Source organism: Eupeodes corollae, chromosome 3, assembly GCF_945859685.1.
Source record: "Eupeodes corollae chromosome 3, idEupCoro1.1, whole genome shotgun sequence".
NCBI classification, from domain to species: Eukaryota; Metazoa; Arthropoda; class Insecta; order Diptera; family Syrphidae; genus Eupeodes; species Eupeodes corollae.
In genome coordinates, this window is record NC_079149.1 from 30,774,951 (window position 1) to 30,838,441 (window position 63,491).

The 63,491-nt window shown below is 34.1% G+C and overlaps 3 protein-coding genes across 3 annotated transcripts; 1 reads left to right on the forward strand and 2 right to left on the reverse strand.

Moving 5' to 3' along the window:
• Positions 1 to 24,447: 24,447 nt before the first annotated feature.
• LOC129951498 (trypsin-4-like) lies at positions 24,448 to 25,291 on the reverse strand. The gene has a single exon (XM_056063686.1). The coding sequence runs from the start codon at positions 25,269 to 25,271 to the stop codon at positions 24,522 to 24,524; it is 750 nt and encodes a 249-aa protein (XP_055919661.1). The 5' UTR covers positions 25,272 to 25,291; the 3' UTR covers positions 24,448 to 24,521.
• Positions 25,292 to 29,704: 4,413 nt separating this feature from the next.
• LOC129952062 (eukaryotic translation initiation factor 3 subunit J) lies at positions 29,705 to 43,423 on the reverse strand. Its single transcript, XM_056064486.1, has 6 exons — positions 43,261 to 43,423; positions 42,924 to 43,012; positions 35,180 to 35,290; positions 34,819 to 35,110; positions 34,592 to 34,734; positions 29,705 to 30,548 (listed from the first exon to the last, which is right to left on the reverse strand). Exons 1-6 carry the CDS (start codon positions 43,274 to 43,276, stop codon positions 30,498 to 30,500), a joined length of 702 nt encoding a protein of 233 aa, XP_055920461.1. The 5' UTR covers positions 43,277 to 43,423; the 3' UTR covers positions 29,705 to 30,497.
• Positions 43,424 to 47,411: 3,988 nt separating this feature from the next.
• On the forward strand, positions 47,412 to 60,743 carry LOC129950881 (gamma-soluble NSF attachment protein). Its single transcript, XM_056062809.1, has 7 exons — positions 47,412 to 47,703; positions 47,787 to 47,854; positions 58,768 to 58,883; positions 58,956 to 59,150; positions 59,223 to 59,293; positions 59,349 to 59,736; positions 59,828 to 60,743. The coding sequence occupies exons 1-7, from the start codon at positions 47,645 to 47,647 to the stop codon at positions 59,900 to 59,902; spliced, it is 972 nt and encodes a 323-aa protein (XP_055918784.1). The 5' UTR covers positions 47,412 to 47,644; the 3' UTR covers positions 59,903 to 60,743.
• Positions 60,744 to 63,491: the final 2,748 nt, after the last annotated feature.

Below are 63,491 nucleotides of genomic sequence, written 5' to 3' on the forward strand. Positions count from 1 at the left end.
TGCCTCTTTTGCTAAAGAAATATGCCCTGGCTGAAGGTATTGTGCTGGTCTCACACTGATCTAAATTATTACAGACTGAGATTGGTTCTATCATATTTTCATTAAGTTGATGCCTTGTGATCTTCTTCACCATTCTGTTGAAGGTTTTCACTGATTTTCTCTTAATCTTCTTTAGTTCCGATGTTTTGTGTGAAATCATTTGGTAACTGTAGACCTACCTTAATTTTGCATACAAAAAGGGCTTCATAAGCATTTTTCTTGATGCCAGGGTGAAAACCCCTGTTTTTCATGAGTTGAGGAAACCTTATACTCTCACTTTTTCCGTTCATTATGTTGCTTTTTCCACACTTCCCTGGCTTTGCGATTGCCTGGGCTTACCATGGATAAATTTTAAGGTAGGCCAATATGTTCTTAAATTTTCGATTACTTTGTTGGAAACCTCTGCAGTACCAAGTAGTGTAGACGTTATATGTAATTCCTATTGCTGCTTAGGAGATGTATAGAATTCCTAGGCAATGTGTATAGAAAAAATTAATTCACATATTTCCTGGCGATTTTTGGCATTGTATACATTTCCTAGGAATTATATATAACGACGGATTACATACATTTCCGGTAACATATCCATCAATATGTTATAAATAACTGCCAAGTAAACATGTTTTTAAACTAAAATTGAATAATTTTATATATACAAAATTAATTTTTAAAAAATGCTTTAAGCCAATGGATCCACAGATATTTTAATTTTCGATTTTTGACCAAAAAGCTTGTATTTTTGTTTTAAGCCTTAAAAATAAACAAAAAAGCAGATGGACTTAATGGAGGACCCACTTTTTTGTCTTTTCTTCCAAAGTTTGGGATCTTTTCTGAGTCCCTAAATGTAGCTAAATCCTTTAGGCTTCTTGACTTTGCTAGCGTTTTTCAGGCTGAACTGCTGGCAATAAGGGAGGCATGTAAGATACTTAAACAAAACCCAAACCAAAACCGAAATGTGGCTATCTTTACAGACAGTCAGGCAGCTGTCAAAGCCATTAATTCGGCCATATCCTCATCTAAATTGGTCTAGCAATGTCGCGATGAGCTTGCGAACCTGAATATTAACCTCGGTGTCACCCTGATCTGGGTTCTGGGCCATAGTGGTATCGTGGGAAATGAACGGGCTGACGAGCTAGCCAGGCAAGGATCGGCCCTTCATAGCTCACTTGCGGAAATGGCTAACATTCCTCTTGTTGCTATGAAGAGTAAAATCTTTTCTATCTACTTAACTGAATCAAACCGAAGGTGGAGCAATTTACCCAACTGCATTATATCTAGGAAGATATGGCCCACCTATAACAAAACCCGTACAAACGATCTTCTATGCAGGCCAAGGCAAGACATAGCCAGGATTGTTGCGGTTTGTACCGGACATTGGCCTATAGGAGTTCATGCAGAGAATTTGGGTATCTCTTACAACACCTTTTGCCGTAGCTGTAGTGACCAAAGAGAAAGTGAAACCATAATCCATTTCCTCTGCAAATGTCCTGCTTTGGCAAACACCAGAATGAAATGCTTTGGAAAAGCATTCTTTCAAGAACTCGATGAGCTATCTGAGACAAAGATTAGAGACCTAATCTTTTTTCTCAATGCGACAAAATGGCTCTAACATAATGGCTATGAATCTTTTCTATCAATCTATCCCTTTCAATCAAAGGTCAAACGAGTTTTTGGTATCAAAACGACGCACTAAAGCTCTAATTGGATCTCAGGCTAGGTTGCCTTGAGATCGCCATTTCTACCTACCTACCATGATCTGTAAATAGATGCTCCAACTTCACTCATAAACTTATCGTACATCATGTTGCCGACTTTTTTCAGCAAGTCATCAAATTTCAATTTAAGCACCTCGATACTTTCGTCTGCTGATATTGAAAAAGTAGTTGAGCATTCAATCGCCATGTTTCTTCCACTCTTTAACACACGAAATTTCTGAATTCGCCAAAACTCTTGAAACGTAGTTGCAATGTAATTTAAGTGTGTCTTTCAATTGAGGTAGTTGTAAATACTATGTGTTTAGCTATGTGCGAAACGCTATTTCTTGAATGCAACTTCTCCACACAGAACACACTCTTTGCTTCCGATAATTTGGATTGTAAATGTTTTTCTAGATTCAAGTTAGATGCAATCAAAACTTCCAGATACTTGTATTTCTTGACTATTTCTATCGGTTCCTCGTCAAACGTCCACTTCTCCCTCCTGGAATATCTCCCACCAACGTTTCTGAATATCATCATTTTTCGATTTAGAAAGATTTACTTCCAGATTCCATGTTTTGCAATAAAGTTGAAGCCTATTTATCATTAGCTACATCCCGTCTATAGTATCAGCTAGGAAAACTATATCGTCCGCGAACATCAGTCCTGGTGGAATATATTCTTTCCTCGTATATCAATACCACTTTTCACCAAATCAATTATGTCATTTATGTATAAGATAAAGAGAATAGTACTTAAAACGCATCCTTGCTTAACGACCATTGACGTACCAAACTCATCTGAAATAGAATTTCCATCCTATCGTGCGACAATATCTTCGTACATGGCTCTAATGACAAATATAAGTTTAGTTGAGATTCCATACTTGAAAAGCTTGTAAAAAAGTGCTTCCCGGGGAAATCCACACAAAATTGTAAAGCTTTTTATATTTACTTTTATAAATATCGGAAATATTTATTAATGACAAAATTTTGTCAATTGTCGAGTAGTCTATTATATAATACCGAGGCAAGAATCTTTACTGCTGTATTTAAAAATGACATGCCTCTTTAATTTGATGGATCTTCAAAATTAGTTTTTGTATGTAGCGGAAAAATAATTGGCTTTCGAAAACTCTCGGGGACGTCAGCGCTGTTGAAAATTCTGTTGTACTCCAAAGTTAGAAGCCCTAAGAAATCTAGAGTAATATTTTTAAAACATTCATATGGTATTCTATCTTCCCCTGGTGCTTTACCTTTCTTTCCTTTTTCAAAAACTATTTTTACCTCATTTTGGGATATAGGCGCATCCAAAAACTCGTCAACTATTAAAGGTGGTGCATTCTGCATATTTAAACGATGGTGCTATGTGTGAAGTGTTGAGCAAACTTGTAAAATGGATTTTAACAACAATTTTAAACCAATATATATGGATTAAGTCTTTAATGGGTTCAAGACTAAAAATCCCAAAGTACAAAAGTAAACGTTTTGAGAGCAAAAATCATCAACCATTGATAAATGTGTCTTATAATATTTTCTTAAAGAGTTTTCTGACTTTCTTAATTATTTTTAGGGCACAGATACACCAAAGTTAAACAAAATTGTGATATGTTGAGCATAACTTAATCGCATTCTAAATGCGGTATTTCTTAATTTCTGGTTGTCTTTTTTCAGCTTTTGAGATTGATTTCTGAAAAGCTGATAATCAAATTTTTACCATATGCCAAACATCTCAAATTTGTCTTAGTATGAATTAATTGTTAGACCCTCCACAAAAACTTACCTAATTTGCTGACAATTATTTTTCGAAAATCTCAATTTACATTCACTTTCGCTATAATGTTTATTTTTCTTACTACCATATGGTATTTAATGTTTTTTTATTGTTTTTATTATTTATTTCCCTACTGAATTAACTTTAATTAATACATTTTTGGTTATTGGTTGATTTATTACTCCAACAGACTTATTGTTTTTTCTGCATTTATACTTGTTGTCCTAATCAAAATTCTGTTTTTCATAATAAGGTTTGTATATAAAACATCATAAACGAACGAAAACCATTTAACGATAAAATAAAAATAAAATCTATTAAAACCAACAAAGCAAAAATAATAAAAACAATGCTATAAAAGAATTTTAGTATTTAATTGGGAAACATCGTTAAAACAGGATATTGCCATTGCCACTGCTATTGGCTACTTATGTACATAAAATCCTGCCATGATTATGAATTATATATTTTTGGCGAAAACTTTCGCTTTGGGTTTGTGCCATAAAGTGTGTTTGGGTTCGATGGTCTATGATTGTGACACTCAAATTAGACTTGCCAAGTCAATTCAGGAATTTAGCAAATTAACATTAAATACTTTAGTGCAAAATTAACCACTCCCTAAAAACCTTTTTATTGTAAACAATGTTTGTTTAGACCATGTTTTAAGTTTTTACGAAAGAATCCACAGGAATTTGAGCTCATGTTACTTTTTAATGGTCATTTTATTTTCGAAAAACAGTTTTGAACGATTTTTTCAGAAAAAAAAACACCAAGATCCTTAAAATGTTGTTTAAAATTCAAGCAAAAAACACCTTGTTTAAAGGATAAGTTAAATTCTAACCGAATTTTCATTGAGATTCTTAAATTTTACTTTGTTTTTTATTTAATTTTGTCAGCATTGTCTTTATCATCGTTGTTAATACCTACCTACAAAATTATTCCTCTTTCACTTGCTGTTAGAGGATTGTAAGAGAGCACCCAAGTGCATTGAACTAAGTGAACAATTACCAAAGTATATAACTCCGGAGGGTTATGGTAATTTGGTTTTGAAGATTCTGTCAGAAAAATTTACATATAGGTAGGTTTAGGTTAGGTAGAGAGTGAAGGTATATCGTATATGCCTACTCTATCTACCTTTATACTTATTTAAAGTTTTATGATTACTTGAATCTAAAATTAAAACAAAAAAACAAGAGAAGAAAAAGAAGAAAATGGATGATTTAAATTTTTGTAAATAAAAGAATAAAAGAAAATTATTGTCCTGGAAGATATTGACTTGATTTTTCAGATAAATTTGCATTTGAAAATAGGATTTTGTCAAAATAAAAGGAAAACATACCAAACAAAATCCTTAGAATGGGAAATCAATTGAATTTGAAGAATTTTCAAAGGCTGGAAAAATCAAACCTTTGAAATGAAGATTTCTTAAATTAACCTCCAACAAAATAAGCTCTTACTCGACTTGTGATAATATTAAAAGAGTTTTAAAACAACCACTTGTAAAGATTTGAGAGAGTTGGACGGAATAATTCTTGATAACTGAAGGTTTGACCCGGAAAAATCAAATTGGAAACAAATCTTTAAGTGAATTTAAGTGAATGAAAGAAACATTTTTGTTTTAAGTAATTTGTATTTATTTTTTTTTTTTAATTCCTTAAGTAAGGACGGATTCATAACACTACTCGTTCCAAAAGTTATACTCCATTGCTTGAAAAACAAACTTTTTAACAAACATGTTACATCCTATTCGCATTTTGAAAGTTTTTACTTACATTGTACCAGGATATTTGTACTTTTCAATTCTTGCATAAATATATTCCAAAATAGTATTTCTTCAAACAACATCAAATTAAATGCCATTTTATAGAAGACTTTTCTCAGCAGTTACATTTCGACCAAAGATATTCACACATTACATCAAGCTTAAAAGCTTCTCCGGTACAAGGACCATTTTAAGTTATATCATGTCCAATTGCAGTTAATCAAATGTTTAAGCCATTACTATAATACCTTAAATCCTTCTCTACCATTTTGGTTCTACGTGACAAGAAAAATAGAATTACAACAAAAGATACAAACAAAAAAGTCAATGGTAGAATGTTGAAAAGTGATGCAGTCTCCGAATAAACAAAAGAACACTGTTAAACAAAAATATAAAGTTTTGTTTTAGTTTTGAATTGTTACAAAACTATTTGTATGAAGGTACTCGTATTCTCAACATGATAGCCGAATGTAGGTACTATGTTTTACCCCCTTATATAAATGTGTTTACTTTTTTTACAATAGATTTATTTTAAAAGAAGTTTAAATTTTATCACACTGAAATGTTAAATATAGAAAGTATGAATGTTTAAAAACAAACAATTCGAATTTCTAAAGTTTGTTACAATTTAAAATTTAAGAAAATCATAAACAGCTTTATACATTTAAGGAAATGAATTCATAAAGGACGCTAGTTTATATTTCCTTTTGAAAGCTGTTGCAACATTTGAGTGAGAACTCCAAACGCGAACTTAAATATAATAAAGCTTGAAATTTTATACGTGCAGTTAATGTAAGAATTCATTAAAAGTTTCTTTAAATACGTGAATTAAATGCCTCACTTACATTATGTTGATGCTTACTCAACTACTTACTTACTTAACGTGGCTTTACAGTACTGTGTGACTTATTTCACACAGACCTTGTGTGCGCCACCTGATCCCCGGTCTTCCACTACTTCCTGCGCGCATGGATTCAAAGACTTTTCGGGCCAGAGCATTGGTTTCAAGCGTTCTACGTGACCATCTTAGTCGTTTGACTTTTACCCTTCTGGCTAAGTTTACGTCGTCGCTGTACAGGCCGTACAGCTCCTTGTTCTATCTTCTCCTCCACTCCCCTTCGATGAATACAAGACCGTAGTTCACGTAAAGAACTTTTCTCTCAAAACGACCCAAGATGCTTTCATCCGCTTTCGTAATAGTCAATGCTTTTGCACCGTATAGCAGGACGGGGATGATGAGGGTCATAGTGACACTTTGGTCCCTTGAAAGAGGGCTTGCTACTCAATTGCTTTTTTAGCCCAAAGAAACAGCGGTTAGCAGGAGTTATTCTTCGATTGATCTCAGCGCTTTCTATGTTGCTAGCGGAGCCTAGATAGATGAAGTACTTGACTACCTCAAATTTACGTCTGTGGATGGTGACGTTTTGACCGAGACGTCGTACATGCTGTCCTTTTTTGAAGACAGCATGTACTTTGTTTGGCCGTCATTAACCGGTAAACTCATTTTTGCCCCCTGTGTCTCAATACACACTAAAGCCTCATTGATATCACGCTGAGTTTTTCTGATTATGTCAATGTCAAGTTTCAAGTACGATGTTAAAAAAATCGCATGACAGTGCATCACCTTGTCTAAATCCTTTTTTCACATCGAAAGGTTCTGTAAAGTTGTTTCCAACCTTTATCTCCATGGTCATCCTGCAAACGGTCAAGTTTGGCAGAGATGCCAAACTTGACCGTTTGTTTGTAAAGTTGTTTCCAACCTTTATCTCCATGGTCATCCTGCAAACGGTCAAGTTTGGCAGAGATGCCAAAAACAGACATGGGTCTATACAGCTCGTCCCTGTAGATACTATCATATGCGGCCTTTAAATCGATGAAAAGATGGTGTCGATTTGATGTTCTTGGGTTTTTTTCATGAACTGCCGTTATGTGAATATTTGTTCGACTGTAGACTATCCAGGTCTAAGGCTACACTGATAAGGACCTATCAGGTTGTTGACGATGGGCTTTAGACGTTAGAGACGATTTTGTAAGCGATGTTAAGTTGATTGAAGCCTCTATAGTTGATGCAGTTAATAGGGTATCGTTTTTTCAGAATCAAGCAAACAATACTAAGGTTCAATTCATTGGGCACGCTTTCTTCCGACCATATCTTGAAGATCAATTAGATATTTCATTCTTTACTTCATCTAAGTCGGGAAGACAGTATTGTTGGAATGGATCAACCTGCCTGACAGCGAAATTCGGTTCGTCGTCGACGTTGCAGTTGCAGAAGTTGTCCTTTCATATCCTCAGCATTGACTGCGGTTCCACTATGTTGTGTCCGCTTTTGTCTTTGCAGCCTTCAGTTCACGGTTTATGTACTTGTGAATTTCGTTTCACCTGCTCACAAAACTTTTGAACTTTCCTGCTTTTAAACCTCTCAACATCTTCGTATACACGTTTTTTATGCTCTATCTTTTTAGTTGTGAGAAATTAGTGTCCCTCTCTCCCCTTCTGCTAATAGAGCTCGTGAGCAGCTCTTGTCCCTCTATGCAGTGCTGCTTTGGGTGCCTGTTGTTTGGCTGCATTTGTTGTCGACATTCCTCATTCTTGTTGGTGGCTGCTTGAAACCCAGCACGTCAACGACGGCTTCTCTGATTGCATCTTGGCAATCTTGCCGCTGGTTCTCAATACTTTGTGTTGTCGGCAGAGAACTTCGAGAGAGGTTACTGGTAACTCGGTGAGAAGGATTTGAAGATTGTAGCCGTTCGACGTTGTATCTTCTCCCAGCACCTCCCTGTTTTACGTTGGTTCTGGAAACCCGAAGTGCTACCATGGCTACAACGAGGTAGTGGTCCGAGTCGATGTTAGCTCCATGATGCTGGAAGCTTGTCTAGCGTCGATGGCAATATGGTCAATCTGGTTGACGGTATATTAATCTACCAAAGATGTCTTCCTTTTCTAGCTTGGCATTAAAATCGCAGTTTTTCATCCCCTTTTTTCCCGATCCATCCCATCGTATTTCCTGGATGGCGTTGATGTCTGCTTTATATCAGTCTAGGGCCTCCGCTTATTCTTCGACAGCACGTGGTCTGTTGAGCGACTCAACATTTCACGTGCATATCCAAAGTTCGTTGTGCTTAATTCGTTTGCGTGGGTTGTCAACAGTAAATACGTACCTATCCAAGGCTTGTTGGAGCTTCGCTACTGTTTTTTCCAATGTGGTGAGGAATTCGACCTGACTAATGACTTTCAACCTGTAGGACCAGGTCCTTGATTTAACTCCAAGGGCAAAAGCTGGCATAACCGCTTTTTACAGGCTTCGATCACATAGTATTTAGTTGCCCTATAAGGTATTTACTTAGTAGTTAAACCTTACTGGAACTTTACACGCCACTTTTGATTTCATCTTAGGAATTCATCCACTGCGTCTGGTTTCTTTTAATATAAGTATTAAGAACATTTCATCTGTGACCTTTTAAACTTTGTATAAGTTCTTCGGGACCACTTACGGCATTGACATAAGTTATAGTACCTATCTATGTATACATATGTGTTTAAAAGGTATAGTGCAGAAGACACAGCTACTCCTTTCTTTCCTTAATCCATCATAGCATTGAGTAATTTAATTTGTTTTGTGTCATATTTTAAATAAAACTTTACGTTTCACATCATAAAAAAAACAAACTTTATTTTATGGTTTTCTTATGGTCAACAGGAAAAGTGTAAAATCCATAAAGCTAAACTACCATTTAATGCTTTTTAGGGTAATATATCTTCCTTCTTTTCACTGTAAAATATATTTCTTTTACTTAATTTTTACGATAGCCATCAATTTTTTTTCTTGTTGGTTTTTTTTAATCCTTTGAGAAAATTTAAAAATAAAAACTGCAAAAAAGATATACTCGTTGTGTATGTTGTATATTGACTCCTTTCTGATCTGACATAAAGCAAGAATGAATCAGGAATGTTAGTTTGTAAAAAAAGGGTATAATAGGGTGTGAACAAAACGGTCGTTAAAAAGTGTTTAGGTTTGGTTTATTGTTAATTTAATCTTAATATAAAACCAACACATTATTATGGTGGTAAGAAAGGCAACAAACATGATAACCTTTTCTGCAACCGTCACAAAACGATTAGTCTTTTGTGGAAAATATTTAAAAATTACATAAAAACTAAACAATTTGGCGAAATTTAAAGAACCCCTCAAGGTCAACATGAGTTTCAAAATGCTATAGATAATTATCACCTTCAATTTCTGCCTTGGGAATAAGCTGTTGAATTCTTCTTTAAATTTAAGATATTGATGAACATGGTTATAAAAATGGTTCTTAAAAAATGTATATCAATATCATATGAACAAGTTCAGAATCCTATGTAAGTTTCACTCGTCCTTCCTCTGTGTTTCTCAATAGTTATGTGATGTTGTAAGCTTTCAAACTAATATTAGAAGGATACGAGTATCTCTTAAGATAAAGAAAAGTCAATTTATGAAAAGTGCACTTTAGTTTATTTGTATTGAAGTATGTAATCGATTTTATCATTGAAAATTACATTTTTTGTTTGTGCAATATAAAGCATTAATCCTTAAACGAGTACAGTTTCTTTGACACTGATGATTGCGTCTTTTATGAGTACAATAAAAGTACAAAATAAAAGGATACTCTTAGAAGTTGTAATCAAAGGTAACGTTGAATGCAAAAAATGTATACTTGTGTGATGCATTTGATAATAAGAATCCAACGAAATTAACTGCGCTGCCATAATAGAATTTCTAAAAAAATCCAATTTATTGAACAAAATTTAAGAAATATTTCAAATAGATACTAAAAATATTGTATTATAACCTAATATGTATAATAAAAATCCTCTTACGTTCTTTATCTCCATTTCTTAGATTGTTACTAAAATGGTGTTGATTTAAAAAAAAAATTGATTAATGTTAAAAGTATCAAATTGAACAAATCAAACAGTTAAGTAAATGATAATTTATATTTTATTACATTTGAGGAAAATATCATTCATTTTTCCCCAAGAATCTTTTTCAAGATGTGCGCTTTTTGTAATAATGGCAAAAATCATTCAGGAATTTTTGTTTCAGCGAACTAATTGTCGACAAAATAAACAGTTATATATTGCTAAAATATATGTTTTTTTAATATACAAGCTAAATATCCTAGTCGCAGACATTAGACTTTACGCACCTCAATTACTTTTTATGGGGCTATGTTAAGTAACACTGGTCAACAAGCTTTTTAGTAGGGGAGCCCAAGAAGGGATTTTGGGATTTACTACAGCGTGGCAGATTAATATACAGGGAGGTACCTAGTACCCCATTGAATACCTCCAGCAAGTAGCCACGTATAGATATGTGGCCGCGCGTCAAGGATAAAGGATCAGATTAGTAAACAAAAATTGATCATCTGAAATTCTCGAGCGCGTAAGATTAAGGTAGGGTAAGTTAGTTATATGCTTAAAAGTGCATATTCCACGTTAAAAAAAGGTTTAAAGTGTATTTTTCAATACTTCAAGATTATCTACCATTGTTTTTATTTAAGAATTTATTGCTCTTATTTGTTTTTGATCAAAAACTAAAAACTAGATGATTTTATGTCTTTTAGTCTTTGAGAAAATTGAAAATAACCACAACTACTATTTTAGTTTAATTCTTTTTTCTTTGCTTGAGTGGTCTTATTTTGACAGTAATAATAGTAGGTGTGAGTGTGGGTGTATATGCAACAGTGGAGTGTGTGCGAGTTTTGGGTGTACGCCACACCGAGGTGTGTATGGGGGCATGCTGCCCCCTGCAACCCCCTGCTTGGGCACACTATAGGATTTGGAGTGGGTCCAAAGTGCAGTATGTGCATGGTGGGGAGGGTGAAAGGCGCGATGGATGCAGGATGGGGTGCATGCAAAGTTTCTTTTGCATTTAAATAAGCTGGATGTAAGAACAATTAATTTATATCAAATACTCAAGCAAGGAAAAAATAATTTAATTAAAAAAGTCTCAACCCTTCTCCTTGAGTATCCGGAATTATGATGCTTGCAACTTGCCACCGTGTCAATCGGAGTTATTCCAACAAGTATTACGCACAAGATTCATAGCATGCTTGTGGAGTAATGCCCATAAAGCAAAAATTATTGATCTTTTACCAACGGACTATGGGTGGAGAGTTGTTGACGAAAAATACCAAATGATCTGGTTTATGGGTGATCAATTGCCAAAAGCGTATGAAGATGTAAAAATACTCCAGAATTAGGTATATTTTTTCTGCTATGATTGAAGAAATCGTAATTCGTTAAATACTCTCATGATTTCTTGTTTCAGATACACAATCTGAGGATGAAATTGAGCCAGAAGAGGAAGATGATTCTACCGACGAAGATGATGATTGAAAAAATGATTGCAAGTTCTAATAATGGCCGCGAGTTTGGGTCACATCCAAATCGTCAGATTTTATTACATAAGAGCGTTCTTTTAGGTTCACTGAAAATCCCCTTTGAAAATCTGACGCGCTCGGTTAATTTTTTTTTACCGTTTTCAACCCTTACGTACGACCACGCCCATCATGGAAACAGTCAGATAAACATACGCATATTTTCAAAAATACGTAGAACATGGATGCTATTAATATCTGACGCGCTCGAGTATGTCCATGCAACTGTTTTTTTTACATTTGTGAAAACTTATAGCCGCTTCCCCCACCGATGAAAGTGTTTATATGATATAACCTTTTTTTGTTCTTATTATCTAATCTTCGCAATCCAATAGGTCTCTTTGACGCTCGAGTAAAACCCGATTTAGCATCCTGTGCTCCCCTACTATTTCTTCTTGGCAGGAAAATTGAACTCTTAAAAAAAAGGTTTTGGTGGCCTCATTTCAAATTCGACTTCAAAACTTATGAATTACGTCAGATTTTTGAGATACTACCTTTTTCGATTCGAATAACACGCTTTTTGATGCTATCTAAATTTATGAAGTAGCTTTTTAACTTCCCATAGGAAGTTATAGTAATGGGTCCGATTTTTCAAATTGAAAATTTTGAAATTTCTCGACGTTTCATGGTCCCTAGAGTCGAAATAAAAGATTTTTAGAAAGATGTCTGTGGGTGCGTGTGTACGTACATTCGTACAGATAATAATGTAAAAAGATGCACAAAGGGCTTTTTTTGGTTAACCCTAAATAAGAAAAGATTTTATCTCCAAACAAATTTTGTGCAACGAAAAATAACGTTTTTAACAACTGGTACAATTTTGAAAAAATTCGAATTGGTGTTTTTCTTATAAAAAATTAAAACCTAAAAAACAAAATACTCAAAGTTGGCAAAAATTGAATTTCGACAAATATTTTTTCAAAAAATTAGATTATGACTTCAAACTAATTTTATCTTATGAGAAATATTGTTTTTAACATTCGGAGATTTTTTGAGAAAAATCGAATTGACAGTTTTTTTATAAAAAATAAATCCCTAAAAAAAAAAAAAAAAAAATTTACTTTCGGCTCAAATAGCTTTTCAAAAAAAATTGTCTTCAAACTTTTTTTATTTAACAGAAAATATTGTTTTCAATATTCAGTAGTTTTTATTATAAAAATCCAACAGTCCGTTTTTTCATAAAAAAAATAAAATCTACAAAAAATCGTACGCAAATTTGATAAAAATTGATGTTCGGTTCTTGATATCTCTCAAATTAATTTAATTTCATTCATCTAATTTGTAAAAATTTAAGAAATGCTACTAAAATTGGCTAAAACTTGTTTTCGATTTAAAATCTATTTAACAAAACTAGATTTTTAAGCTAAACTTTTTCTTGATATGAAAAATAATCCAACACGAAAACATACAAACTTTTAAGCAAGTCAAATCGACAGATTCGATGTGAAGTTATCAGTCTCTCAGCTTCTTTTTTCATATAATATTCGATTAATCTTCATATAAGTTTCTAGATTTTACTCGTCTGAAAGAAACACCAAGCCATTTACGCTAAAACGGTTTTAACATATTCTTATAACAAATATATTGTCTATTACAAGTTGTTGAAATATATTAAAAAATAAAATAAAATAGAGGACTAACGGGGGCCTAATTGCTGCGAACGGTGCCACACCGATAGCTCATGGCTACCAATACCATTGGCTGATACACCTGAGATATTTTAATCGGTTTGTATTCTACATAACCGTGTTGTTGGTTTAATATCCAACAATGGAAATTTTGTGCGAAATTTATTGACAACAGCCTGAATATTTCCCTAACAGTAGGTCGATTATACTGACCATAAAATGGAAGAAGCGTGCTATAAACTTTCTTATCAGAGCATATATTTTGATAATACAATTCAATAATTCACCAGCCTTGTTCGTTTGTAAGGCATGGTTAGATTATTGATCAAGTTAAAGATGTCAAAAGCAGTGCTGCCAAAAAGAAAACATATCAAACAAATCACCCATTATTTTTATTCCAAGTTCTATTACTTAAAGTTCTTAAAAAAATGTATGCTTTTAAGTTAGTCACATTGGACAGGTATGTTCAGGCAACATAAGGGACTTCATTTGCATTCAACTTCATACTTTAAGCATACATTTTGACTAAGGTAACTACATAGTTAGTTTTCCGATTGTCATGAATTTAAAATTTAGAACTCTGCTTCAAAAACTTTAAGTTCTTTGTACGAAAACTATTAAAATCATTATTTTCTACAAAACACTTCTCAGGCAAGCTACATGTCCATCATGATTTGTATTTAATATTGGAAAGAAATATTATTTATTTCTTTGTCAAATTGGCAAGAAACCCTTTTACGAAAAATATTAAATGGAGTTCTGCAGAAAATAAATAAATCATAGAGTAATAAAGTTCACCTTTCATTTAAATGAAAAAACATGATCAACTGTAATCTTGACAGAAGTAGACTTGACTTGATAGAAAGGGAGATTTTTCTTCACTAAATTTAAAATAAACTTTCCATTAAAGTTGCCTTAATTGGAAGATAATTTTGACAGCTGGCCAATCAAATACTAGGAAATTGCCTTAGTCTAAAGCCTCTCCATTATAGGAAAAGCTATGTTTTCCAAGAAACTTATTGATACCACTTATTTCCGTAGACATTCCAACTCAGAAAAGTTCAAATTTGATTCATCTAGATCATTTCTCTCTGAAATAAAGGATTTTGTAATGTCTTATTACTTCATGAAGACATTATTGGATTTGAAGTTACTAAAAATAATATAAAGAGAAAAAATAACTTCGAAACTTTAATCAATGCATTTAAGTTATTCTGTTACATTACATACATATGTAAATTTTCCTATAATAATCTCAAAGAAATATGAAACTTTAATATAAACGCACTTTGAAAACTTAATACCAATTATGTTATGAACAGTACATAACCCACTTAAATAAATTATAAGAGATGGATTTAATAGTATATAGCGTAGCTTTGATTGTAATCGAACTTTGCATAACAAAATAATTTGATTCCTATAATGATAAGAAGTGTCATCTAACTAAATTATGTATTTGAAAGACCCTCCCCCTCGAGTTCCTTTGAAAACTAAAACATATATTAAGTTTACAAACATATTACATTATAATTATAGGCTTTGAAATACTCGTATTGATGCATGTAATAATAATCATCATCACAATGTGAAATTAAATTTAATTCTAAATTATGTAAAGCCCGAATAGGGAAGCACGTTTTAAGACATTAATTTGGAACTTCATTATGCACTAACAAAATTATACATAAAATCTACGTAAGCCGCCGACGTTAGAACCGAATTTCCAGTTTAGCATGAAATTTGCCTTTGCCTTCAATTAAAATAATAAATAGAAAAATTTTAAAAAATAAATCTCTAAAAATTAAAACATCTCTAATAACTTCATTTAAATTAAAATATTAAATTAAATTACTTTTTTTTGTTCACCAATTACTTATTTATGAATTATGACTCATGATAATGATAACAGCACATCCTTTAACTGCCAAAACATCAAAAACCATTTCAAATCAGTTTTTTGATTCAATGATACAAAATAAAACACTCAAATTTCTAATTAATTAAAAATATAAATTACAACTCTTTATTGATGAATGGACTTTGTAAAAAAAAACCATTCATTTTAATTCGCAAATAAAAATATATTAAATGGCAGCATAAATAGAAATGCAAACACAAATAAAAATTAACAACCTCGAAAATTAGTTTAAACCACAAAACCACTGAAAGTCGATAATGTAAGTAAATGATATAAGCTTTTATAATATCATCTGTAGTTAAGTCAATAAACTGGGCCACCAATAATTATTGTGGTTTAAATGTGTTTGGACATAGTTTAAGTATACATAACATGTACACATTTGTAACTATAAATCTTTATTTTAAATTATATATTTTAGTGATATAAAAATATGTGCATATATAATTTATGTGTATAAATTATATTCATCCATCAGAGTTAAAATAACACATACAAAACTTCTGTCTCAAAGGACTCTATTATAATATTTTAAACGTGATATAAATTAAACAGGAATACAAATTTATTAGAGTTCACTTTTTTTTCAAGTTCAAGGTTCGTAGAAAAACACACATACATACATATGTATGTATTTCCATAAATTAAAAATTACTTTAAATTCTGGGTGAGTGCTTTTACTGGAAACTATGAAAAGACATGTTGCGTTTTCAGCTAAAGTTTCAGAAACTTAAGTATACAGTGCCGTTCGAGAAATGTTGATCAAACTTTTTTTATTATTTTTTGTCAAATGTGTTGAAATAACAACATATTTTTTAATGAGGTTTTGTTTTATAACGCGGATCAAATCTTTTTATGATACAATAAGAAGTTTGAAGTTTTTCTAAAATAGTCACAGGAGCGAAAAGTGATTATACCAAAAATCTGAGTTTTTAGGTACCTGCCTAATTTTTAAGGATTAAAGAAAAATACTTTATCGGTACAGTTTTTTGTTTTTTTTTTCTCAGAAACATTTTTTATCTAATTAGTACCTTTCTGGCCAACTTAGTACATCGATATTACTTTCTTCGTTACTTTTAACCTAAGAAATTAAAAAAAATTAAAATATTATTTTTAATCGTAAAAGTTTTAAATTTTTTTAAAGTTTAATATTAGTCAGTCATGGTAAAAGCTAATCTTAGGCATTGACTTTGGATTCTAAAAAACATTCTACCTACATATGTCATCTCTAGAGAAGCATCATGACACCTTCGGCTTTGGGGGCATTCTCAAAATACAATTAGAGATAAGTCTTTTTTTCGGTTCTCTTCGCGCAAGGACCCTTCCATCTCCATCATGGTGCTTTTCGTCCGAAAAGATGGCATTGTTATACATGTCTTGAGTCCAATTTGAGTTCTTCTGAGCCCAGAGCAATCGTTTTTCTTTGACTCTTTTTGGAAAATCCGGCTTCAGTGCCGGCTTGGGTGCTCTAACAGCCCTATTATGGTTAACAAATATCAACACGATATTTAATAATAGTTGATAATTATCAACAAAATTAATGAATCGGTATTATGGCGATAAATTATCAATATTTTTGATAAATAGTGAATTAAAAGATCTATTGTGAATAGCTTTATTGATAAACTTGGTATTACGGCTGTCAAAAATTATGATATCCATCAAGTTTTCCATCAGCCACAAATTCTTCTTTGATAAATAGGCATGTGCCATCAACTGAGCGCTCAGAGATTTATGAAAGTGGTAGTTAAATACAAAATAAAGACAGAGTAACTCAAAATGTTTAAAAAAGGTATAATCATTTTTTTTTTTCATTTATAATATTTATTCAGTGTTATGAATGGATGATTTTATGCTTTGTAAGTTTGTGTCGATATTGCTCATTAAATTACTCATTTTGTCATCAAATTTTTCCTGCGCCGACGTTTGCTTTTCCAACAGGGACATTCTTTCTTTTTCGTTTGTGTTCTTAAATGTTGTGTTATTTTCCCGATTTGGCTTTGTTGACGCTGCAATCACTTCTTTGACCTTCTTTGTCCATTGCATAAACTTTTTCGACTCCTTCATCTTCTTCAATGAGAAAACTTGATGATTTCAACCCAAATTCAACTCCTGGTGGATCAACACAGGCAGGAAAACGCATAAGGCCACTTACTAACTGCTTCTTCGGTGTCAGTCAATCGATGCAAATTGGGCTCCCGGAAATTACGCCAGAATTTTTTTTGGAAAAAACGTCAGATAATTCTTCATACAAAATTCTTGCTTTTTTTCCAAGGAAAAAATCCCAAATTTTTCTCGCAAAATTTCGGAATTTCAGGCATTTTTTTCTAAAAATTTTCTGGCGTTTTCCATTCCATTTCTGTAAATGGAAAAAAGCTGTATTTTGTATAAATTGTTGTAATAAATAAACAGTTTTAGTACACATTCTTTGTCTCTATCATCTATTGTAAGAATTATTGTTTAGTTGCTTTCGCGAATTCATCATTGACACTTGACGTTATAAAAAAAAAACATGCAACGTTGTGTTGTTGCGGTGCAGACATATGAAAATTTGCTTGGAGTGCAACTTAAAGTTGCAAGCTCAAGCAGTTGCAGATTCAAACGGAAATTACAAATGTCCATGCTCCCGGGAAATCGTAGCACACACTTTGCAAGTAAAAATACATTCAGTAAAAATATTTTGCTCTTTTCTATTTTTTTAAATAAATTGTTACAAATAAAAAAAATTATTGAAAACTTTAGTAATTTTTTGCATGGCAGCCACGCGCGCCGTAACCGCGCCGGCCCGCACCGCGTCCGCAACTCCATGGCCGCACCCGTGCCAGCTAGCCGCGCTGTGCCGCGTCCGTAACGTAATGGCCGCGTCGCGCCCGCAACCGACCCCCTTCCCCGTGGGTGCATGTCAGGGCCTGTTTTTTCCTCTTGTGATAAAATGTCTACAATATTGACCAAGTAGGGACTTTTAAAATGCAAAACATTTTTTGGCCTTTTTTCCAAATTAATATTAGAAAATTAGGCCAGAATATATCAATTGGTTTTCTGGCCTAATTTCCATTTTGGTTTCTGTTTTTTTTTCCATTTCTGTCTGGCACAATTTCCAATGTTTCTGGCTTATTTTCCACAAAAAAATCTGCTTCTTTTTCCAATTTGAAGCAGAAAACATTTTCTGGCGTTTTTTCCAAAAAAAAAATTTTGGCGTAATTTCTTCTGGCGTAATTTCCGGGAGCCGGAATTTATTGGACCCTCCCCCGGTCGCATTGAGTTCAATTTTACTTTGCGATTTTTTTTAATTTTACATTTTAGATCATATCATACTTAAAAGGTTATGAATAACTCACTCTTTGCCACTTAGCTGGGTTGCGTTCTGGAGGCCCCAAGCTATTCAGTTCCAGAGCGATATCTTCCTATTTTTTGGTTAGGACTGGCTTAGTACAAATGCCTTATGCAACCTCAGGATTTCCCTACATTAGTTCCACAAGCCTTTTTATTCGTTTTCTGTTGCTAACTATTCTGCTCCTAAATAAACAAAATATTATTAAGAAAAAAGAGAAATTTATTTAATAAAAACAAATTATATTATTCCGCCGAAATTATTTATAGACCAAAACATAACAACTCTACACAAATGACAAGCGTCAAACACCAAACACCAAACAAAACCTATTCACAATCGTATATTGATTAGTATTCACAATGGGTGAAAAAATATCATCTGATACTCATAATTCACGTGTTGTTAAATTGAGATGTGACAGACACAAAATATTCGCTTTATATTCTGAACTGATCTAAAACATTTTAACCAAATGCAGCTCTTATTGATAATAACATCAACTTTCATACATTCCACGAACTTATATTGAAAAGGGTAATAAAATGTTTGACCAATATTTTTCGAACAGCACTGTATATCCAACAAGAAAACATTAGATACATCTTGTATATATAATAGATGTCTGCCTATTTTTGAAGGTCCTTTGTTTGCAAATGAAACTAAAGTGAACCCTCCTTGCTATCATAATTTTTAAACGTCCATTTACAGTATCTATCTTTTATTCTAAACTTAATGACTTGTCTCGCTATGATTATAATAGAAAGTTAAAAGAATATTACCCTAATAAAAAAATGTTAATAAAGTTGATAGAGCAGAAAGATTATTATTATGTATGTATCATGGACACTTTAAATATACTTAAAAAGAAGTGTTCATTCGTGGTTCTTTTTAAAGAGGGTTTTATGGGATCATTACTGGGCTTTTAAATGTGGTTTTCCAATATTTGAGATATGAAAGATATATCCTTCTTAAAAGGAGAAAATATATTTAAAATAAAGCAACGAAATATGCATTTATTCTGAAAAAATGGAACTAAAATTAATATAACTATTATTATTGAGGTTACCACAGTTAAAGCGGTTTTAAAGCTGTCTTCTTTTGACGTAATAAATATCAATTGATTTCTCTTAAAAGAATTTAAAGACAAATTTCAATAGTTTATAGTAAAATATTATTTCAAAACTTAAACGATGATTTAACATCTTACTTCCTCTTAATGTTTTGGTAAACTTGAAACCATGGAATGTCTACTTTAACTTTTAACAATTTGCTAAATCCGTATTGTTATTATTCTCGACAGAATTTCTTGCCAAATTTATTAAAAAATTAAATTTTTTTTGAGAGTTTGTATAATTCAATTGTTTAGTTTTAAATTTAGATAATGTTTTCAGAAGACTAGGATTGTGCACAAATGATCCAAATTTTCGATGACCCTGAGAACTAATTGGGGTTTTATGCAGTTTATGTGCCGAATTATCTTATCATTTAGCTCTTGAATTGTTGGTGGATTATCAACGTACAACTTTTCGCTCAAAAACCCTAATGGCTAAAACACAAACACGCTTCAGCTTCGGCTTCGCCTGACGTTTACGAGTTCAGCCATAGGAAACAGAAGCTCTTGTTAAACTTTGCTGAACAATTGCTTTGTCAACAGCTGTAAAAAAGTCAACAAACTAATTATATTTGCTTTTGGAGGGATATACATTAGCTATTATAGGCTGTGTAAGCTACTTACTACTACGATACATTTATTTCTTTCGGTTTCAAAACCAATATTTTTTTTATTTTGAGAAAAAATAACAGCTGCTAATGACAGAAGTGCCATTTTAGGAATGTGATATTGGAAGTGTCACTCAAAGCAACCTCGAAGCAGGCCCAATGTAACGCAGACGAAGCCGAAGTTGAAGCGTATTTGTGTTTCAGCCATAAAGAAAGAAGTTCAACGGTGTCAAATCACATGATTATCACAGTAACTGCCTGGCCGGCATCATTTTGCACAAAATAAGGCCCGATGATATGGCCAATCACTCTTGGACTATCATTCTCCAAAATGCGGTAATTATGCTTATTGGCTAATTCACTGAAGTGATTTTTCCTTTTAAACTGATCATTCAGTATTCTGACTATTGACGACGCTTGAAATGGTCAAAAGGCTTTAGTTATTGAGTCCATTGAATCTTGTAAGCATGTAAATGCAAATCTTTATGCATAATGTTCATCATCGACGAGCTTGAAAGGTGCAATTGTTGGGCACGACGAGTTGAAATGGACGGCTTTTAGCCACACAATCGCGAACAGCAGCAATATTTACAAGCTCTACGAGCAAGCATTGGTGTTTTCACATTTGGACAGTTAACCGAACAAATCATGAAACGCACGATATGGCATTGATTTGAACGCCTGTTTTCATAATAATAATAAGCCTGAATTACCTTAACGCATTGCTCATGGTTTAAATTGAATTTGTCTGTCATTTTTGGGAAATGTCAAATTAAGTACAGAAAAAAACTTGACGTTTAGGTGTGGTTTACATTCAACATCAGCCTTTAAAATTTAACTACCCTTAATTCGAGGTATTTAAGGAAATTTTTTGAACGTCATTTGAAATAGTCAGAAATCATAGAGTTGATTTAAAATATACTAACATTTGTAGTTATTTGTTTTTGAAAAAAAGTACAAACGTTGAAATAAGTTGTATGATTTTTATTTAAAAATGTTGATGTCCCTTAATTACACTTAATTACACCAGTTTTTAATTCTGGCTCTTGTAAGAATGTAATCTTTTGTTGATGAGATCTTTTTATTAAATTTATTGTATCACTTAAATAAACTGCTATCATTCAAAAAAATTCCAGAGCTGTCATACGAATTTCTCACTTTTGCTTTCAGAAATCTGAGACAAAATTTGTATGATTCGATTTCTCAAGCATTCTCTAAGCTTATTTGATTAATAACTAAAGCCAAACGTTTGCCAATTTTGTATCAAACATACATTTCTTTCAATATTTTGTCAACAAATTGGCTGACTTCTTGTAATTGTTTGATCTCGTCTAAACACCCAATTTATTATACTTTGAAATAATTTGTTTATGGCCCACTGCGGATTTTGAAAAAAAAATAAAAACCAAAATGGAAAGAAATAGGAAGTCACACACCTATGGGATGCAAGTTGTGCGGAGTATATATATCCTAAGAAGACGGTTTGGCAAGACGTTGGTGAAGCCATTAAGATAACCGTCAACGAATGCAAAGCTAAATGGTCAAACTTCCGAACAACCTTTAATTTTGTTTCTCATTGGAAAAATGCGAAAGAAGATCCTGCAAAGGGAGCGAATGACAACGGTCTAGATCTCCTAGAAATTCTTTAAGTCGATACTGTTTTTATAAGAGTATTTAATATTTTTTTAATGTTTGATACGACCTGTTGTTTTCACTTCTAAAATAGATGTTCATATTCTCCGTGAATAATTAAGAAAATTGTCTACCAATGAGTAACCAAATTTTTTGATTTCTTATGCCATCCAACAAACAATTTTTAATTGGAAAATACAAAATTGTCAGCATTTGTCAAACGATTTCTTACCAAACAAATTGTCTAAGATTAATATGAAATGAACAGTATCAAACTTAAATTTGTATTTCATACGAAATTGGCAATTATCATTTAATTGGATGTTTTTTTAAAACTTTTGACAGTTCGGCCAATGTTTGAAAATCTAGCAATTGTGTATAATTACTTTGAAAGTAATTTGTGTTTAAGTTGTATTCCCCTGCTCTATCATCACAAAAAATTCTCAGAAAATTAAAAATATAAACTGGCCAATTTTTGACAGCCGGCTATTTAAATAGATGTCAACTTTGAGCAAATGGAACGATATACGCATCAACAAAGAATTTAAAAATGTTGAAATGCACTAAACAAAATGTTGAAATATTCGAAGTCGCTGTTACTAAAGCTTAAGTCCTTTTTTAGAGTCGAAAACATTATCAGCTAGTAATAGTGAAAACGGTAAAAAAATGTAGCTGTTTGGGCATAAACAACCGGGGAAGTAAACAAGAGATTTCATTTGGCCAGTTTGTATTTCCAAGATCTCAGAATGTATGGAAAACAGCATTTGTGCAGCCTTGCCTATCCCTCTTACTATCGTCCAATTGCACTTACGTTCCTTCTTTCCGAGATCATAAAAACGCTGATCAATTTTTAGCTTAATATCTTAAAGAACGAAATCTTCTTAATGACCGGCAATACGGCGTTCGTAGCAATAGGTCCACTGGAGATCTCATGGTTTATCTCACCAAACAATGGAACAAATATTTACATAGTTTTGGAGAAAGTAAGATTATTGCACTGGATATTTCAAAGGCATTTTTTAGAGCTTGGAATAAAGCTCTCTTATCGAAATAAAAAATCACTTCTTTGTTGCGTTAGAAATTACCTTTTGGAACGTTCAACTCAAGAAGTTCGAAGACGGGTTAAAATCGGATATTCACAGAAAAAAAAGCTGGTGTGCCCAGGGCTCCGTGTTGTCTCCTTCAATCTTCCTTACTTTTATAAATGATCTTTTGTCTGAAACTTCTAACCCACTTAATTGTTTCGCTAATGACAGTACCCTCAGCTTTATATATTGATTTTAAGATTTCCATCTTTGTGCTCCTCGGATATGGACTATCAGCAGACTATTGACATCATTGTAAATTGTCCAATGGGATATCAAAAACCGTGTAGAACTTAATGCTTCAAAATCACAATGCTGTCTACTGTCGCAAAAGCGTAACTTTCCACTAATGCCACTTTCCCTGAGTGGTTCTTGCTTCGAGGAGACTGAAGAGCTTTCAGTTCTAGGAATGTGCATCGTAAACAATCTCTTACGGAGTAAGCATAAGTGTTTAGGTTTTTTCCGCAGATGCAAGAAGTTGTTTACCCTTCTTATGTGGCTATAATTTACAAAGCTTTTATTCGTCTTAAACTCGAGTACAATTCTCATATTTCGGCTGATGTCTCTTACCGATACATTTGCTTTTCTTGAACACCACAATGCTCAAGTGAAATGGCCTGTTTTATTCCTCCCCTCAAACAATTAAACCTAAGGCTCAATGTTTCCCATTTCAACTCATTACTATGTGAAGACATTCAAAACTAATGTGCATCGGCATTTCCTTTCTATTCCAACCCTCCTATCCTAATTGCTTGCTCTGTTTCGCATACAAATCATTATAAGGGTGTTCATGAATCATGACCCCTTTAGTGCGTACTCATTTTTTCTAATAATAAAATGAAACATTTTATTGGAAAACCCTAAAGTTAACATAGTCCTCATCATCATCTACATTGATGGCAATAAGAACGGTTTCATTGTTTTGTTTGCATTTTATTCATTTCAGACATTTTTTAATTAAAAGTTATAAATAAATAAAAGTTATTGCACATTGTGCGTCTCTGTTTTTACCCGGAAATACAAATTTTATTATTTTTTATTTAACTTCCATTGCAGCATTAATAACAATATCATTTCCGCGAAGCTTAAGTTTTAATCCTACTCCTCTGTTGTTTGATGACATTTTCCGCTTCTAAATGTGGTGGCATGGCAGTAGCAAGACTAAATGTCGGACCAACAGATTTCATATCCGGTTGGTGTTTTGCTATTTTGTGTTTTCACAGAAAACCATTAATTAAATTTTATTTATGTACATGTACATTTTTTGGAAACATGTTTAGGACAGGTGTAAATGAAAAGTAAGTTCTGAAAACATTTGCCACGGCTGATGTGGGGGAGTTTTGAAAAAAAGGAAAAGTCTGAAACAAAGCATCCAAAATACATTCAATTGATAAACTCCTTTTAATTATTTTTGATTTATTAAAAACCATGTGTAGTTTTATTTAAATGTCATGCTTTCTTATTTTTATATTTGTATGTGTGTAATATAAATAAAAATATAATTTATGAACAATTTTATGATTTAATGAAATCCAACAAATCCGGCACAGAAGAATAGACTCCAGGGTAATTCGGATTGGCACACCCACTTCCCCACGAGGCAATTCCATATTGCTCGCCAGTTCTTGCATCAACTAATGGTCCGCCTGAGTCTCCCTGGCAACTGTCCTTACCTGGAGAAGCAGCACACAGCATTGTGCTAGTCACCTCTTTACTTTTGTATTTTTGAAAACATTCATTCTGGTTCATGGCTCGCACATAAACTGCTCTTAAATGTTGCCTTGCTTCCGATGTTGGCTTCATGCCTTGCCATAGTCGTCCCCATCCACTAACAACTAGGAGGGCATTTTCAGCTGGACGTTGCGTGGAAAGTCGAATTGGTTGACTATTTCGAGAATATGCGATCGGAGGAATGATCTTCAATTTGGCAACATCATAGTTTGTGGTCTGGGGATCGTAATAGTAGTGTTGTTGGATTTGATAGACCTGATGAACTCTACCCAAGTCAGCTGAATCCGAACCACAACGAATGGTAAATTGCGATACCGGGCGTCCATTAGTGCAATGCGCAGCTGTTAGAATTGTATCTGGAGCTATGATTGATCCTCCACAAATATGACGATCGTTTGAACGAACTGATACCATATAAGGATAAGATCCTATATCCACAACATATCCACCGACTATACGTCCAATTACATCGATATCAGTTCCTGTGGCAAGTGATGCCAATATTACAATTAGAAGAACCGGGAAAAACTCCATAACTCGTGTTTGTAATGAGAAAATATTTTAATACTTGATGTAATGCTATTCCACGATGAACCTTTTATACGATTTTGAATGAAATTCAAAACTCTTATCTCAACGTTCTTGATCTTGAATGAAGACACAAAGTTGAAGATACTTTACACACACTCGTTTCCTAATTTCCGTAAATACTTTTGTTTTCATAATTCTCAAATTGTATATCTAAATATCATACCTTTGCTTAAGTAGATAAGCCCTTATAAGGTCTAAGGGAAAGATAAAAACCGAATTTTGAACAAATGAAAATTTAAAGACAGACAAATGTAGATAATAAATTAAGTTTGTTTAAATACTTTTTACATTTTTATTTGCATGCATGTTTTTTTAATATTTGTTTAATTTTTGTTTTTATTTTCTACAAATATAAGCTTAACCTACTATCTTTACCTATATTTATATTTTATTATAATTTGTAATAGGGCGATGACACTTGTATAATAAATATTTACTAAGAAGTTGGTTAAAAATGATTTCAATGTGAAATAGTAAAACGTACTTCCTTAAAAAATTCACTGTGGCAAATACGTAATATTTATCTAATTTAAAGGATTAGAAGCTGATGAAAAGATTATATTGAAAAATTGAGTTCAGTGCTTTGTTCGATTTTCAATTCATTTTAAGACTTAAAAAACAAGTATTTGTATGAGAAGGCTTTTTCATTCTTAAGAGGGAGGTGTGCCATTCATAACGATGAACAATTTCAGATAAATGGCAGCCAATCGTAGCCGTTATCGGAGAACCATTTCATTTTCATAAAATTATCCATTAGCAATTCGCACATTAAAGGCTGAATGTTTGCGATAACTTCATAAATTAAATATTTTTAGGTTTGAATTAATTGTGGAGTACTGCAGCATAGACCTTATTTTTCCAGTGGCCCGAAAGAACCAAATGTGGTCACCTATTCGAGAAGTAACATGTCAGAAGATTTTGTCAAAGGTCGTTGCAGTCTTGTAATGAACGTCTTCCATATCAAATTCTCTCAAATCGGGCTACACAAATCATAAGTTAAAATTTTCCGTAATAGTTGCACCCACCTTATTTTAAATGAGTACCGTCATCACTAGCCCAAAAAACGGTTACATATTGAGGATGAAAAAGCGCTAAAGATAACATTTCTTTATGTTAAATTAGCATCTTCTCTAATGATGATGTATGATTTTTATACATTTCAAGAATCCGGCTGTGACGTTACTTGTGATCAACTGATTTGAATTCTTGGGTTAATTAAACTATAAATCTTAATAATAAGAGTTTGCATGCCAAATAAACGATGGAAAATCGTTTATAAAATGCCCAGTGCCGAACATCGACAAACCTTAGTTTTCGTCAAAACTATCAGCAACAGCAGCAAAACTCTTGAGCGACGCACCCGCCTTTAATTCTTCACATCATTAACTTCTCTCAATTGAGAAAATGTTTCACCAATTTTTCAAAATTCGCTAAGGAATTGATTCACGTCATACAAAAGGTCTGCTTTAGAACGATTTTAAATACTCACTGAATGTTCATTTATGTCACACAAAAATTGACATTTTTTTGATAACTAGGATGTCAAAGGAAAACAATGTTTCAACTTTTTTAATTTAAAGAACACCGTTCTCCAAATTGAACTTTTTCCAGCCCTGAATTCTTTTCCCATTAAAATTCTGCTTTCGATAAGAAGCTTAATCCAATACAGTAGCTTCCTTTTCCAATAAAACTTAAATTTTTTAAAAACGATCTTTAGCGTAGAACTAAAAAAAAAAGTAAAACCGCATGATCTTGGTGATCTCTGATATCGCCACGATGCGAAACTCCGCGGCCAGGAAAGTCTGTTGCAATAAAGCCATATTCGCTTGAGTTGTGTGGCATGTGGCACCGTATAGACGTATTCTTCAATAGTTCCCATTGCCGTTTTTGAAGAAGAAAGCTCTATTAACACCTCCGGATTGAAGAGCATCACAAACAGCGACTTTTTGTGGATGTAATGGATGCGACAGTTTGTGTTTTAACTTAACCACCGAGCGAGCAATATACTTTGTCGTTTAAGAAAATTGTTTGTGCAAGTTCCCATTCGACGTATCTACGACATTGTGAAGGGTCAGCTGGCTTCAGTTGTTGTGTGAGTCAGACTTTATTTGGATGCGGTAAGACTGTCCTAGTTCATGAGAACGATGAGAAATCGACACATTCAGGTCTTCGGCAACACGTGCACATAGAGCAGCGATATTTTCAGTGGTAAGAGCGAAACGATCTGTAAGCAATCCTGTGGTTCACTATTTTTGTAGCAGAATTACTGTTTTTGAAGTAGGTAGGTCTTAACAATTTGTATGTTTTGTGCGTTACAAAAAGCCTTATTTTGTCACTGCCCCTGTTTTGCTATTAACAATTTTAAAATTGTTATCTCATTTGATGTTTGTTAAGTTCGATACCATTGACATTTTCCTATTAAAAATATCCTTTCTCACAAATTTTTCCTGTTACTCTATTTTCCTCGAAATACAAGTAAATTTCCTTCAAACAAAAATATAATGCAATAGAACCCAAATTTTCCTGCAAGTTCGTTTTTTTATACCAGTTAATTTCAAGTCAATGTTAGGTTAAAGTGGCTGTCCGTGATGGAGTAGGACAAACTTAGGCCAGCTTAATGGCAAATTGTGATACCACATGAATCTTGAGGCTTTATTCTAAGATCAATGAAATCAGTTTGAGTCCCTTACGTTACGAAAGAGCCTGATTATGTTAATATGATTGAGATCGTTTAGATCGTTCTAGAAAAGTTCTCCAAGTTAATTCTTGAGTCTTTGAGCAAGAGTAGGGCATGTACAGAGAAGGTGAAGAACAGTTTCCTCCTTCTCCTCATCCATACAGCTTATACTACTTAAAGATCGTAGATCTTCAGGGTTGAATTGCGAGCATTTACCTGCTTTGGGTATAAAAACAACTTTTGCTTTTCTTCATGCCAAGGGAATATAAACCAACTATAGACAGCTGTTAAAAATTAGGATTATTGCAATTATGTCTGAAGCTTATTGTAGTTCGGATAGTATTATGTATCCCATCTGGACCTGCAGATTTAACTCAACTTAATTGTTTGAACGTAAATTATGACCGAGGCAGCTAGTTAGTTTTTCAAGCGTCATGAATTGCAAATTCAGAACTTTACTTCGCAAATCTCTACTTTAAGTTTTAGTACAAAAAGTACCAACAAAATTACTGTCTTCAAAATACTCCTCAGGCAAGCTACAAGTCTACCACGATTTGTATTTTGTATTTTAAAGAAATATTAGTAATTTCTTTTCCAAATTGCATTAAAAAAGTTGTGCAGAAAATTAATAAATCATAGAGTAAGTTCAGTTGAATGAAAAAACATTATCAAATGTCATTTTGATAGAAGTAGGCTTGACTTGATAGTTAGGAGATTTTTCTTGACTAAATTTCTAGTCAACGTTCCATTAAAGTTGCCTTAATTGGAAGGTAATTTGTTGGTAGCTGTCCAATCAGATACTCGAAACTTGCCTAACTTTCAAGTCCCTTATGTCGTCTGATTGTTAGTTGAAAGAATTTTCCGTTGCCGGATGCCTCGGAAGTTTCTTCTATAGTTCCACAGAAGAATCGCCAGAAAGATCGCTTTGATTTTCTTTAATCCTTCTTATAAATTCTTAGAGATTTTTTGTAAGAATCCCAGTGGGAGGCTAGTCTTGTGGCTTTGGCTCGGTTAAACAGTTTCCTACATTCTCTTCTGAGCGAGTCGAGCTCTGAGGCCCACCATGGTAGTTCCTTTTTTCCTCGTATGTTAAGTACTTAAGTGGACAAGCAATTTCTAAGGGAATTCATTGACTTTATTGTCAAGAGCGTTAGTGGAAGGACTAAATATGTTTCTCTATGTATCTCAGTCAGTTTTCCGATAGTTTCGAAAAGTCAATGGACTAGGGTTTTTTTCCACATTGATATTGAATTGTATATATCTATGATCAGAGAACGAGTGTTCTTTAGGTACTTTCCAGTCCAAGATCATATAGTGCATAGTATCGGAGACAAAAGTTATTTCTAGGACTTCTTGTCGAGTTTTAGTAATACAGCTTGGTTCATTTCCAATATTACTTCTTAAGAGGTTAGTATCAAGGATATAATCAAAGAGACTCACCTCTGTCGGTAATATCTGTACTCCCCCTTACAGTGTAATGAGCGTAATTTCAAGGCTAACTTTTGAGCATCATTAACGTTCCCAATGTTCTAGAGAGAGGGTAACAATTCGAAAGCAAATATTAGCGATAACATCTGGATTTATTATTAGAATAAAGTCGAGACCTCTGAGGGGCATTTAAGGCTTTTGGGCACAATTACCAACAAACAATTTCCTACTCAAATAAATGTATAATAAAAAAAAGAAAAACAATCTCAAATTATTTTACTATTGCAAATTTGTTTTATTTTAAATTTGTTTCCGTTTTTATTTTATTTTATTCTATTTTTTTGTTTGTTTATTTTTTCTCTCTTTCTTTCTCTCGGACTCTCTTCTTTAATTTTACATTAAAAATTCATATTTTAATTTTTTGTTTAGTTTTTCTATTTTGTATTTTGTTTTTGTTGTAGGCGTTTCCTTAAGGTTTTTGTTTTTTTGTTTCATTATAATAATAATAATATGTTCAATCCGTACCTGTTTTGGAACTATAAAAATACATAGATGTATGACTGCAAATACGGTTGTTCTTTTTTCCCCTTGATTAATAATAATAATTTAATAACAATTTTTTTTTTATTATTTCTTTTTTGCGCTTTTTGTAGATTTTTTTTGTTTTGTTTTGTTTTCATTCCATAAAATTATTTAACAACTTGAAAAACGTTTGGAAGAAAATATTTAAAACAAAATAAACAAAGCTTAAAAACATTATTATTTATATCCCAAGTAACAAAAACAATTTGTGTGTATGTGTGTTTTTTCTTTTCTTTTTAGAAGAACAAATAAAATTAACATTTTTTCAGAGAAGAAAGAAAAATAAAAACTTAAAAACTTATGATAAAAATATTTAAAATAAATTCACAAATTAATTATTATGACAGTAATTAAAAAAAAAGAAGAAAAATAATATTTATATAGATTTATATAAATTTATAAATTTTATGTATTTATATATTTGTTGACCTAGACGATGCGACGACGACGCAAATGGTACGACGTGTGATTGTGTGGAGATATTACATAAAATCATCATAATCGTAATCGTACTTGTAGTCAACTACTTCCGTCTGAAATGAAAAACAAGAAAAATTGTTATTAATTGTTACATAATTTCAAGGCAATATTGATAAAAATGGATTTCACTATTGTCATGAAAAATGTGTCTTAATGTCTAAAATCCAAATTAATAGAAAAATAGTAACTAAGTGAATGTGATATTATAAGCATTAGATTTTGTTGAATAATATTAATGCAACATCGAATTAATATACGGTCATTCTTTTCGTGCTTTCAAATTGGTAGCCTCGGCATTTAAGACCTGTCAAACTCAAATGTCATTTGTAGTGTCATAATACTAGTTGACTGCTTACCATTTACGATAACTTTACAACTAAACAACGAATTAAAACTGTGAACCGCAATAATGTTCATTTATCGGTTTCATGAGTAGATGACAGCCCAAAAACGAGTCATCTGCTCGTTGCCGGCTTTTGCTGTGGCATTCAAGAAATGATCTTGAAATAATTCTTTTTTCAAATGAAAAGATTTTTGCCGTTGAATAAGTCAAAAACAATACAATTTATCATAGACCAGTAAAACTGTTGCGTTAAGATCTAAACGCAACAATCACCCAATGCTTCTGTAATGCTGGGATTGAAAGTCTTACCCCAAAGTGTCACATTCCGCCTTTTTTGGGAAACAAAAATTGAAAACGGTTGACAAGTTATAACAGAGTAGCTTAAAATTGGCACTCAGGAAGTCCATATTTGAAACCGTGGGACAGTTTTTTTCGATCAGAAGTGAAGAGCGTTAATGAGTTAATCGTACCTTAGAACTGAGGGGGGTCATTTTGAGTGATACTAGTGTTTTAACCGAATAAGTATTATGGCTAAAAATAATTTTTTGCAAGTGGCCGCTTCGGCTGTCTCAAATAAATTTCAGCCGAGAAGCCAACATTTCGATCGTCGTGAATTAGTTTTTTTGTATAATGCAGAGGCACAGTGTGAGCACTAGGAAGAGGAGAGAGGGTTTAAAAGGAGATGCCGGTGCACATTGGTTTTGAATTCCTGAATAATACAATGCCTAGGAAAGACAGTGTGTGGTAAGGAATTCCACATTCGCGTAATACGGCTAAAGAACCAATCTGTGTATTTGACAATGCGGCCGAAGTTAGACTCGAGCGTATACTGATGAGCATTTCTAGAAGCGCGAGTATTACGGTTGAACTATTTAAGGGGAAGAGACAATAGGCTATTTCACTACAACATAGACCCTTAAAATAACAGTAAAAGAGGGTGAGACAAGAAACTTTACGACGATGTTCAAGCGAAGTAAATTAACTTATAATGATATTATCACCTATCAATTTAAATGTTCCACGTTGAATACTATCCAAGAGGATTAAAGAAGTTGCAGGAGCATCAGCCCAGAGATGGGAGTTATGCTCAAGCGTTGGACGTATATAAGTCTTGCAGATAATAGCCAGATCAGAAGGTGTGAAACATTTCTTGCATCGCCTAAGGAAAACCAAAAACCTTGCGGCATTTTAGGTAACATCTCGTATTTGATCGTTTCCAGAAGGGGTAGTTGATGACACACATTACGAGAATATCGAGGTGTTCAGTCTCACTGATGCAAGTCCCATCCATGGATAATGGCAATGGGGGTATATCTCGCTTTAACAACATTGGGTTTGTTATTCCCCATTGTACAATGCTGTTTAAGTCGGAATTTAAGGAGCCTATCATTATTTGTCGCTGCAGTTCCACATCCGAAGAAGAGGGATGTGAGTCTGAAAACGAATAAGAAAAACTAACAATACTATCGTCAGCGAAACAATGTATTGGATTAAAAGTTGCAGACAGGAGATCATTAATAAAAATGAGAAAGAGTGTTGGAGACAGAACAGAGCCCTGTGGCACACCAGCATTTATTTTGAGGTTTTCAGCCTTGAATCCATCCAATACAACTTGCATTGAACGATTTAAACGGTAATTACTAATCCAATGAAGCAGGGACTTATGAAAACCGAAAGCACGCATTTTCGATTTTCGAGCTTGATGCCAAACCCTATCAAATGCTTTTAAAATATCAAGTGCAATAATCTTACTTTCTCCAAAGCGATGTGAAGATTTGCTCTACTGTTCGGTGAGATGAACCATGAAATCATCTCATTTCTTGAGATATTTCTTGAGCTGATAATTGTTCAGAGTTTCCATGACCTTGGAACGAAGGGACGTAAGTGCAATCGGTCGGTTATTAAAGAGTGAGGAAGATTCGCCTTTTTTGGGAATCGGCTGGACAAATGCAGTTTTCCATCCTCTATGAACGAGACCTGACAGATGAAAAAGCTTACGCAGTGGTTTTGCCAGCGTTGAAGAACACCTCTTCAGAACAATAGCAGAGATACCATCTGGACTAGCGGATTTATGTATGTTAAGATCTTTTAGGACTATCGCCACAGTACGAGTGCGAAAAAAGTTTGGTCCCATAGAATCACTAACACCCTCAAGTACAGGCGAAGTCATAACACTCACTGGCAGCGTAGAATTGGCGGCGAACTGCTTAGCAAAGAGATTAGCTTTATCTAAAGAGCTAACAAAAGGAGTGTCATTGACCACGAACGTAGAAACCGATGAAGAGGAAGAATTCATCATGTTTTTTACAAATGACCAAAAATGTTTACTGCCTTCGGGACATTGCAGTATTTTTTGCCGTAATTTTTGGTCATGTAAAAATTTGGGCCGTCGGCAGTATGAAACCGAACCATTATTTTGATAATTAAATCAGGTGACAGCTGTCAAGACGACCAAATCCAAAAAACTAATTGCCAGATTGAAATTATCGTACCGGTACCCGTGGCATGATGGTAAGTGCGTTCGGATTCGGCCCAATTTATTTATTTTTTTTTTAGATTGAAATTATCACGCCCGTTATTCCTTATCTTATGACGTTTAATGAAAGTGTAACAGCACTGATGGCAGCCAAAAAAAAATTAGTCCGTAGACTAAAAAAGAAAATTAAATAGATTTTCCAACTTTTTTCTCTGTGGTTTTCTTAAGATTGCTCGATAAAAGAAGCTCAAATTCCAAAACTAAACAAGGGTCTATATTGTCTTTGATTTATTTCCTGTACGCTAATTTTTCTTTAAGTTACAGCCTCTTGAAAACTCTGCCACAATAAAAAAAAAATTGATTTTTTGTCTTGATCCATAAATGTTTTTAAAAGTATACAAAACTGCTGATTCTAGCAAAGCAACTTTTGGCGCATTATGATCATAATCGACCGAGTGCGCAAGCAATCTTGAGGATATTTAAAGACTGTTTTAGCTTCATTGGTGCCGTAAGGTAAACAAATAATTAGTATGCAAGTCCAATCGAAAAAATTGCTGCTGCAGGAGCTGAAGATCCGAATTTGTCAATTTTTCAGCTTTTGTATCAATTAAACGTGTGGTACATCGGCTTATTGCCCGGTGGCGATCAAAGGAAATGATTTGGAAAATACTCGCATCCAACAAGACACACAACAAGGATAATTAAAAGTTCCATGGTCGCGTAACTTTAAGTTTTTGATTTAGAATTGTTTTTATGTGGAACTAAACATTGGTTAGGAAATGGCCCATTTTTCAAAGTAATTTTCCAGTTAAACATAAAAAAACAATGATTATGCCTTTTTATTGTTATTCTAGACGTCTTTAGGTGGCAAAACCCAGAATGAATTTTTCAGCCCCCACTTTGCAAATATGTGGTGCTACAAGTTTTGATTTTAATGCATCCAGCTTAAAGGACTTGACTTTGTGATCTTCTACATTTCTATTGATTATAAAACTTATAACTGCGAAAAAAACGCAAACTATGAAGCATTTTCCAAAAGTTTCAGTCTGAATGCTGTTAGTTATCTCACTTACGTTGCAATGTTTTTGACACAAACCCTTGTCCACAAGGAATATACTGACATGTGACTTGACACGTGACTCGATTTAGATAATACAACAGAAAACGAATAATGATTAATTACTGGAAAAAGAAATGAAGACATCTGTCTGCCATATTGAAACCTCTCCTTTATTTATAACTAAAAACATTTAAAACTTAAAAATAACTGTACTTACGATATCTGTATGATCCATTTTAAGGTTAATTTTTCCTTTGCCTTTGCCTATAGGTTTTTTCGTGGTTTGTTTTTCCATTTTTTGTTTTTCCGTATGTAGACTTTCTACTGTGATTTTTATTTTTTTCAATTCAGATGCACTTACTGTTAATAAAAAGAAAGAAAAACAAAAGATTAAATAAAAAATCATATTAATAACTTTGTGATATAAAATATTTTTAAACTTACAATTAGCACATATGCTACGAACTAAATCTTCAACGAAATTTGGAAATTCTTGTGAAGATCTATACAATGAAACACGCGTACTAAGTGCATCGGCAAATTCTTTAAATTCTTCTTTACTTTCTGGATTTAATGAATCTAAACTAGTTGATATACCAAATGTTTCTAATGCACTTTTAAGGTCGTTTTCTTTTTCAATTTGTTGTAATCGTAATTTTTCGGCTAGTTTTTCTTCGGGTGTTAATTTAGCTAATCGTTCTTCTTCCAATCGTTCTTCTTCTTCACGTTTCAATCGCTAAAATTTCAAAAGAAGTACATTATTATTAATACATATTTATTGAATATTGATAGTTTTGTTTTTTACCTCTTTTTCATTTAGTTTAGCTTGTTGTGCCTTGTTGGGTGTTTTTTTAGGGACTGGTTTTGGTTTTTCTTTTTCTTCATCTTTTTTCTCCTCATCATCTTCCCAACTGTCCTGTAAGACGAAAAATAGAAAATAAATAAATATCATTAAGAACATGAACAACTACTGCGCTTAGTAAATTTCTTTATTTAACTTAACCTGAGGATGAAACGAACTTTTCAATTTCTTGAAGGCTAATCTTTTCTGAAATTCTTTTTGTTGTTTATTCTTTTAATGGGAAGTGTGAAGCTATCGTGAATATATTTTTTTTTCTAAATGTGTTGCATTTTCCAAACGTTGGAAAATTTAATAATGTCAAAAGCATAACTCGTTTTTTATTCATATCGATAATTAATTCTTTACGGGACCTTCTTACTCTTTTCAAAAGGATTCTAATTTACAAGAAACACTAAAAAATACTAGAAAATTCTTGGGAATTCTAAATTTCTGAGGACTTTTGTTTTCAGGACTTGACAAAACGTACTATTGATTTGAATTAAAATAAAACAATTTAAAGGTGTTGAAAAAACAATGGGCAGGTTCAGGCGACATAAGGGACTTGAAAGTAAGGTAAGTTTCTAGTATCTGCCAAAAAATTGCCTTCCAATTAAGGCAACATTATTGGAAAGTTGACTGGAAAGTTAGTCAAGAAAAATCTAACTAACTATAAAGTCAAGTGAACTTATGTCACATTGACAATTGACGATGTTTTTCAATTCAACTGAAAGCACTAAACTTTATTACTCCATGAATTATTTATTTTCTGCACAATTCCATTTAATCTTTTGTGTAAAAGGGTTCCTTGTCAAATTGGAAGAGAAATAAGTAATATTTCTCTACAATACAAAACATAAATCGTGATGGATTTGTATCTTGCCTTAGGAGTGTTTTGTAGACAATAATGTTTTTGATAGTTTTTGTACAATGAACTGAAGGTAGGGGTTAGTGAAGTAAAGTTTCTGGTTTGAAAATTATGACAGTTGAAAAACTAACTAGAAGTCCCTTATGTTGTCTGAACCTGCCTAATAACATTAAAAAAGAACGTCGAAAATATCTGTCATATTAATGACGTACACTTTCGAAAATTACGATGGACAGAATTAGACTATAAATCACAAATCGTGGACATTCATTTCCAAAATATGCGTTCTGTATTTCTTACTTATAGAGCGCTTTTATCGTTAAATTATCTTGAACGATAAGTTCATTGCACCTAAACGAAATTACAGACAAGCAGAATTTTTGTGTTTGAAGTCTGCACACTCCGCATGACATTCTTAAGTCTCCATTACATCCAAAAAAGATAATTGTTTAGTGCGTTTACATATCGAAGACGTCATCAGCCTTCTTGTGTTTAAATCTTAAACTGGCTAAAACAATTAACATGAACGACGAACTCCACGCGCGCCGCCTTATGTCATTGGAACGAATTTAAAAGAAACTGGCTTCAATAAGATGACGCAACATGTGATAAAGCGCATGAAGCAATCACTAAGCCAGTTTGTATTTCAAAATGTTGGTCATTCCATTGAATTGGTTGAGTTTTATGTTTTATACCTCTACAAAATACCGGTTAGAAGATAATGCCCAAAATCATTCAGAAAGGTTTAAAATGTCTCTTTACTTTGTACTCTTGATTATAACCTAATTATTATTTTTGTGTTTTCAAGATGTAAACGTTTTGTTTTTAGAGTGAAATTTAATTTAATGGCCTAAAGATAAAGTTATTACTGGGAGACAAAATTTTGCTAAAAACAACCAAAAAAGGGTTTTTTTAAAGGCTAAGATTTAAAAATATATCTTAACAATAAATTGTATGTTGATTTTTAAAGTACACATATTTCTTTTCTAGATACAATTGGAATCATTTTAGTATCTTATTTAGTTTCTGGAAATTCTCATTAGTGTTTACTTGACTCTGTAGACGTATTGTACAAACTTTAAATTTAACACTTTCAGTTTTGAAAAATGCGTTTTGGAGTTAATTTTTAATGCTAATTACGGACTCAAATTTTCTCAAGTTTTGAAAATAAACGTTTTCAACAGTTGATAGATAGATTTTATTGCTCGTTTTAAATATTTTACATTGTTTACAAAAATCAAAAAAGCATGGCAATCTGCTTGTAGATTACATAAGGAGCATAATATTGGTAAATCCTCTTATGTGGAATGAAGTTAAGAGGTACGAGTTCACCACGCAGCTTTACCATCATCGAAATCTCCTCTACGTTGTATTCATCCCAAAAATATTTCTTCGCATCCAAATTGTTGTTGGGTTGACTGTAAATTGCTTTGTGCAGAGACCCTGTTGTTCATCAAGGCATTTTTTCCATAACATATCATCCACTTTTGCAATAAGGTGGTACAGTGACTCTTTCCAGAGTTTAAAATCAAAGCTATCTATGTTAAGGTCCATATCACACTCCCTAGCAAGTTTCATTCATTCTTCATAACATCTTGACCTCTCTCGAATAGTTTGAAGTACCACTATCTTCGGTAATCGGTAATTTTCCATATTCGTGATTCCGTTTCCAACAAATCTATATAGTTCGGCGTGTTTGATAGCAGTCGGAAGACTCTTTGAAGCATAACAATTTTGCACATGTTTATATTGCTTCGCTTCCCATCCTTGTGCTGCATAGAACAAGATTGATTCTTTAAAAATAGTGTACTTACTGCTGTGTGCGATATTTTAGTTTGAGAAACACCTACACCAAGATGCGCTAATGGCGGCTTTTGCGCTTGTAAGCTTTTCGCTCAGATGCATTTCCAAAATTAAAGTTCACTCCAAGGTATTTGAACTCTTTGACAATCTCTATATTCTCACCATTGCAGTTCCATTTTCATTAAGGCAGTTTCTACCTCCTCCGTTCTTGAAAATCTTGATCTTGGACTTTTCCATGTTAACTATTCAGCCCTATCATGAATTCCATCGTAATCGGAAATTTTTACGAATCCCGAAACACTTTATCATGAAATCCGTTCGTAGTCGAAAATCTCATACAACTACGAACGGATTTCATGATACAGTTTTTCCGATTACGATGGAATTCATGATAGGGCTGATTAGGTTCCATATATTACAGTACTCAAAAATTCGGTTTATCATAAGAGTGCTTTAAATTATTCGCAAGCGTGTTCAATACCAGCAAGTAAGAAATCGACAAAGCCTTCGATAAAGAGAGCGAATAGACTTAGGCTCCTCGTACAACCTTGTCTAACGCTTGATTCCGTTCTGAGCCATTCCTACCTTTCTCTATCATTCAAAACTGCTGCTTTAGTATCCATATATAGGCTTTACAGGACTCTTCCAAACTTTAACGACATTGCTATACCAAAGAGCTTGTCTATTCACCTTGTCAAATGTAGACTTAAAGTCTACGAAAAACGTGTATAACTTCTTCCTTCTTCTTATAAATGAATCCGCAATGCTTTTCAGAACAAAGATATGATCGATTGTTGAGTAACCGGATCGAAAGCCTGCCTGAAATTCTTTCAACACCTTGTTTTCATCAATCCATTTATTGAGCCGTATTAGCAGAATGGCAGTAAATATTTTATAACATGAATTTAAAAAAGATATTCCTCGATAGTTCGACATCACAGACAAGCTTCCCTATGTGTGGATCGGAAAAATGGTTGATTCGCTAAATTGGTGATGAATCATGCCTGTTCCCAACACCTTGTTTTCAACAGTATTTTTATATTTTTCAATATATTTCAAAAACCTGATATAATGGAATTGTTTAAACAACAGATTCGTTGCAAGAGCAAAACTTACATCTAAACCGATTTGCCTTTTTTTTTGAAAACCGTTTTAGCATGAATGAATTAACGTTTCTTTTTGATTTATGCAAGACAAGTGAATCCCAAAAGCTTATTAAATTTTTTTGAATATATTTCAACTGAATATTGATGAAAGGGATTATAGATTCGGAGAACCACTCATTTTGTGTTTAGTAAAAAAATTTTATCGACCAGTGTATTTATTCGAAACGACTCTTAAGATTTATTGCTGGTCTGCTTTGGGTCATGGTCTTATGAAAAAACCCATCTGATCGATGGTTAAAAGGGATTATCTTGAAAACTTTAAATAAATATACTTTAAATATTCAATAGATCAAAAATAAAAGATAGACTTTTCCCAAAGATGGGAATTTGTAGGAAAATTTTTCTTGACCATATTATTTCTTAATCAGCTTCCAAATCCTTTGTATTCTACATCAAACACGTGAAATTTAAGTTCCATTCTAATGCTCCACAACCAATTTAAATTTTAAAGATGTTGGAAATGTGCGAATTTTTCATGAATAATGTTTAAAGCAGCTGGAGATAAGTTGGTTAGGAGCATGCACCAACTTATCTGTAAGATATGGTCGGAAGAAAGCATGCCCGATGAATGGAACCTCAGTATTGTTTGCCCGATCCTGAAAAAAGGAGACCCTCTATAATGCACCAACTATAGAGGAATTAGTCTACTTAACATCGCCTATAAAATCTTCTCTGCCGTAATATGTAAACGTCTAAAGCCCATCGTCAACAACCTGATAGGTCCTTATCAGGTCCACCACCATCTTTTCATCGATTTCAAGGCCGCATATGACAGCATCTACAGGGACGAGCTGTATAAAGCCATGTCTAGTTTTGGCATCCCTGCCAAACTCGTCCGTTTGTGCAGGATGACCATGGAGAATTCACGCTGCTCCATAAAGATTGGAAACAACTTCACAGAACCTTTCGATGTCAAAAAAGGTTTTAGACAAGGTGATGCGCTGAATATTGCAGTGCTCACACGTCAACACTAGAGGCACTATCTTTCAAAAGTCTGTCCAATTACTGGCATATGCTGATGACATTGACATAATCGGAAGAACTCAGCGTGATGTCAATGGGGCTTTTGTGAGTATTGAGGCAGAGGCGGCAAAAATGGGTTTAACGTTTAATGAGGGCAAAACAAAGTACATGCTGTCGTCTAGAAAGGACATACAACACCGACGACTTGGTCAAAACGTCACAATCGACGGACGTAACTTTGAGGTAGTCAAGGACTTCGTCTACCTTGGCTCCGCTGTAAACGCAGAGAACAACACCAGCGCAACCACACACAAAGACACAAATTGAACCAACTCATTACCAAGACTAGGCTCTAAATCATCCGGATACACTTTCACCAATGCCTCTGCTGCAGCGTGCAAATTTTCAGCATCCATCTCTTCGATGTGATTCAGGAATCCAAATTTTGAACGTACAGCTCCATAGGCATGCAATCTTTCAGTAAAAGAAACTTGTTATCGAGCGGATTCAACCTCACATTTCTCCACCTGGTGCGGGTGCGTGATTGTACATATTCATCAGTATGGGTTTTTTTTGCTGCTTCCTTGTATTTATCATTTCGTTTGGATTCCACGAATGATTTCAATGATTCTAGTGCACGCATTGCCAATTCAAGAATCATTTACGGGTCTGGCAACATCTTTTTTGTAGCGTTGAATCGCTCCAAGATATCTTTATAAAATGTTGCAAACAAAGCGGTTTCGAGACCACTCATATTCTATATAAGGTGCGTTGCTTCATTCCTCACGATGTCTTTTTGCTCTTTTTTTCGAAGATATGCTGGTTAGAACTTTTCCGATTCCCGAATAGCCGTTGACTAAGGTTTTCGTAGCTTCAGCTTGACAAGAACAACGAGTTGCGCTGAGCTTTTTCAAGACTAAAAACTTGCCGCTTTTCTTCTCCTATAATTTCTCAATCAGAATTCGATGCCGATTTGTACTGGCTGTGAAAAACGTGTACAAATTCTGCACAAAATCAAAGACAAATTGCCCATTAGTCAATATTAATTGATTTTTTCAAGAATTGAAGAACACCGATTCTTCATATACAGCAATTGTATGTATATATATATTTATGTGCATATGTAGAATCGAATACCCAACCTCCGAGGTTGCAGGCAAGTACCACCCCACTCAGCCCTTAAGCGATTAGGGTACTCTCTCAAAATGGGTAGTGAATTGGGAGTGCTTCCATTTGAGATTTTGATATTTCACTGATTGCCTGATTGGAGTGAACAAATATAGATCAATGATTTTTGTTATTTAAGATTTATATAATTCAATAATCATGTATGTATAATTTACTGTAGGCTGTAGGCCAAGGTAAAAGGGCAAACAAAAAAATCAAATATGTTTACTAGAGTCTATTAGTGCGAATTTGAAACAAAAATGTTTCCAAGCCTCTACTGTGGGGGTCCCCCGTTTGTAGAGGCCCCGAGGCTTTCGACCCGGTTGCCCTCACCTAAATCCGGCTCTGTGTATTGGGGTAAGGTTGTATGGAAAGAGACGTTTTCCGTGAATGAATTGTGGAACCTAATTCTCATTGACTTGACACTCTCTCTCACTCGCACACAGAAAATATTGAGAGTTATACCTATGTCACTATAAGCCGGATCTCCATTAGCTTTAGGGGCATAAAATTCATTTTTTACCTCGTTCCCGATATCGAATTTTCATAAAATCTATTACAAAACCTTTTGGCAAACTTGTCGAATTGTCAATCAAAAATCAATCTAAGAAATGAGGTTGCAACATAATCTCTTGGTAGGTACATGAATCTTGTGTCATGAGCTTAACAAATTCTTAAATCTTAAACTGAATTTTGAAGAAATTATTATTATTATTTATTGAACAATACATAAATGTACAAAACAATACTTAAAAGCAAATAGCTACCAGGGTTTCTAGCTTTTGAAAAAATGTGAGCAACATTTTAAAACAAATAAAAGATCAACAAAGAAAGGAATTTAAGTTCTTTTTTAACGTAATAACTGGGTACATGTAGATATCTAAACCTTTTTCACAAAGAAATACAGCTTATCATAAAGAAGCCTTTGTCAAGATTTTGTCTAAGTAGTTACAACTTATGCATAAGGTTTAACTTCCGGTTATTTTCCATCTAGCCCACGCAGTTTAAACTTCACACTGTGTACCTCCTATACCTACCTACCCACTTAACTCATATGTAATTTGCAACCCCACCAGCTACACCAGACAACAAGACAGATAGTTGTTGTAGAGCACAACACAGCACTAGCCTATCATAAGCTACCCATTTCTTCATTGTTACTTATTACCTAATACTCGAACCTATGGAAATGGGTTTTCTGCAAATTGAATTCAAATTACAAATTCAATCCACCAACAAGTTGGGTTTTTAGGTTGTTTGTCTTTTTGTTGTCTGTCAACACTTTCACTTTCTTATTATTTGTTTAAACTAAGAAGAAACAAAAAATAACAAAAACCACTAACTAACCCAATTTCTACAGACAAACTAATAAAAATAAAAACCACGAGATACTCCCAGTAGCCAGAAGCACAGAATTACAGAAGGCGAAAAATTGCAATACAAAAAAATACCGACTCAACAAACCTACCACGTGGACGAAAATATCGAATGCAACTCTTTTGTTGGTTTGGTTTTCGTTTTTTCTTTTCATAAGAATTCTTGCGAATTTATGCTTCTCGTCGTGGTCGTCCCACGTTTACGAAAATTTTGTCTTAAATTATGGCATTTTTGTTTAACCTTTAAAAAAAAAAATACTCAAAGCTCTTTGGCAATGTGAAAAACAGCCAAATCATTATTTCGCCTTGAAATTGGCAAATAAATAAAGTGTAATAAATTTAGGAGCATTCATTAACATTAGCATTACCTTAACGTCCTCGTCGTCGTCTTCGCCTTCCCATTTGTTCAAATTTGCAATTTTCGGAGGCACAACTATTTCCTTGTCTGCCAGAGACTCTGAGAAAAATTACAAAATAGTTTTCATTACATTATTTTATTATTAATCATTAATTAATGTAGTTTAGGAAAAAAAGAGAAGGCAAAATATAAAACTGGAATGTGAGGTCATTTCTGGGTGGTTTGTAGTTCTTTGGGGCTTTTTCGATTCGATTCGAAATGGGGGGACCTTTGTGTTGGCACACGATGAAAGATTGTGCAAGTTTTTATTTATTTAATTTTTGGTGGGTTTGGATTTTACTACATACCCCAATCGTCATCCATGATTAGTTTTTTATTTGATTCAATTCGATTAAATTGATGCTTCTTTAATTTATTTATGAATTTTTTCAAAAATTGAAAAATTCAATTTGCACTTTGCAGGGAGAAAATGAGACGTGTGGCTCTTTTTTGATTGAAAAATTTTGAATGCGTGAATTTTGACGTTTCGTAATTTCTGAGTGGCAGATGGAATGAAATGGAATTTTAAATTAAATTTGTAAACAGTGATGCCAAGAAACTGTGGCTTACGAGTCTACATGCTGCAACTGCTATGCATAATAACACTATAACTCCGGGAGCTAAATGCAATCGTTGTATATATAAATCTATCGTATTATCAAGGATCAGCCACAATGTTGAGTTGTTTTTGAATACTAAGAAATTCAATACATGTCTCCAACAAATTTACGTTCACATCAAATCCGACGATTGGACTGCGGACGATTTTGTATGCATAGGATTTTGTCATCGATATAAACAAGCAGAGGAAACAAAGAAATTGTATCAATTTGACTGGAAAAATGTTTGGGAATCTTAAGCTGCAAGAAAATGACCGGTTTTCAAGCCATTTGGACCCAATTTAAATGGACACGGTTGTACCCGTGGCATGATGGTTAGTTCGTTGGACTGTCATTCGAGAGGTCTTCGGTTCGATCCCTGCCTATGCCACCTAAAGTTTTTCACGGGTACTGTCTCTTGCGAGGAATTAACAAATTCTCCAAGATTAATTCTTGTCATGAAAAGTGCATTCTCAAATTTGCCGTTCGGATTCGGCTTAAAACTGTAGGTCCCTTCCATCCCTGACAACAGTACTTGCACCCATAAATGGTTGAGAGTTGTCAGTCTCTAAGCCCTAGTTCTCAAACGGACTGTTGCACCACCCAATTTATTTTTTTGTAAATGAACACGACCGAGCCGCAGTCACTTTGACAGATTCAATATTTGAGACTGGTTCCCTTTAATTACCGCACAAAATTGACTGAGATAGTTAAATGGCGAGATAAGATTTTGCAAACAGACAGAACTTGGCTCGTTCACTCACCATACATGACAAAGCCGAGCCTGAGGCTTGTTGATTATTGACTTGGTGAAAATCCAAACGGATCGACACAGTTTAACCAAGCCACTTCAGTTTCTAAACGCACGGTTGATTTTGCCTCAGCTTGGAGCTTATAAACGTACTTGATATGGACTGTATGTCGATACTATTTTTTGTGAAAAAACTCCCCTTAAAAGTGATTCCACCTCTTTAAAACGTCAATCAAAGCAATGTCGGCGAATCTGAAGTGTGTTCTTGTTCATTATCTATGCTTGCCCTCTTTGTTTGGGTCTGGCAGACAAAATTGTATACAAACGCCATCTGTTATTTCTTTGCTTCAAAAAATTATTTTTGTACAAAAGAAACTAAGGAAAACTATTTTAAAAAGTTTTACAAAATAAACGAACTTCAAAAATCAAGCTCAAACTTTTATCCACATTTAGGCAAAGCCTACAGAAGGGTTAGTAGCTTGAAGAAATATATGTCACAAACGCGAAGTTCACTACTAGCAATCCATATCTAGTCGTTCAAATACTTAAATATTTATGCAAAAACGGGTTACAGAATTTTAAGCTGGCGAAACACGATTGAGCCAAGAATTGAAATAGCTCCAAAACTGACCGTGTGTGGCTCGGTTGAACTCTGTCCATTCATTTAAATTATCAACAAATACAAGGTCAACGAGCCAACGCTTGGCTCCGCATTATGTGGGGGAATCATTGAGCGAAGTAGTTCTGTTCCTTACACAATCTTATCTCGCCACCTAACAACTATATAACTATCTCACAATATCCCAAACACAAATTCAAGGAAACAAAACTTTAATGTCTCTTTCTGGAAATTTTGTATTAAGTTTATGAAAAGCCTTTTTATGTTTATTATTATCCAGACTGTCATGCTTAGGGTCTTGTATTCAATCCCTGCCTGTACCACCTAATGTGTCTTTCATGGCCTCTTGCGAGGAGTTGACAAATCCTCCGAAGTAATTCTTGTCATTAAAAGTGCTTCTCAAATTAGCCTTTCGGATTTGGCTTAAAACTGTAGGTCCTCTCCATTTTCTGACAACATTACTCGCCCACAGGAATGGTTGATAATTGTAAGTCATTAGGCCCTAGTCCTCAAGGAACGTTGCGCCACCTTATTGAAATGATTCAGATACATATATGTATGTTTGCTTGTGCTCATAATGAAAAATATAAAAATAAAAAATATGTCAAAATGGCTTTGGCTCGGTCGTGTTTGAAGGGCAAATTTGCACCGTGTCCATTTGCACAAGGTTCAAATGGATTGGAGCCAATTAGTTTGGTAGTGTATTTCAATCTTAAGTGCAAAAGAGACAAACATCGAAAACATGAGAAGTAGACCAAAGTCGCGCAGGTAACATTTTTAGTGAAAATATTTGAGGTTTCTCTTTTTCACATCCATTTTGTATATAAGTTTCGTTGTCAAGAAATAAACATCTCCATTTGCATTCTGTATAAATCAATATCGTAAATTTTTGGCTACGATGAAGCTAAGTAAGCATAAATTAAATCCATAAAGCAAACGTGGAGGAAAAACAAGTCGTCGACGAAACGGAAATCAACTTATTGCTTGAGTACAGGAGGACATGGAAATGAAAAACAAAGAGAACTTGCAAGTTACATTCATGACTTTGCTTTTAACTTGTAATAGCGCTTTTAACAGCATACGAAATAGCAAAAAAGAATTTGAAGAAGGCACATGCAACTAGATTCATCGTGTTATAGCAGACTTATTGAGCTTTATAAGCTTAAAGACTCAAAAACGGTGTACCGTTTTATATAAACGACTTATTACAAATATCGACGAAACTAATCAATCTTGGTTTTTGTCGACACTACGAGGTTCAGCGACAGAATTCTCAGTTATCCCTGAGCTATTTACAGCTCAAATTTTGAACAAGTTTTACTATTGCCCATTGAGAAATACCTGTCATACTTTTATATATAAATTTAACATTAGTTTCATTTTAGTCTTTTTTCTGTTTAAACTGAGAGCAGAGAACTGAGTAGTGAAAAAAAGATACGTGTGTCTTTTTAAGCTCAGGTATATCACATCACTCGGGTTGTTTTTCTTTTTTCTGTTTACAGTGCTCTCTATGAGCTCTGAATAAAATGAACAAGCTAAAAAGTAAAGTGGCTGATCTTACGTTTATATCATCTGGGTTTAAAAAGATCGATGGAAAATTCAAAAACTTTTGACAGTTTAGATCTCAGTGTATTTCATAAATTAATTAGAAAGCTCTTATCAAACCCAGACTCTTCTCAGTGCTCCTCGCTAAACTTACAAATTATAACACCCTTTGAGTACTGTGTTGTGTTTTTACTTGCCAAATGTCAAAGAATGACAACTTCTACAACATAGAGGAATTTAAAATTAAACTTTCTCATTTGCACTTTTATGGCGGATATAGATTTACATGCATCTCCACTTCGATACACGTAAGTACTCTGTTACGATCTTGGCCTCTATGAAAAACACTGTTAAATTCCGTTTGTGGAACTTCTCATTGCGAGATCAGTGAGAAGAGTCAAACCTGAGATTGGATACAGCAGCAATAATGAGCAGCAACGCTTACTGTGGCTCTACTTTACATCAGACATATCTTACTTGTCCCAACTGCCTATATTTATCCACCGCTTTCACTATTTATGGCTTAAAAGGTGCTAAACGACGACCCAAAAGTGATTAAGTTTTGCTCACCATTATGTAATAAGTAATTGTATTTTTAATGATAACGTACTTTTTACTTGTCATGTGCTAAAAATGACAACTGACCAAATAACAATATACCCGTAAGGCTTCTGTGAAAATAAATAGAATTACTTTTTAATTTTAAAATTTCATTTCATCATAGTTTTATCTGTTTTGTAAAAAGTTGTTTTGAAAACTTTAGCTGAAAATACTTAGATTTTATATGAAAAAGCTCAATTAAAAACGGCTCTCCATATGCCCCATGCAAATGCTTAACAAAAATAATGTTTTGAGCTTTTTTGGAAATAACTTGGCATCACTTAGTCAACATTTGACAGCTAAACAACTAAAACTTGTGTCAGCGCAGAAAAATGAAGAATATTTCTTGAATGAAAAGTTTTCTCATCTCGCAGCTCGCACTCGCTCTCTTCGATCGACTTAGGTACTGCAGCAAAAGCAAAAATATTCGCAAATACCAGAAAGTTTGTAATTTTGGTCTTGAATTAAGTGACACACAAAATTCTAAAACACAAACTATCTTCAAAATAAAGTGAAACCTGTGAACATTCAATTAATCAAAGTAAAAGTCTTCATTCCATCGAATTAAACACCACAAAATGATGGCCACAAAGAAAATCGAGGAAGGTCAGGAGCTAATGCGACAAGCAGAAAAAAGGTACCCATCATTTCATTTGGAGAAAAGAAAAAATCAATTTATTATTTCAAAAATTCTAAACATTTTGTATGTTTTCATTGTAGTTTGAAAACAACTTTATTGAAATGGAGACCCGATTATGATGTAGCTGCAGATGAATACAGCAAAGCAGGTGAGTGGTTTGGAATTTGTGTTACTTGTTCTGAAAAACAGAATCTATTCCAGAAACAGAAAAGTTTTTTTTTTGGGTGGTTACAAAGTGGGAGTCATAGCAAACACGAAGGGCAGTAGCAGTAGAAGGAGCAATAGCAAGAGCAAGAGCAACCACCCCATACCTCGCCTTCTTTTCTTTTTTTGTTGTATTTTATTGTGTTTGGTTGTTTTTGGGGTAAAATCGATTTTTAAATGAGCTGGAGCTCTCCTGTTGACATTTCACTGTCTGTTGTAATTTTCCAAAACTTATACAAGTGTCATGACTTACGAGTCACGACACTGAGAAACAAATGATTCATGGTGCGAAAATATGAATGTTTGAATCTCTTGAGTGTTGAAAATGGGTCAGAAAATGTAGAAAATCAGTTTGTTATGAAAACGTTTTGTTTTCTATGCTTTAACAAATTAAATCAACTTGAAAACCACCAAATTACTTTCAATTTGCCCAAACTTAAACTAAAAATCATTGTCAAAGTGAATCTCGGTTCTCTTACAGCCCCATCGGGAAAGATTCATAATAGGAACGAAAACAAATTCCTAAGTGGCAGGTATAATATTGTAATGAAATTTGAGATCAGTGACGTCTTTTTTCACAAGCTCCAATTAATATGAAAAATAATTTTGTGAAGAATTGTTATGGTACGCTTTTGTTGCCGTTCGCAGTACGGATCTTCTAGAATAAGACCAAATTATAATGTCAAATTCAAAAATGTTTTGTTTTTTACTTAAAAATGGTTTGGTATTTTTTAGTTTATTCCAAGCATACAGTTGCGATCAAAATAATCGGTGCGTTCTCCGCCCATCCACATATTCCAGTAGATAATAAAATATGAGCAATATTAAAAACATAAACTGGAGGATTATTTTTCGGGGGGCGACTTTCCATTACCGCAGCACGAATTTCCTTATGTTTTTTTTTACAGTTAGGTAGGGCTCTCAATAGAACATGTTTTAAATATTAAGGCGAGGAAATGCCTTTAAGTCATAGAAACAAATATTTTATTTCTTAACCTTACTTTTTTTGTATTTCATTTTTTGAGCCTAAAACAAGTTTTTTTGAATTGATAGCTCGGTGAACTAACAGCTAGGTATGTAAGGGGGCATGCGGCCCCCGTGCAACCGCCTTGCTTGGGATCACTATAGGATTTAGGGTGGGTGGGATTTTGGGTTTTATGCAAAGTTCTTTTCGCATTTGATCACTTACTTACTTACTTAAGGTGGCGCTACAGTCCTGTGTGAACTAGGGCCTCACCCAACAAACTTCTCCATCTAGCTCGGTCCCTAGCTAGATGTCTCCAGTTTCGCGCTCCAAGTTGGGTGAGGTCACCTTCCACTTGTGCGCGCCACCTGATCCGCGGTCTTCCTCTACTGCGCTGTCCTGTGGGTGCGGATTCGAAGACTTTCCGGGCCGGAGCATTGGTTTCCATGCGCTCTACGTGACCCAGCCATCTTAGTCGTTGGACTTTTACTCTTCTTGCTAAGTCTACGTCGCTGTACAGCCCGTACAGTTCGTCGTTCCATCTTCTCCTCCACTCCCCTTCGATGCATACGGGACCGTAGATCACACGAAGAACTTTTCTCTCGAAGCGACCCAAGGTGCTTTCATCCGCTTTTGTCATGGTCCATGCTTCTGCACCGTATAGCAGGACGGGGATGATAAGGGTCTTATATAGCAACACTTTGGTCCCTCGAGAGAGGACATTACTACTCAATTGCTTTCTTAGTCCAAAGAAACAGCGGTTAGCAAGAGTTATTCTGCGTTTGATCTCAGCGCTGGTGTTGTTTTCTGCGTTTACAGCGGAGCCTAGGTAGACGAAGTCCTTGACTACCTCAAAGGTACGTCTGTCGATTGTGACGTTTTGACCAAAACGTCGGTGTTGTATGTCCTTTCTAGACGACAGCATGTACTTTGTTTTGCCCTCATTAACCGTTAAACCCATTTTTGCCGCCTCTGCCTCAATACTCACAAAAGCCCCATTGACATCACGCTGAGTTCTTCCGATTATGTCAATGTCATCAGCATATGCCAGTAATTGGACAGACTTTTGAAAGATAGTGCCTCTAGTGTTGACGTGTGAGCTCTGCACTATTCTTTCAAGCACGATGTTAAAAAAATCGCATGACAGCGCATCACCTTGTCTAAAACCTTTTTTGACATCAAAAGGTTCTGTTAAGTTGTTTCCAACCTTTATGGAGCAGCGTGAATTCTCCATGGTCATCCTGCACAAACGGATGAGTTTGGCAGGGATGCCAAAACTAGACATGGCTCTATACAGCTCGTCCCTGTAGATGCTGTCATATGCGGCCTTGAAATCGATGAAAAGATGGTGGGTGTCGATTTGGTGTTCTGAGTTTTTTCCAGGATCTGCCGTAATGTGAATATTTGATCAACATTTGATCACTAAAATGAACAAAAAACAGGACAGACATGTCAAAATCAACCATGTATGTGAAAAAGTGAACTTTAAAAATTAGTTTAAAATAGAAATAAATGTTTCCTCGTTCTAAAATTGATATAGTTATTAATTATTTGGACATATCTATCAGATAAAAAAACGCGAGTCGAAATTCGTGCTACGGTAATGGAAAGTTGAGCCTTATTCGGTTGTGAAAGAAAAGCTTGAAAACAAATAGTGATCTATTATTGCTGGAAATGTTATTTCATATAAAGTTTGAACTTGACAATTAAGTGTGAAAAACATTCAAATGCAGACCTCGGGAAGATTCCCTACATTCAACTGTCTTGGTGTAATTTTCAATCACCTTTTCACACATTTTGGGTGGTATGCTGATTTTAATAATAGTTGGTATTTAATGCATAGCCCCACATAGAAAAAAACTATTGATGTCATAATCTTGGTGGTCAATTGACATCGCCAAAATGTGAAGTGAACCTATATTCAAGTAGTATCTAGTATCTGAGTGCCCAGCTGCCAAAAAATTGCGTTCTAAGTTAGTCAAGAAAAATCTCCTTTACTATGTCAAAATGTCAGCTGATAATGTTTTCTCCTTCAACTGAAAGCTAAACTTCATAATTCTATAATTAATTTATTGATACAAAATACCTAAAAGTTTTTAACATCGTCTAAACATGCTCCATGCTCATTACATTTGGCAAGTTTATAATACTAATGGAGGTTTTCATAGGTAAAATAAATCTATTTAATCTTGATCTAGAACTTTCAAAACACAAATTGTCCGTGCTTCCATGGTTCCAAAAAATTGATTTTTTCTTTTATTTTTGGCAAATTTTAACTTAAAAGTTAAGCTTGGAATTTGAGAGCTCTAGGCTGGGATGCGACCCACACTGATAACTTCCCATCCCGTCTGTCTATTTGTCTTGCTTAAAAGTTTGTAGGTTTTCGTGTTGGGTTAAACAAGCTGTCAGTTGAATTATTCTTACAAATTTTAATATTACGAAGAATATTTTTCATATAAAGAAATAGTTTAGAATTAGATTTTCCTCAAAACTTTACTGAGTGTTGACAACTTACTTACTTACTTAAGGTGGCGCTACAGTCCTGTGTGAACTAGGGCCTCACCCAACAAACTTCTCCATCTAGCTCGGTCCCTAGCTAGATGTCTCCAGTTTCGCGCTCCAAGTTGGGTGAGGTCACCTTCCACTTGTGCGCGCCACCTGATCCGCGGTCTTCCTCTGCTGCCCTGCCCTGTGGGTGCGGATTCAAAGACTTTCCGGGCCGGAGCATTGGTTTCCATGCGCTCTACGTGACCCAGCCATCTTAGTCGTTGGACTTTTACTCTTCTTGCTAAGTCTACGTCGCTGTACAGCCCGTACAGTTCGTCGTTCCATCTTCTCCTCCACTCCCCTTCGATACATACACAATGTTGCCGAATTTAGCCTTGATGCGTATGGTCATGAGGCGCTCATTGATGCACCTATAGCTCAAGACTTCTTGCCTAAGTCTGGCTCCAATGACGAATCCGCATCCAAATAAGCGCTGTTGGTTTTCGTGGTAGCAGTCACCATAGTTAATATCGCAGTTTTTCATCCTCTTTTTGCCCGGCCCATCCCATCGTATTTCCTGGATGGCGCTGATATCTGCTTTATATCGTTCTAGGGCCTCCGCTAATTCTTCGGCCGCACGTGGTCTGTTAAGGGACCTAACATTCCACGTGCATATCCGAAGTTCGTTGTCCTTTATTCGTTTGCGTTGGTTGTCAATAGTAAATCCGTCCGTATCCGAGGCTTGTTGGTGCTTCGCAACTTTGAAAGCTTTTACGTGGCCAGGAAGTCACCCCGACTCACAACCCCCAACCTGGAGGGCCAGATCCTAAGTATAACTCCAAGGATGGGGAGCCGGATAAAACCGCTCCTTACAAGGCCTGGGCTCCGAATAAGTCGAAGAAGCCCTATAAGGTGTTCACTAAGTAGTTCAACCTTACTGGAACTGTAGACGCCACCGTTGATTCCATCTCGGGAATTCCTCCGCTGCCGTCTGGATAAGGAGAGGTGCCTTAGTGGAAACACCTCTCCCCACCTCTCTCGTTTGCTGCCCCCAACAACTTTCCACTGGGGTTGGAACCCAATCTCCAGTTGAGGTACTAGGCACCCGATGTTCACCACGTGGAGGTGAGAGTAGGAGTTGATAGACAGAGGTTGGATTTTAAGAAAAACCTGTGGACGCTTGTGTCCTCTTGAATGCACATGTCTACCATTTGAACATGTTGAGTGTTGACAACAATATTTTTTAAAAGTCCAATTTCTTAAAGTTTTGCAAAGATATTTGAGTCGAAAATCAATTTTTACCAACTTTTGTTCAATTTTCTTTTAAGTTTTTATTTTTTTTATAAAAAAAACTGTGAATTCGATTTTTCTCAAAATCTAACCAGATGTTAAAAACGTTATTTTTCTGTGCAGAAAATTGTTTTGGATATAAAATCATTTTGTATTCGTAAAATATTCGAGGTGACACATTTTTTTTTTCATTTTTTTTTATTTATAAATATGTAATAACCTTTCTATCGTTTTTGGTTCATGAGATATTTAGGGTTAAACAAAATGTTTACCTTTTTTTAAACTGCTATGGTAAAAAAAACCACCCAAACTTGAGAGCCATTTCTGTATCTTTCTGCCTTATTGTCTGTATAAAAAATTTATTTGATATCTCTTCTGGTTCTTGAGCTATGGACGACGAAAAAACGTCGCGAACGTACGTACACACGCACCATAGACATCTTTCTAAAAAATCTTTTATTTCGACTCTAGGGACCTTTTAACGTCGAGAATTGTCAAAATTTTCAATTTGACAAATCGGACTTATTACAATAACTTCCTATGGGAAGTTAAAAATTCTCTGAGGCTAGAAGCTCGATATTATGATAAAAAACAATGACCAAGAACAAGCAAAAACGCTCAACAGTTGTTTCGGTATCAATAAGATTTTTGTTATTAAATATTTACTTGAAATAAAACTCATCAACAAAATTTCTCATGAATACTTCAAATATTAGAAATTTTAATATAAACTTAAATAATTGTATTTTCTATTTCAAAGTATCAAATATAAACAAAAAAACCAAATTCTTACAAATCCGTGGGCTTAAATTTTCCCACGCTGTTTTTATTTTTGGCCAGAGTTCTGTTAAATTTATGCAGTTTCTCCTGCAATGGAACTTTTTAACACATCCCACAAGTGTTCGATGGGTTTAAGATCTGGGGATTGCGGTGGCCATGTCAACATTGTGTAGTCGTAGTCTGTTACCCATTTTTGGGTGATCTTTGCAGTATGCTTCGGATCATTGTTTTGCTGGAAGACAATGTCCGAAGCTTCAACAACGAATTTTACCAGCGATTCAATCAAATAACAATTCAAAATCTCAATAAAAGATGATGACGTCATACGTCCTTGAATATTGTGTATACTTCCCACTCCTCTCGCCATTATACATCCCTAGATCATAACGGATCCTCCACCGAACTTCAGAGTAGGTTTAACGTGACGAGGTTGTTCTTTTTCTCCTGGTGTTTTCCATGCCTATTCTCTTCCATCCGAGCCCAAACACCAAACACTCTCGCCCAGACATGCGTTGACCTAGAAGAATATTTTCTTGCGAAAATTCCAGCTTCAATTTTTGGTGTCGTTTAGTTTTTTTTTTTTTTACTAGGCAACGGCCTAGTCACTGATAAAGCTTCGGTTCCCATCGATCACCGAAATTAAGCATCAGTGAGCGTGTTTAGTAGAAAAATGGGGGACCGTCTTGAAACCTAACGCGTGCTGTTGTCATGTGTTCTTTCTGTCTGTTGTTTTTTTTCTTCTGTCCATCTGTCTTTTATTAATGTCTTGTATTATTATCACCTTACATAGTCTAGTCGCTCAAGGTGCTGTGTTCTCTACTCTGTACATTTATGTGCTGAGTAGTGTGAAATGTAATGTAATGTGTTTTTTTTACTTTGGCTCTTCCTCTTCAACCAGTTGATCTTAGTGTTCGCGAACTGTTTCCGCTGAAATGCGAATGTTTTGGTCTTGGTCCAAAGATCGCTTGATTTGAACAGCATTTTGAAATTTGTTCATTCTTAAATCTCGAACAATTTTCCGTTCTTCCACCGAAGTCAAGATTCGCTTTCTTCCAGCTTTGTTTTTGCAGGGTAAATTTTCGAGGTTTTGCCGAATCTTACTGTTTGAGCCTAGTGATATAGCCGTCAATTCCGCAATTTTCCGGTGTGGTACTCCTTTTCTCAAAATGTCCTTCAACTTACTTTTTTGGGTTATTTTTATTGGTTTATTGTTCGATCCCATAATAAGAAATTTGAATCAAAAAAATATGAAATATTCACTTCATTAATTAACAAAACTAAGCAATAAATATTAATGAGCTCTTACTTCACCTTTTTTTTTTACTAAATTAAGATCAATAAATAAGAAATGTTGTCTTTACGATCTAACTCACAAAAACGATCACGATGCAAATGCAGTCATACAGTAAAAATTACTTTTGAGTAGAGAAGAATAAAAACGGTTATAAACTGTTAGAAGAGAAAATTATGTAAGGAATATAATAATAATAATAATATATAATTAAAAAATAAAAAAAAACAATTAAAATGAGATCAATTAAAGAGAGTTTGTATTTTTTTTGTTTATGATAAGTGCGACCAAATTTTGTGATTCACTGTATGTACGTTTTATATAAAAAATAAATTGGGTGGCGCGACAGTCCATTGAGAACCAAGGCCTAGTGACTTACAACTCTCAACCATTCCTGTGTGCGAGTAATGTTGTCAGGAATGGAGGGGACCTACAGTTTATATGCCGACTCCGAACGGCTAATTTTGAGAAAGCACTTTTTCATGACAATAGTTACTCTTGGAGAAGTTGTCAATTCCTCGCAAGAGGCAGTACCCGTGAAAAGATTTTAGATGGCATAGGCAGGGATCGAACCCAAGACCTCTAGCATGACAGTCCAACGCACTTTTTTTTTTTTTTTTTTTTTTTTTTTCCAAATTCATTTTTATTTATTCAATCCTTAACCTATCTTAAAGCTAGACAAAAATTCATAAAACTAGCCTAATTATCCATAACTTACACCTAACTTAATGGTCCCATACGGACACTCTAAGTTAAACTATAACACTTACTTCTAATGCCTTTCGGCCTTAAGATCTATTTTACTTCAATTAAAATTTTATTTGTTTTGTTTTTATTAGAAAATTTTGAAAAAACTAATATCAATAACCTTTTTTTATTTATTTTTACTTACAAACTACTTAACATAAGGTCCTTAAATAAAACTTAAAAACTAACTTAAACTACCTATTCTACCTATAAACTACTTAAAACTAGAACAACCACAGCAGCAAATCTAACTATCTAACATTTTTGTTTTTCATATTTCGTTGTCTTTTTTTTTTTTTTTTTTTTTATTTTTATTTTTTTTTTTTTTTTAATGTTTTGTAATGTTTTTTTTTTTTTTTTTTTTTTTTTTTTTTATTTTTTGTTTTTTTGTTTTTAAATTTTTTTTTTTCGTGCCACCATGCCTATTCTACTTAAAACTAAACCCTAAAACTATAAAACAAGTATGTAAGCCGGCCAAGGCTTAAAACCCCATCCCGACTACCCAATATCAAGTGCCGATTGAAGCCACCAAAACTGGTTCTCCTGCTTCACCCTATCAGTTCGGTCCCGTTCGGACACAGCCCTACTGAACCGAAGGAGCTCTGCTCCGCCTTGTGCCATGACGTCCCGATTGTACAGGAGTCGCCTATCCACGGTTCTTCGTCTGACGTGGTAGATTAACGGAACTGCCAATCTATCCTGTATCAGACCGCATCTATCTAAAAAGAGGAATGCCTCTGGGGGAATGAAGCCGCTCAAGCGTGCACTCTCAAAATACTCGTCGTTCGGATAGAACGCCCCGAAAATTAAATTGTTGGTCGAAGACATAGCTCTTGCAATGTGACCTCGAACGAGTTTTATCACGAAATTGTCAATTCTGTTGATTCGAGCCCCGTTGTACAGGACCTCGTTGGAATAATAATGCACATAAGAAGATTCGGCTGTTCGATATAAGCCGGTACAGCGTCGTAAACACTGCCGCTCGAACACCCGAAACTTCTCCATCTGAGAAGGGGCAACGTTGAACCACACAGGACAACCATAAACGATCATTGGCCGTATGAGGGCCATGTAGCAAATTACCTTCACTCTGGGGTCAAGCCGACTGCTAAAAAACAGCCGTTTCGTCAGAGCGAAGGCTCCTCTGGCCCTGGTCAGAGCAGCATTTATATGTCTGTCGAAATATAAATACTGATCTAACCAGATACCGAGGTACTTCACTACACTTTTGCTCGCCAATGGCTGCCCGTGAAGATCAACGATGACCATCTTGCGCCAATTCTTACACGTATCCCTCGTGGCCCTAGCCAACGGAGTCCGGAACAGAATTGTCTCTGACTTCTGGACATTTATTTTCAGTTTCCAGTCGTCGCAATATCGCTGAATCTTGTCGAAATCACGCTGCAAGAGAATTCTAATAACCTCAACCTTTCGGGCCGTTCTGTACGCAATTAGATCGTCGGCGTACGCAATTGCCTTTGTAAGACTACCTATCAGATCGCTGGTGTAAATGTTGAAGAGAATCGGCGAATTCACCGCTCCCTGTTGAAGACCATTTTTAATTGAGAACGTTGTGGTAGAAGTTACATTGCCACTTTTGACAACAAACTTTCTACCGTTAAGCATATCATAAAGTATATACAACAATGGCTTGCTAATGCCAAACCTGCTCAATTTTAGGTAAAGACCCTCTAACCATACGGTGTCAAAGGCCTTTTCCAAATCAACCAGGACAGCACCTGTGCATTGTTGTTTTGATTTATTCCATTGGATATCAGAAACGAGTTTAGACGCAGCATGAATTGTGTCATGACCCGCCTTGAACCCGAACTGTTTATCCGGAATTATTTTGTTGTCCGCAGCCCACTTAGTCAGAGCCCTATTAATGATCTTTTCGAAAACTTTGCTGATGCTCGGAAGAAGACTTATCGACCGAAGATTTGACGGGTTGGAGTTGTCCTTTCCCTTTTTCGGGAGAGGATGAACCACAGCGGTCTTCCAATGCACTGGATAATATGCATTATTCAGTGCATTGTTGAAGAGTGTGGTGTAAATGTCAATTGCTTCCGTCGGTAAATGTCTTAGTACAACGTTGGATATACCATCGACACCTGCTGACTTTTTATTTTTTATTGAATTGAAGATGAGTTGAAGCTCAACCTTCGTCACTAACAAGGGACTTGGTCCCATTTGGTCGGCGATTATGGCATTTGCCAAGGAATCGTCATTGAACCGCATAAAACCGCGGTTCTCAGATCGCCAATGTGTGATATCATTACGGAGGTAAAAGTGATTAAGTAGGGCTCTGTTTTCCAGGTCGTGGTTGGGGCGAATGCTAACATTCACCTTGTACACTTGCTGAAAAGCAGCTCCCACCGCCTCCACTTTTTCCTTCGGATCTTCAATTATATAAAAGTCATCGTCAAGGATGGCTTCCTCTGGATCTATTTGCGCTGTCATGAGTACGTCTCTGTTTTCTTCGGTTCTTTGGAGTTTCAGACTCGGAAGGTCATTGTCGTTCTTTTTTCTGAATATCTTGTTGATTTTAGGGAACATACTAGGGTCGCTCGAATTAACTGCCCGGATCTTGCAGTCCCAGTACTTGTTAATTGATAGCCTGTAGTTCTCCTTAATCAACAGATTGACATTTTTTATTGACGACTTCAGTGTCCTAACCTCCAAGTCGTGTGGGTCTCTAAGTCTTCTGTACAAGTTTTTGAGTCTTGTCAGTAAGCCACTCTTGTGCCTACGTAGTGCGTCAATTGTCGCGTTTCTGTAAGCGTCCATTTGGTCCCGTTCTTTGTACTTTGGGATTGTCCGTTCCATCGTTCGTTTTATTGTTTCGTCCATCTGTTGTAAGTGTTGGTCGATTTCTGTATTTGTCAGGTTTCTGTTGTTTGGTGGGGCTATGTCACTCGAACGAAGTTCTCTCGCACAGTCCAACGCACTAACCATCATGCCACGGGTACGTTTTATATGTCCATATATATTCTCACCTTTCCAAAAAAAATTCTTTACGTACTTATATTCCAAGAATTTTCCTCAAATCCCGCAATTTAAATCTGATTCTTCTTTCAGGCCTAAAAATGTCAGTTTTTTTTTTATTTGTGTAGCAGCTTAGGTAAATCTTAAGTTGACTTACAAAAGCGTTAGTAAAAAAAAAGGATACAGCTTGAATTCTTATTTTCGTTATTCAAATATAAAAATACACTTGTTTTGAGAGATTACATTTTTTCTCAAAAAATTTACAAAACACGGTAAACATATTGACCTTATTTTTTCTTCTTATTCTTCTCAGCAACTTGTTTCCGTATTGCAAAGTCATTCGATCAAAGCAAGGAATGCTTTTTAAAAGCCATCGATTGCCACAAAAACAATCGTTCTTGGTTCCATGCAGCTAAATGCTATGAACAGGTAATATTGTTTTTCTCTTTTCGCCTCAACTCTTCGTTCCATTAAAATAATAATTTTTAAATATCATTTTAGATTATTATTGTCTTGAAAGAAACAAACAATTTGTTGGAAATTGAACCAAATGCAAACAAAGCATGTAATTTATATCAACAACATGGTTCACCAGAAGCTGGTGCTTCTGCTTTGGATAAAGCAGCTAAAATATTAGAAAATCCACATCCAGAAATTGCCCTAAGATTGTATCAACATGCTATGGAAGTTGTTTTGGTATGAATTTTTGTTGTTTTTTCCTCCCAAAACACACTTTGCTAATGAGGTATATTTTTATTTTTATAAAAGAATGAAGATTCAACCCGACAAGCAGCTGAATTTGCCACAAAAGTTTCACGATTATTAGTTAAACTTCAAATGTAAGTTATTCATCTTAAAACAAAATACAAATAAATACCAAATATTTGTTCAAAGGTTCGATCAAGCAGCTGATGCCATTAGACGTGAAATCAGTTTAAATCAAGTCACTGAATCATTCTCACAAATCGGAAGACTTGCTGTGGGTTTGGTGTTGGTACAATTGGCCCGCGGTGATTTTGTTGCTGCCGAAAAAGCATTCAAGGAATGGGGTAATTGTTGTGATCCTCAGGAAGTTCAAACTTTAGAAATGCTTCTACAAGCATTCGACGATGAAGATCCAGAACAAGCCAAACGAGCACTATCATCACCTTTCATCAGGCACATGGATGTTGAGTACTCGATATTGGCCCGCGATCTACCACTCCCCAAGGGTATTGCAACTGCACCTAAGGCGTCGGTTATTGAAAATGCAACAGCGTCATATAAATCACCAAATGCTGGCGTAAGTTTTTAAATAAATTTAACTTTTATTAAAAATTAAATTTGATGTTAATTTCACCTTTTTTAATGTCTTTTTTTTGTGTAAATTTTAGTCATCTCCAGCGCAACCTCCATCCGCTGCCGAAGCTCCCGAAGAGGAAGACGATGAAGAAGGAGGTTTATGTTAGTTTCTTAAATTAGTAAATGTTTTCCTTTTATAAACTTCTACTACATACCTACTGCTCTTTACTGTAAAACAAAACAAAAATCAACAAAACATGCACTTAATTAATATTACTATATATAAAATAAAACAAAACAAAGAAAATAAATGTTAATATATGAAAAAAAGCTAAAAATAAGTAAAAAGAAAAAAGTGACCTCAAAAGAAAAAAACAAAATAAAAATAAAAAACAACAAAAGTAAAAAACTTGATATTCGTTTTTAAATTTATTAATTATTATGTATATGTAAAACTTCCATTCTAGTTTCTGAACCTTTTTCTCTCCATTAGTTTTTAAGAAAATACAAAATTTAAAAAAAAAAGTGAAAAAGTAACGAGTACATTATGACTCACAGGAGCGAAAAAAAACCTTTTCATAAATATTCGTAGTTTATTATTATTAAAATTATATATAAATATATATATATCTTGTAAAAGAAAATGTTATTTGTTAATTTATAAAGAAAACAAAAGTAAATATATATATAAATAAATATATATCTATAAATGTATAATGTAAACATTAAGTACAATTAATAAAAAAAAAATAAAAGAAAACATTAAAAAAACAGTTTATGACTTGTACAACTTTTTACTAAATATATCACCACCAAAATATTAAAGTTTGCTAAGCAGCTTTTTTAAATAAATAATATAAAAAGCTTATTAATAACAAATAAGTGAAAAAGAGAACTAGCTAAAGCTTCATTGACAAAACAAACAAATAAAACAAAATAAAATATAGTGCAATTAAAAACAAATCAAAAACATTAAAACAAAACAACGGAAATAAATAACTTTAAAAATAAATTTAAGTTCCTTATTTATACATAAATGATAATTATTATGTGTGTTCTTTTTTTTTATTGTTTGTTTGTTTAAATAGCTAAATGTGAAATTGTAATGTTGTAAGTGGTAAAGAAATTTAATTTAAATCTTATTTGACTTTAAATTTGTGGATCTGAATGTAAAAAAGCACTGGATGCAAAAATTGTGTTCTCTATTTTGGGTTGTATAAATCAGATTCAATTATTTTTCTCAAACAATCGAAAATTCGAAAAGCAAATAAATTTGAAACTTAACAAATATTCAGCCACATTTTTTCTTAAAATATCCTTGAACAATTTAACAATGAATATTTTTTTTCATTTTTGTGCCGAAGCAAACAATTAATTTTAAAATTTTGTCGCAAAAAGGACTTTAAAGCCGAAAAGTCATTTTTAATCAACGATTAGGGATATGTCTTCTGCTTTTATGTATGTGTATCGAATTTGTATTTAAAAAAGAACTGTCCTTATGTAACAAGTTAACATGGCCTTGAGCTAACCCTTTCCATATTTAATGATCAAGAATTTGCATCTGAGTGGATAGGGTTCGGACTTCGGGTTAAGACTTGCCAAAAATGTGTAAGTAAGCTGAAGTGACAATTTTTTAACGTAAGGCAAAAAGGGTTTAAGTCAAAAACTGGGCACTTAGACTTAAACAAATATGAATTTTTTTTGCCTTTTTGTCTTAAGACTAAATTAATACGATATTTAGCAAGAGCCTGATTATGAGGTTCGCGGCGGATCGTTTTCAATTCGACCTTTCTAATTCGACTCGCATCGTATTTCCTTATTAACGAATTCTGGGCGAAGCGAAAATAGTTCTTCCTATATTCTAGTGATTTTATCCTTTTGGTTTTAATTTTTCTTTAATATTCCAGTGTTTTCACACGACAGCTTTCCACACATTTTGTTTTGTTTAGATTGAATTTGTGAACCTTGCGGTGGTTTATTCAATTAATAATACTTAATATTTAATATTAATTTAACTTGTTTTAGCCCGATATTCAAAACCGACGAGTGATCCCGTTGTAATGCCTTATTTTTCTTCGTAAACTTGACGAGAGCCAAAATTTGATGTCGATTTGTTTGCTTGTTTTTATCGTTTCTTAAATAATTTTTAAAATTTTATATTTTACTGTGGATAAATTATAAGAAAATTTAAATGAAGCTAGCTCACATTTTTATACAATTGCAACCAGAAAGAAACCACGAAATCGAATAGTGAATAATAATAAATACTTTTTCGCCTGTGAATCCGCCAAAAAAAAACTGTCGGATTTTAACTCGCCAACAAACATTATGATATTTCAAATTCGGCTTCGAATTGGTTAATTGGTCGAGTTCAAAACGAAGAAGGTGAAAGCGAAAGCATTAATTGAAAAATGCCAAACTCGCTAGCAAAACGATTCGCCGCGAATCCCATAATGCATTTCGAAAGCCAATCCGATTCGATTCGTTTATGAATTCGTACTCTGTAAAATTTTCGAATCGAAGAATATGTTTGCCGAGTCTCGAGGTATTTCTTATGAAATAAAAAACCAAATCACAAAGAAGAGGAGGAAAAAATTAAAATTAAAATTCAGTCACTTTTATCACTTGAGAATTATCGTAATGACTTTTTTTACACTTCACTGCTTTGCAACTGCCATACCTTTTTTTTTTAATGCAAGCTTAAAAAGTTTAAGCTGATTTTTTCATAGTCTTTTCTCGTTTTTTATATTGAAATTTGTCTTTTGTCAAGGTATACTTTTTTTTATTTGTCATTCCGTAAGTACTAGATTTGTTATCCGTATTAGAAATAGAGAGTACAAAATGTTCGTTTTCGAAAATATTTGCTTTCGAAAAGCATTGTAGAGTAGGGCCCCAGGCCTCGGGGTGAATATGATTCACTCTAAAGCTTGCCAAAAAATTGTACGTAAATTGAAATCGCAATTTTGTAACGTTAGGCAAAAACTGGGCACTAACCCTTAATAAACTTAAGACGTTGATATCAAAACAAATACGAATTTATTTTAGTTTCCAGGTTGTACAAAAAAGTAGAAAATTATGGCAATTGCTAAATCTCGTTGATAAGCAAAATTCTGATGGATATCTTGTTTCTGATACTCTGATAACGCAAACCAAAATTGAAATTAAATTTGATGTTAAGCCTCAATAATGTCCGAAAGCAAAATCTGCTATTTTCTAAAAACCGAATGAAATCATTTCTGAGTAAATTGGTTTTCTTATCCAAATAAATAAACTTATCCAAATCATTTAAGTCAAGTGCATAAAAGCTTTTATCGGTCTCAAAAAAAAATGTTATTCTATCGTGTCGAATTGAATTTTTGTCCATGATTGTCACTTTCACCTAAGGCAGAACCCAGAACCTAGCTGTTGATTTATTTAAATTCTTAGTATAACTTATTCAAGCCAACCACAAATTCCATCGTAATGGGAAACTTTTACGAATCCCGAAAAACCGTATCACCAAATCCGTTCGTAATGTAAAATTGTATAAAATTTTCGTATTTTCGTATTTGTACTTCAACATCATTCTATTACGTCCAGTTTTTGGGACATTATATTTCAAAACTCGAATAAACACTAATTTAAGGCTTTTTAAAGCTATATTAAATATTAAAATTCATAAAGTACTTTCTTTTAATATAATTCGTGAAGATTTTTTAAATATTTATTTTCAATATTAAGGATTTCATATTTTTTTTAAATGCTCATAAGCTGTTA

What these genes read in the sequence shown, in the direction of transcription:
- LOC129950881 (XM_056062809.1), top strand. Translation starts at nt 47,645, where the DNA reads ATGATGGCCACAAAGAAAATCGAGGAAGGTCAGGAGCTAATGCGACAA. An exon ending in AGATGAATACAGCAAAGCAG is followed by an intron (nt 47,855 to 58,767) that starts GTGAGTGGTTTG and finishes TATTCTTCTCAG; the next exon opens with CAACTTGTTTCCGTATTGCA. An exon ending in TTATTAGTTAAACTTCAAAT is followed by an intron (nt 59,294 to 59,348) that starts GTAAGTTATTCA and finishes ATTTGTTCAAAG; the next exon opens with GTTCGATCAAGCAGCTGATG.
- LOC129951498 (XM_056063686.1), bottom strand. Translation starts at nt 25,271, where the DNA reads ATGGAGTTTTTCCCGGTTCTTCTAATTGTAATATTGGCATCACTTGCC.
- LOC129952062 (XM_056064486.1), bottom strand. An exon ending in ACGACGACGAGGACGTTAAG is followed by an intron (nt 35,291 to 42,923) that starts GTAATGCTAATG and finishes TTCGTCTTACAG; the next exon opens with GACAGTTGGGAAGATGATGA. An exon ending in TCGTAGCATATGTGCTAATT is followed by an intron (nt 34,735 to 34,818) that starts GTAAGTTTAAAA and finishes TTTTATTAACAG; the next exon opens with TAAGTGCATCTGAATTGAAA.